The 72089-nt window shown below is 41.2% G+C and overlaps 1 protein-coding gene across 1 annotated transcript; it reads right to left on the reverse strand.

The window, feature by feature from the left end:
- Positions 1-425: 425 nt before the first annotated feature.
- LOC142492589 (uncharacterized) lies at positions 426-31338 on the reverse strand. The gene is made up of 3 exons (XM_075595355.1): positions 31235-31338; positions 28480-28601; positions 426-2886 (listed from the first exon to the last, which is right to left on the reverse strand). The coding sequence occupies exons 1-3, from the start codon at positions 31244-31246 to the stop codon at positions 2316-2318; spliced, it is 705 nt and encodes a 234-aa protein (XP_075451470.1). The 5' UTR covers positions 31247-31338; the 3' UTR covers positions 426-2315.
- Positions 31339-72089: the final 40751 nt, after the last annotated feature.

Consider the following 72089-nt stretch of genomic DNA (forward strand, 5'->3'; position numbering starts at 1 on the left):
CACAGGAAGTGGATTAGAAATATACCCTTCACCTTTGGTGAATTTCAGAGGGATAAAATAAATTATGGTTCTAACTCTGACTACTGTGCACAGGCCCAAGATATGAGAAAAAGATTAATTGAAAGGGGTTACAAACCAGACGACCTGGATAGAGATATACACAGAGAGAATGTTATACTGTAGATAAGAGCTTCCCAAGCAGCACTCCCTAATTATAGAAGGACACATCCCACCGGTGGGTCTCTCACTGGTTATCACCAAGAGAGCCAGTGAGGGACCCACTGATCAACATTAGAGCAGTGTTAGTGCAGTAAGTAACAGCATAGGACAGTAACACTGGAACAAATAGCAGTGATCAGGGGAACAAATGTGATGATGTGCCCCCTCCCCATCCACTTCTACATGATAAAAAAGGAACTACAGCATTTTTGCTCCAATATTTGAGATGTTTTATTCAACAACTGTTACATCTTGATCGTGCCACATTTTTGGTACAATTTATTTTGTGATAAACAACATTTACACATATATCATAAACCTGATTACATACATATCATGTGCTTCAAGTTTTACACGTATAATTATTGTGTAGCTAGATTATATATACCGTGCTGTATCATTTCCGGGGTCACCTGTTTATGGAGCGAATGTCCCATGTAGCTGATTACTGAAGCTCAAACTGAATTTTTGCAAAAGTATAATCTAAACCTTCACCTCTAACTTTTATTTGATAACTATTTGTTTATCTTAAATCTACTTCTATCCTTTTCAAACTATATTATTAATGTTAATTCATGTATTTGTATGTTAGTATCTGCATGTTAGTATCTTATATGTTAGTCCTAAATACTATTTCTGTTACTTTCTTAAACGAATAATCTTATCATCTTGCAGCAATATCTAATGTTAGTTTAATGTTTCATGTTGGTATATGTTAGTGCTTCATTTATCTAAGCCCAGGTCCCTCACTGATGTCATGGCATTTTTGCTTTGACAAATGTATTTTCTTCCTTGAGTTTTGCATCTGGAAGATTTGGGTCCTTATTCACTAAGTGTGATAGCGCTGATTCTGCGTTACTGCACTGAAAGTCCAGTGTAAGTCAGTGAGGCTATCTGTACGGTAGTACATTATCTGTATTATTGCATTATACTGAGTGAGACCGTTTGATATATGTTGTTTTATTGTAGAAGATGGAGATATGGACGTCTCTTTGATCTAGTTATCAAAATCTCCCAGCTGCAAAATAGTGTAAAATAACTGCAGCACATTCTCTATAGGAAAACAATCTCATTAGATTAAAGCTGCAGCTCAGGCAATATCCTGCATGTGTGTTTTTTTTTTTTAATAAATCAGTTCTGTAGTAAGAAAAAATACTTTTAGCATGTTCTGTTTAAAAAATAATAATTTTGAAAGACCAATTTTCTTGTATTCTATTTTTAAAAGCATGCTTGTTGCTATAGCAACCATTTACATTCCCCATATTTAAAGATGTCGCCAAACTTTGCCGATCAATACATGGAGAACGAATTGACCGGCAGCTATGCAGTTCTTTAGGTAAGTAGAGATTGCCCACATGAAACTATTGAAGTAAAAAAAAAAACTAAAAAAAAAAAAAAAGCCTGAACTGCAGCTTTAAATGGGATTCATGTACTTTAATAAATCTGGTGCTATTTTCATTTTTAAATTATGCCCCAGTTTTGCAGCCAAGAAACTTTGACATAGCAGAGGTTCTCTGTCACACATACAAGTCATTATAATTTCACATGTACAGATTTAGCAGGTTTCATGGTTCCTTTTTGGTGAGATATGTGTTGATATTCTGCCCTCACACTGCCCCCTGAAATACTGTGATCTATTCTGCATTATAACGGGATATGTTGTGTTTTCTGGGGGAATAATGAAACCTGCTACATTTGTATTCCTTCTTTGATAGAACTGGTGCAGTTTCTCCTCTTGCTACAAAGACCCCAAAAGGAAGAACATGATTTCTTTATGTAGTGAAGCCTTGTATGACTGAACAAACGATGTAATACAAGATGCTACTGTAACAAGCTCTAGGAATACCCATACACATGGGCTCTGTCAGGTCCCTGCCCAGAAATGTGATGACTGCAGTTTAATAGTTAAGACTAGAACAGGCTTTGGGAAACCTGTGTGACATGTGGATACACTTTGCAGAATACAATAATAAAATACAAGTTAAATGATGGATGTTACAGAATACTGTTTGTTATCTGTAAAGTATAGAGACATTATCAATGCAACACAGGGAACTATAATTAAAAGGAAGTGGCATGATTGTAACAAAGCACTTCTAGGTATAGAAACAGTTGTTGTCCAAGTTATTTTGCTTATCAAAGCACTTAACACAATGACCAGTAAAACAGCGATACAGGGGCACTTTCTTATTAATGGCCGACCAAGCGTTATGAACAGTATCGTGTGGTCTATTGAAATCTACATGATAGACATCATTGTAAACAAAAGCTCTATTATTATATGATGCAAACACGTCAAGCTGGTCTATAATGTTATATTCCCCCCCAGGTTTGGCGCAGACCCCTGTACATGGAGAGTTAAGCGTATAAAATAACACACATCCTGCTTTAGGTTCGCTGTTCAGCAGAGCTTGCACTGGGGATATTCCTCCTTGATTCTCAGGAAAGAGGAGACGAGCTTCTGCATGCTGCCTCTTATTACCTATATCTCTGAATGTAGCCGCCACCAGGTTTCTTCCGTTGTATATTTCAGATGCCCGAAGTCTCAGTAGAAAGTCGTTGGCACTTTCATGTTTCAGTGCTTCTTGTATATTTTCATTAGTAAGTTCGCTGCATTGGGAGGGGGTGCTGAACTTGACAGCGTAGGAGTATTGATGCGCAAAGTTTCTGTATTCAGATAAAAAGCATATTAACCTTATTAGCATTATTCTGACAGCGCTCATCATCGAGGGGTGGGGGTTCTCAGAACACGCTGCCTGGGACCCCACCTCCTAACTCAACCAGAAGACTCAGTATCTAAGGCTACAGTATCAATATCACCCAGCTCCTAATACGTCATACAGAGGTCCTTATAAAACAGTGCCACAGACCTATCCATATAACCCAGCTGCTAATACAGAGACTCCTTATTAAACAGGGCAACAGTTCTAACACCGAGGTCTCAGCACACAGCTTCCCCACTTCCCCTTTAGCTGGTGCTCACAGGAGATCCCATTTCCATCACACATTGTTGCAAAGATTGTCACAAAAAATACCCCTGACCTGACTCTGTGCCTATAATATTGTCAATTAAAGAAATGAAAGAAAGCAGAGTCACTCGCTGAACATGTTACACCTTCTTTATCTTTAATACATATCAGTCTTAGTAAGTCCAAAGCATTGTCAGGAATAATTCTGGGGTTTCCCCACCTTCAGGCAGCCTCCCTGAGTGACAAGGGTGGAGGTGTGACTTTGTCTGTGTGGAGCCCAATCCGGGTGCAGACTTTGTGCCTTCCCTCCTTGTACTAGGGAGGAAGCCATTCTAAATTGTAGTCAGTCTGAGTCTCACCCCGCTTAGAATGGAGGCCTTCAGCCTTTTTATGGGCTGAGGAGGAGCAGAGGCCCACTTGAAAGGCCTAAAGCCTTAGAGTGGGACGTAGGTACAACCAGAAGCTTGGAGCATGAGAAAGACTAAATGTATTCGCTGCATGAAGATCTGAAGTGAATATGAATTAAGAAGGCCTTGTTTTATTTACCCCTGCTTAAGTCTACAGTCTATTAAGGAGGGGTATGTACGATGTACAAAACGTATGTGAGGAAGGTGGCACTCCACAACAATTAATACGAAACAATAAGAAAATAAATGTTGTGGTGCACAGGAACAGAGAGGGACACCTGACCCCCTCAAAACAATAACCAATATATTTATGTAGCCCTCTTTCCCCCCTCTAAGTGATATTGGGGTAGGTAATTGTATCTGACTACTTCTCAGTGTGGTTGCGGTACCTGTTTGACAACCAGGAGAGCCGAGCTTCCGCCACGGGGAACCTGGGATATGTACTTACACTTGGTGCAGCGCCTCCACTGATGTGGGATCCCAAAGGGGTGGGAGTGTGCCCTCACCAGAACCCACATACAGTAAATACACACCATGTAAATAAACAGTATTTATTGAGCATGAACCATAACTTCAATAACACTCCTTTTGCATAACATCAACACAATATATCAATAACAGTGCATCACTCTGAATGCATACCATCCCCTCACCCACATGTCCATCATCACATTCCCCTCAGTCTCTTGAGTGTCCACAACAATAATGATCAGTGTGAGTGTGAGGGATAGCGCTTCCCTGTGTTGGGGCCCGGTGGTGCACTTAATATATACTACCTCCCTGACCAGTCCTGGTCAGGAAAATCCTTGGAACTCAGCAACACCGCACAGTGATCCCACGGCGTGCTGCTCTGGTCTCTGCAGGAATGGATGCACACACTGACTCCACAGGATAGGAATCTCCATCCGGAATGATCCTTGAACACAGTCTCTGATACACGCTTTACTGACAGTCAGATGCTGTCAGAGAGCAACCCTCTTGCTCTCTAAATATGGTGAAAGAGTCCCTGTCCTAAGGCCAACCATATACCATACAGCTTCCTCTGGTGTCATAGGGGACTAACTGGGCCCTGGGTATATCTCTACCCTAGTCCCTGCATGCAGAATAACTCTCCCTGTAACTTCTGTCTGATCCCAGACTCTGGCAGCTCACCACGTACAACTGGGACTGGTGATATCACACACACTGAACAACTAGAAAGCAACCCCCCTCCTTCCTATGAGGGGCCTCTCACTGACACAGCCAAATAACTGCTGTGGCTGCACTTAAGGCCACACTGTGCCTTCTAGTCAGAGCACACAGCACGACAGCTATGTCACTGACAAGATTACACACACCTAAGTGCAGGGTCCCTATCTAAGGGGCCTTCCCTAAGAACTTACCCACTAACCTAGTGGGGAGTGGGGCCTACCTAGAGCCTGGGGTTTCTCTGGCCTGGTACAGCAGAGCCCTGCTCTGTGTACACTACCTTCCCCAATCTCTTCCGGGATTTAACTGACAAACATGGTCCCCGCAACATTGTAGCCTTCGTCCACAGGAGAAGCTGCAAAACCCTATTTGCTGGCTGGCTGCATGTGATGTGGGTGAAAGGGCAATCCCCAGAGGCTGCTGGGAATTGTAGTCCACTCAGGACCTCTGTAGCATTGGGACTGCGTGCGCTATCCTTACTGCGCCTGTGCAAAGCTGTAATGGTCGCCGCTATGCTTAACTGCGCCTGCGCGACCTCTAGAGAGCTTTTCTGCCTCTCTGCCTTATCACAGGTGAGCTGGGGAGCCAAAGGGGACCTGGCTACATTTATATAGTGGTTCCCAGCACTCAATATGAAAAAAGAGACACAAACGTCAATATGAGAATGAAAAATTATACAGTGGCGACACACTTAATTCTTACCTGGCTGGAGCCGCAAGCCGAGAGGTCTCCTGGCTTGCTAATTTTTTCCCTCGGCGTGCCGCGCGTCATCGATGCGCGGTCATGCTTCATCGGGAGCGTGCGCGCATGGCGCGCGTGCCCAGGGCTCCCCGAGGGAGCCCTGGGTTGCTGTAATGTGGGGGATGGCGGTGGGGGCTCCGGGGGACCCGGCGGACCTGGAGAGGGGAGGGGGAAGCCCCGATCGGAGAACCGGTCCTCCGAGGCTCCGGCGCGCGCACGGGACACCTCGGCGCGCGCCCGGTATCTGTCGCGGCCGAGACCGGGCAAAGGTAAGAATAAACTCGGCCGCGACAGTATATTCAAGAGTAAAACAGTTCAAAGGCTCACTCTAATGGGGGCTAGGTAGTTATTTAACATGGAACCAATTGGGTAAACAATAGGTGAAAACAAAATGGAGTGAGAGGGGATGGAGGGAATACAAAGGGACAAAAAGAGAATAAAAACAAGGGGGGGAGGGAGAAAGGGAAAAAAGAGACAATGTATAAAAAATGATCAGGCGACGTAATAAAATAAAGGGGGGGGCAAAATTTCAGGGACTACAGCACCCCTTCTTCAGGCCCGCTCCTACAGACTAGTACAGTCTGTGTTACTTTCCCAAGTAGTATACCTCCACCCAAACACTTCTCAAATTACCAACGTATAAGAAGAAAGAGATAAAAACACAAAAAACAGCGCAAAACGCTAATGGTGAAGTACATCAAGAATATATATTAGTGATAATAAAGGGTGAGTATTCTGCGTACATCAATTGTATAAAATAATCGCATTTACGTGTATAACCACACGAAATTACCACACGGCAAACATCAGATCAACCGGTCTGGAGGAAGCAATTCTGTGTAGATTGGGATCCCTGATGAAGAAGCATTTTATCAGCTTCGAAACGCGTAGGATTACTTTTATTACTATTGTGGTACCTTTTTATACCCCTTGCCTTATTTCTGTGTTCATTCGAACATTTTTACTGTATGATTCCTGCCTACATTGAATCTGCTGCGGCCCGTGTGAAGCTGTATGCTGCGCGTGTGACGTCATCACAGTGCGCTTTCACCGGCGGACTACCACTGCCCAGTACCAGTTGCAGAGACCGCAGTAAGAGTACACCATTGTACTCCAACGTTACCGGCTATCAGAGACTTTAATCTTCTGTGCTGAGCGCCTGAATGCGGGACACATGACCAGGTGATCGAGTGGTCTTGCTGGACGCTGCGGATACCATCTCCATGCTGCTGCCATAGTGAGAGATCATGGGGGACGCAGGCGACATTTCCTGACTACAGGACCAATCTACACAGAATTGCTTCCTCCAGACCGGTTGATCTGATGTTTGCCGTGTGGTAATTTTGTGTGGTTATACACGTAAATGCGATTATTTTATACAATTGATGTACGCAGAATACTCACCCTTTATTATCACTAATATATATTCTTGATATACTTCACCATTAGCGTTTTGCGCTGTTTTTTGTGTTTTTATCTCTTAGTTCGTGAGAGTGTTTTGAGCCACTCTTTTATTTAGCAGCAGACGCTACACCAACGGTTTTGTATGGTTTAATCATTATTTATCACTTCCACAGTGGGGTTGTACCTTGAGTGATTATAACATTTTTACTTATATCACCAAGGACTAATTTTATGGTGTATGATTTAGACATTGTCTTTAATACGCTTGAGTGTTTTTTGGGTTGCGCACTTTTTTCTGCATAAGAAGAAAACAAGTAAAACTATACCAGATGTATTTATTTATAAAATATTTTACCAGGAATAAATACAGTGAGAGTTACCACTCGTTTTCAAGTATGTCCTGGGCATAGAGTTAAGACAAATAATACATGGTTACAAATACAGTTACATAAGTCAACAGGGTATACATTACATACAAGACATTGCATGCACAGTTAGAGATAATATATATTATGGGCGTATGAAACAGTTACAGACCAGATGCACACTGGTGTCAAAAATGAATAAACCGACTAAGTCTTGGGTGAGTACACAAGTATATGTGTCTACCTTAAGTCAGTAGAAAAACCAGGCTGTGTGGTGCTCTAAAACGTAGACTCAGCAACTTCAATCGTATTTTGTATCGGTTGTATCCTTGAAGTATCCCACATATAAATGGTGACCACCTATAGCATAAACACCTAATTCCACTAGTTATCAATAAACCGGAAGAGTATAACCCAGATAGGTAACTACTCACACTAGCTAGTGTCCAGCCAAATCATTGATTAGGAAAAAACGGTGTAAGATTGAGTAGATAAACTCACTTGTAGCAGATGGTCCTCCCGGGATTATCCTTCATCGGTGCGTGCATCCGGTACTCCATAGCAGAGGCAGGTATCCGGAAAGGAGAGTTAGAGCACAGCTAAACGAAATAAATTTGCTCGAGAGTGTGTCCCAAAAAAATAGAGGTTTATTATTCGTCAGTACATGGTAACAAGAAAAAAATGAGCCCTCAGGCCCCCACCGACATGTTTCGAGCTTCCGCTCTTTATCAAGGTGTACAATGATCTGAAAATCTCTCTTACCTATTATAGGATCCTTTTCCCGCCAATTGTCCCGTCAACCCGTCACTTAGTCGTGTCATACGTAATGCGCCTAGTTGCCAGAGCGCACCACGCGTATCACGCTTCACGCCGGGTATACCGGTGACGTCAGCGCGTCAGGGAACAAAACAAACTTTATTAATAATATAAACTTAACAAACCTAACATAAATTAAAATACTTTTATTAATCTATTAAAACATAATATATATTAGCTAAAGTTACAAACATATATATATGTGAATAAAATCAAATTAAAAAACAAACAACTAAGGTTTGATCGAGACCATATTAAAAAAATATATATTTATATTTTTAGATTATAAACATATGAATCCTCATATCCCCAACTATATCCAAAGTTTTCATTCTGCAACAAACATATGTCTACAAGATTAATCAATCAAATCAAATCACTCAAATCATCAATACATATGTTTGTTCCAATAAAATTCTCTACATTTGTATATAAGTCATATTATAAGGTATGAATATAGGGTTCACATGCTTCAGATCTTATTTTTTACCATTTTAACAGTTTTGAGGGTGAATATCTTTTAGTGTCATTGGTATGATATAATTATTACAATCATTCAAGGCAATAATTAGTATGTTATTTTATGTTATCAAATTAATATCTATACCAAAATAATGGAAAGAGCAAAATAGAAAAGATATAAATTTGTATATATTGATAATTAATGGATTTATAATAAAATTAATTAGATACCAATATTTTATTTTAGATATGGGTTTAAATCCCAATCTGTATTCAATCCATAAGGGATCCTAGTATTTAGAGTAAAAATCCAAAATAGTTCTTTTTTATCCAGTAACTCCAACCTATTACCACCCCTATATGGCATTTCAATATGTTCGATGGCTCTAAATTTCAATTTATTAATATCTCCATATTTGCAGGTTGTAAAGTGTTGGGATACCGGATGTGTGAGATCCTTAAGTTTAATCAGCCTAATATGTTCTCGCATTCTGGCCTTCAATGCCCGAGTAGTACGCCCCACATATTGCTTACCACATCCACAGTCCAATAAATAGACTATGAATGTGGTATTGCAATTTATGAAGGATTTTATAGTGTATACTTGTCCTGTATTAAAGGATTTGAAATTGGATGATTGTTCCAAAAATTTACATGAAATACACTTCAAACATTTGAAGCAACCTTTTGGTAAATTTGCCCCATGTATTTGTTGTTTAGATGTAAAGAGGCTTCGAGAGACATAATTTGCAACTGTTTTAGCCTTTTTAAAGACGAAACGTGGGCCCTCCTGATGTATTTTCTTCAGTAAGGGGTCTGCAGATAATATTTTCCAGTGTTTCCTCACAATCTCTTTAATACCATTTGCTTGAACATTAAATTGTGTTATGAACATTGGTATATTAGAGTCCCATGTGTTCTGTTTTGGATTTCTTTGTTTGTTTAAGAGGTCATCCCGGCTCATATCCTTAACTTCAGTAAATGACCTTTCAAGATTTGTTTTTAGATATCCCCTCTCCTCAAATCTTTTTAGGAGTTCCTCTGATTGAATCAGAAAGTCCTCCTCATTGGAACAAATCCTTTTTAAATGGATAAGTTGTCCTTTTGGTATAGAATTTAAGAGGGGTTTTGGATGGCAGCTGTCAAATCTTAGATATGTGTTACGTGAATTTTCCTTTCTATAGATATTTGAACCAATTTTCATGTGCATGTCAATAAATAAATATAGGTCAAGATAATGAATATGGTGAAAATCATAAGTGTAGGTGAATTTTAAATTAAAATCATTGTGATTAAGGTGATCAATAAATAATAAAAGTGATTCCTCCCCACCATCCCAAATAAATATTAAATCATCCAAAAACCGTCTATAAAAGGTGATAAATTGTCGATAAGGGTTGTTATCTCCAAATATGTGGACCGACTCCCACCAACCTAAAAATAGGTTGGCATAAGACGGAGCAAAGCTGGTACCCATAGCGGTTCCACATATTTGGAGATAAAAAGTGTCATCAAACAAAAAATAGTTGTGTGTTAATAAAAAGTGAATACAATCCAAAATAAAAGCTCTCTGTGTAAGTGATAAAGTGGAGTGTTCCAAATAAGTGTTGACAGCTGTCATACCATGTTGATGAGTTATAATGGTATACAAGGAGGTCACATCCAGTGTGACCCAGATGTAACCTCCTTTCCATTCAATTCTTGTCAGTTTGTCCAAAAGGTCACCACTGTCTCTGATATGTGATGGTAAATCATAAACAAATTGTTGCAAATAATAATCCACATATCTAGAGACACCATCTCCCAAAGATCCAATACTAGCAACTATTGGTCTACCAGGAGGGGAGACCAAAGTTTTATGGATCTTTGGGAGATGGTGAAACACTGGGATAATGGGATGTGCCTCAAAAAGAAATTCACATTCTTTGGAGTCAAGAACTCCCAAAAGGGAGCCCTCTTCAATGAGTGACTTCAGTTGTTTAAGGAACACTGGTGTTGGGTCACCACGTAGTACAGAGTATGATAAAACATCTGATAATTGACGGATAGCTTCCTCCCTGTATTGCTTTTTACTCTGTACTACAATGGCTCCCCCCTTATCCGCGCCCTTAATAATCAAATCTTTATTATTTTTCAAATTATGTAAAGCCTCTTTTTCAATCTTGCTGAGATTATTAATCCTGCTCTGTAGAGGAGACACTAGGAACGTGTATCCTCTAGAGAGGAGGACCAAGTCTCTCTCAACAAGTTTTTCGAATGTCATGAGGTAATGTCCCTTCATATGTTTGGGGAAAAACACTGATTTCTTCTTAAAACCCGACTGTTGTCTACCTAGAACATTAGAAAGATCAATGGTATCAGACATTTCATTTTCATTTATTAAATTGTTCATGTCTTGCAGACAACATTGTTCCTTAAATGTCAAGGTAGGAGGTGATGGATCTGGGCCTAGGGATGATTCTGTAAGCCCCCCTCCACACAATGGAATTTGTGTTCCATGAGTAGTGGGACCGCTCACGTCATCACCTCTATCCCTCCCCTCATCATCAATCCTATCCCCTCCATCAAAGAATCTTTTAAGGGTTAATTTTCGAACATATTTATTCAAATCAATGATAACATCAAACAGTTTAAATTTCGAGGAAGGTGCATATTTAAGCCCCTTGTCCAGTACAGAAAGTTCTGCCTGTGACAAAGGAATATTAGTTAAATTAATAACGCCTGTATCTTCAATCAAGAGTTCTTTTTCCTCTTTGGAGGGTTTCTCTTGTTTTCTTTTCTTTCCTCTTCGTGTGTGTTTGTACGCTCCCAGTTTTTTGAAGAACCAAAATATGTTTTAGGTTGAGCTTCTTTACTCCTACTGTTATTTTCTTGAGAGGTATGTCCTGAAAAACTAGGATCTCCTCTTGTCTCTCTGGTGTCCCTCTGTGGTCTAGGATTTAGTTGATCTCCATGTTTGTTACTTGTGTGGGCAAATGTATCATTATCCGAAAAATCTGATTCCCCACTTGTTGTTTGTGAAAAGGAAATATTTTTCTTGAGAATAGATTTCTGTTTATCCCCGTAATTCTTTTTAGGTGTAGAAGAATTATATCTTTTTGGGGGTGCTGGCCTTTGCCATATATAAACCTGATTACGTAAATAATCCTGCTTGTCTCTCTCAAATTTTGTTTGTTTTTTTAACATAATTTCCTTCTCCATGACTTCAATATTTGTTGATAATTTCTCATCCAGATCATTAAATCCCTCCATTTCAATAAATTGACGTAAATCCTTTTGTAATATCTGTATATCATTATCTAATTGCAGTTTTTCCTTTGTTTTAAGTTGTATAATCAAGTCCATAAGTGCAAATGAACAACAATTGAGGGTGTCCTTCCAATCATTCTCAAAGTCCACATTAACGAACCCAAAAGTGGGAGTTTTTTTAATTCTTAATCCTCTTGGGATCCTTTTTGTTCTTATATAGTTTTGCAAAGTAATAATATCCCACCATGTGCGTACTATTAATGATAAAAGTTTTTCCAACTTCGTAAATTGAATTTTCAGGTCAGACAAATCCTCACAAACCGATTCCACCGTATTGTCAAATACTTGCTCTGCTTTCTTTGCTCTCTTTGAATTATCTGAGCAGCAAAATGCATATTGTGTGAAAGTCTCATTTCCTTGATCAATATCCTCCTCAAAATCTGTATTATTCTGATCCATAATTAAACCAATAAAAAATACACAAAAAAATCCAAAAGGTATATTAATAATGTGTATAATAGGGGATATCACACTCTCTAAAGCACTGAAAAAATGACACAGTCCATGTGAGCCACCTCACAGATATAGATACACAGTAGAAAAACCAGGCTGTGTGGTGCTCTAAAACGTAGACTCAGCAACTTCAATTGTATTTTGTATCGGTTGTATCCTTGAAGTATCCCACATATAAATGGTGACCACCTATAGCATAAACACCTAATTCCACTAGTTATCAATAAACCGGAAGAGTATAACCCAGATAGGTAACTACTCACACTAGCTAGTGTCCAGCCAAATCATTGATTAGGAAAAAACGGTGTAAGATTGAGTAGATAAACTCACTTGTAGCAGATGGTCCTCCCGGGATTATCCTTCATCGGTGCGTGCATCCGGTACTCCATAGCAGAGGCAGGTATCCGGAAAGGAGAGTTAGAGCACAGCTAAACGAAATAAATTTGCTCGAGAGTGTGTCCCAAAAAAATAGAGGTTTATTATTCGTCAGTACATGGTAACAAGAAAAAAATGAGCCCTCAGGCCCCCACCGACATGTTTCGAGCTTCCGCTCTTTATCAAGGTGTAAAATGATCTGAAAATCTCTCTTACCTATTATAGGATCCTTTTCCCGCCAATTGTCCCGTCAACCCGTCGCTTAGTCGTGTCATACGTAATGCGCCTAGTTGACAGAGCGCACCACGCGTATCACGCTTCACGCCGGGTGTACCGGTGACGTCAGCGCGTCAGGGAACAAAACAAACTTTATTAATAAAATAAACTTAACAAACCTAACAAAAAAACTCCCACTTTTGGGTTCGTTAATGTCGACTTTGAGAATGATTGGAAGGACACCCTCAATTGTTGTTCATTTGCACTTATGGACTTGATTATACAACTTAAAACAAAGGAAAAACTGCAATTAGATAATGATATACAGATATTACAAAAGGATTTACGTCAATTTATTGAAATGGAGGGATTTAATGATCTGGATGAGAAATTATCAACAAATATTGAAGTCATGGAGAAGGAAATTATGTTAAAAAAACAAACAAAATTTGAGAGAGACAAGCAGGATTATTTACGTAATCAGGTTTATATATGGCAAAGGCCAGCACCCCCAAAAAGATATAATTCTTCTACACCTAAAAAGAATTACGGGGATAAACAGAAATCTATTCTCAAGAAAAATATTTCCTTTTCACAAACAACAAGTGGGGAATCAGATTTTTCGGATAATGATACATTTGCCCACACAAGTAACAAACATGGAGATCAACTAAATCCTAGACCACAGAGGGACACCAGAGAGACAAGAGGAGATCCTAGTTTTTCAGGACATACCTCTCAAGAAAATAACAGTAGGAGTAAAGAAGCTCAACCTAAAACATATTTTGGTTCTTCAAAAAACTGGGAGCGTACAAACACACACGAAGAGGAAAGAAAAGAAAACAAGAGAAACCCTCCAAAGAGGAAAAAGAACTCTTGATTGAAGATACAGGCGTTATTAATTTAACTAATATTCCTTTGTCACAGGCAGAACTTTCTGTACTGGACAAGGGGCTTAAATATGCACCTTCCTCGAAATTTAAACTGTTTGATGTTATCATTGATTTGAATAAATATGTTCGAAAATTAACCCTTAAAAGATTCTTTGATGGAGGGGATAGGATTGATGATGAGGGGAGGGATAGAGGTGATGACGTGAGCGGTCCCACTACTCATGGAACACAAATTCCATTGTGTGGAGGGGGGCTTACAGAATCATCCCTAGGCCCAGATCCATCACCTCCTACCTTGACATTTAAGGAACAATGTTGTCTGCAAGACATGAACAATTTAATAAATGAAAATGAAATGTCTGATACCATTGATCTTTCTAATGTTCTAGGTAGACAACAGTCGGGTTTTAAGAAGAAATCAGTGTTTTTCCCCAAACATATGAAGGGACATTACCTCATGACATTCGAAAAACTTGTTGAGAGAGACTTGGTCCTCCTCTCTAGAGGATACACGTTCCTAGTGTCTCCTCTACAGAGCAGGATTAATAATCTCAGCAAGATTGAAAAAGAGGCTTTACATAATTTGAAAAATAATAAAGATTTGATTATTAAGGGCGCGGATAAGGGGGGAGCCATTGTAGTACAGAGTAAAAAGCAATACAGGGAGGAAGCTATCCGTCAATTATCAGATGTTTTATCATACTCTGTACTACGTGGTGACCCAACACCAGTGTTCCTTAAACAACTGAAGTCACTCATTGAAGAGGGCTCCCTTTTGGGAGTTCTTGACTCCAAAGAATGTGAATTTCTTTTTGAGGCACATCCCATTATCCCAGTGTTTCACCATCTCCCAAAGATCCATAAAACTTTGGTCTCCCCTCCTGGTAGACCAATAGTTGCTAGTATTGGATCTTTGGGAGATGGTGTCTCTAGATATGTGGATTATTATTTGCAACAATTTGTTTATGATTTACCATCACATATCAGAGACAGTGGTGACCTTTTGGACAAACTGACAAGAATTGAATGGAAAGGAGGTTACATCTGGGTCACACTGGATGTGACCTCCTTGTATACCATTATAACTCATCAACATGGTATGGCAGCTGTCAACACTTATTTGGAACACTCCACTTTATCACTTACACAGAGAGCTTTTATTTTGGATTGTATTCACTTTTTATTAACACACAACTATTTTTTGTTTGATGACACTTTTTATCTCCAAATATGTGGAACCGCTATGGGTACCAGCTTTGCGCCGTCTTATGCCAACCTATTTTTAGGTTGGTGGGAGTCGGTCCACATATTTGGAGATAACAACCCTTATCGACAATTTATCACCTTTTATAGACGGTTTTTGGATGATTTAATATTTATTTGGGATGGTGGGGAGGAATCACTTTTATTATTTATTGATCACCTTAATCACAATGATTTTAATTTAAAATTCACCTACACTTATGATTTTCACCATATTCATTATCTTGACCTATATTTATTTATTGACATGCACATGAAAATTGGTTCAAATATCTATAGAAAGGAAAATTCACGTAACACATATCTAAGATTTGACAGCTGCCATCCAAAACCCCTCTTAAATTCTATACCAAAAGGACAACTTATTCGTTTAAAAAGGATTTGTTCCAATGAGGAGGACTTTCTGATTCAATCAGAGGAACTCCTAAAAAGATTTGAGGAGAGGGGATATCTAAAAACAAATCTTGAAAGGTCATTTACTGAAGTTAAGGATATGAGCCGGGATGACCTCTTAAACAAACAAAGAAATCCAAAACATAACACATGGGACTCTAATATACCAATGTTCATAACACAATTTAATGTTCAAGCAAATGGTATTAAAGAGATTGTGAGGAAACACTGGAACATATTATCTGCAGACCCCTTACTGAAGAAAATACATCAGGAGGGCCCACGTTTCGTCTTTAAAAAGGCTAATACAGTTGCAAATTATGTCTCTCGAAGCCTCTTTACATCTAAACAACAAATACATGGGGCAAATTTACCAAAAGGTTGCTTCAAATGTTTGAAGTGTATTTCATGTAAATTTTTGGAACAATCATCCAATTTCAAATCCTTTAATACAGGACAAGTATACACTATAAAATCCTTCATAAATTGCAATACCACATTCATAGTCTATTTATTGGACTGTGGATGTGGTAAGCAATATGTGGGGCGTACTACTCGGGCATTGAAGGCCAGAATGCGAGAACATATTAGGCTGATTAAACTTAAGGATCTCACACATCCGGTATCCCAACACTTTACAACCTGCAAATATGGAGATATTAATAAATTGAAATTTAGAGCCATCGAACATATTGAAATGCCATATAGGGGTGGTAATAGGTTGGAGTTACTGGATAAAAAAGAACTATTTTGGATTTTTACTCTAAATACTAGGATCCCTTATGGATTGAATACAGATTGGGATTTAAACCCATATCTAAAATAAAATATTGATATCTAATTAATTTTATTATAAATCCATTAATTATCAATATATACAAATTTATATCTTTTCTATTTTGCTCTTTCCATTATTTTGGTATAGATATTAATTTGATAACATAAAATAACATACTAATTATTGCCTTGAATGATTGTAATAATTATATCATACCAATGACACTAAAAGATATTCACCCTCAAAACTGTTAAAATGGTAAAAAATAAGATCTGAAGCATGTGAACCCTATATTCATACCTTATAATATGACTTATATACAAATGTAGAGAATTTTATTGGAACAAACATATGTATTGATGATTTGAGTGATTTGATTTGATTGATTAATCTTGTAGACATATGTTTGTTGCAGAATGAAAACTTTGGATATAGTTGGGGATATGAGGATTCATATGTTTATAATCTAAAAATATAAATATATATTTTTTTAATATGGTCTCGATCAAACCTTAGTTGTTTGTTTTTTAATTTGATTTTATTCACATATATATATGTTTGTAACTTTAGCTAATATATATTATGTTTTAATAGATTAATAAAAGTATTTTAATTTATGTTAGGTTTGTTAAGTTTATATTATTAATAAAGTTTGTTTTGTTCCCTGACGCGCTGATGTCACCGGTATACCCGGCGTGAAGCGTGATACGAGTGGTGCGCTCTGGCAACTAGGCGCATTACGTATGACACGACTAAGCAACGGGTTGACGGGACAATTGGCGGGAAAAGGATCCTATAATAGGTAAGAGAGATTTTCAGATCATTGTACACCTTGATAAAGAGCGGAAGCTCGAAACATGTCGGTGGGGGCCTGAGGGCTCATTTTTTTCTTGTTACCATGTACTGACGAATAATAAACCTCTATTTTTTTGGGACACACTCTCGAGCAAATTTCTTTCGTTTAGCTGTGCTCCAACTCTCCTTTCCGGATACCTGCCTCTACCTTAAGTCAGACAACACTAGTAATATATTAGCTAAAGAGAATATCCTCTCTAAATAGCAATAGACTGCACAAGGCTCAATTCACAGACAAGTTTATAGAGAACTGCAATAAGTCTGTTAGAACACTCTGCTGCACATGAGGAAAATACACAGAAAGACCTGGTATAAACAGCAGTGAAACTGTAAGAGAAAAAAATCACAATACGAATCCTCTGGTATCTGCTGCTTGTGAGTGGATGTCCTGTACTCTCCATGATGGTCCCTGTGTTTGTACAATGTTTACAGTCAGCATTTAAGAGTCCCAGCAGTTAACAAAACGGAGGGGAGAGAGATCCATTGTCCAATGAAAGCTTCAATCCAATCTAAGTAGGCGAAGCCTCACCTGTGTCTCAGACGGAGGGGAATGGAATCCCTTGTCCCATCGCAGCGCTGATCTGCGTGACGTCATCGCTGGAAACTCGTGTGCATGGATGTAGAGCTGTCAGCGACTCCTGATGCACGGGGAAACTCACAGACCCGTCTGAGAATGCTGATGACGTCAGCCTTATCGAGGAATGTGAGAATGCTTGTGTGGAGTGGAACACAGTGTTAAGCATACGGACAAAAAGGGATACATGTTAATCACACAGGCTACCTATGGGACTACTGCTATAGTTAACCTATTTATTTATTTATTAATAAATATGTTACCAGGAAGTAATACATTGAGAGTTACCTCTCGTTTTCAAGTATGTCCTGGGCACAGAGTTATGATGATAAATAATACATGGTTACAAATACAGTTACATAAATGAACAGGGTATACATTATATACAAGACATTGCATGCACAGTTAAAGAAAATATATATTATGGGCGTATGAAACAGTTACAGACCAGATTAAAATTTGAGACAGCCTTAGATTTGAAAGAACTTAAACTGGTGGTGGATGTGAGAGTCTCTGGTAGGTTGTTCCAATTTTGTGGTGTTCGGTAAGAGAAGGAGGAACGGCCGGATACTTTGTTGAACCTTGGGACCATGAACTGTCTTTTGGAGTCTGATCTCAGGTGATAGGTGCTGCATGTGGTAGGGGTGAAGAGCTTGTTCAGGTAGCTGGGTAGCTTGCCCATAAAGAATTTAAAGGCAAGACAGGAAAGGTGAACATTGCGCCTAGACTCGAGTAATGACCAATCTAGTTCTTTGAGCATTTCGCAGTGATGTGTGTTGTAGTTGTATTGGAGAACAAAATGACAAATTGAATTGTAGAGGGTGTCAAGTTTGCTAATGTGGGTTTGAGGTGCCGTGCCATATACTATGTCTCCATAGTCAATAATTGGCATTAGCATCTGCTGTGCGATACCCTTTCTGACCAGGAGATTTAGGGAGGATTTGTTCCTGTAAAGTACCCCTAGTTTGGCAGGTCTTGGTTGTCAGGTTATCAATGTACATTCCGAATGTTAAGTGGGAGTCAAACCATAAGCCCAGGTATTTAAAACTAGTGACATTGGTTAGGGTGGTGTTAGCGTTGGTTCTAATCAGTAGCTCAGTCGCTGGAAGCTTTAAAAATGTAATCTTGGTCCCAAATACCATTGTTACAGTCTTGTCAGAGTTTAAAAAAAGTTTGTTTTGGGAAATCCAGTTTTCGAGTCTCAAAAAGTCAGACTGAAGTATGTGTTGAAGGTCAGAGAGGCTATGGCTGTGTGCATATAGGATTGTGTCATCTGCATACATGTGTATTGAGGCTTCCTTACAAGCTGTGGGAAGATCATTAATGAACACTGAGAAAAGTAGGGGGCCCAGAACAGAGCATTGCGGGACACCACAGGTGATATCCAGGGGGTTGGAGTTAGAGCCTGAGATGGACACATGTTGGGATCTTCCTGATAGGTAGGACTGAAACCAGTTTAAAGCATGCTTCTCTATTCCAGAGCTCTGGAGTTTGTTAAGCAGGATAGCATGATCAACTGTATCAAAAGCCTTTGCAAAATCTAGGAATATTGCACCTGTGAGTTGTCCCCGTTCCATTCCACACTGGATTTCATTGCAAACTTTTAGCAGGGTAGTTATGGTGGAGTGTTTATGACGAAAGCCAGATTGGAATTGGCTAGGGAAATTTGTCTTGGTATAGTAATCGCTTAATTGGGAGTGGACACATTTTCCATGACTTTGGATAGAATTGGGAGAAGTGAGATTGGCCTGTAGTTTGAGACAGTGTTTTTGTCCCCACTTTTCAAGATTGGGACAACTCTGGCAGTTTTCCAGGTTTTAGGGATATGGCCTGCAGACAGGATAGAATTGACTATGGAAGCAATTGGTTTGGCAATGGCTGAGGCACCAGGTCGTAGGAACCTAGATTGTAGTAAGTCAGGTCCGCATTGGCTGCTTAGTTTTAGTTTACGGAGCGCTTGCGTAATCTCCTCTTCAGATACTGGGTCAAATTGAAAATTGTGGGCAGTGTTGGGAGGGGGCGGGGCTATGTGGGTACTCCCAGGATGAGATTCAGGTTTGTGGTTTGGGCTGCATTTCGCTAATAAGTTAGTGGCATACCCCACAAAGTAATTATTGAATGCATTTGCAATGTCAGTGGAGTTTGTCAGAGTAATATCCCCCTTAGTGATATTACTTGGTTGTTGATGGTTAGGTGGCTGGAATATATTGTTGATAACCTTCCAGAAGTTAGGTGGGTTTGATGTATTTTGGTGGAGATTGTCAGAGTAATATTGTGCTTTTGCGTGCTCTGTTTGCCTTGTGCACATGTTCCGCAAGTATCTGTAGTGATTGAGATCCTTGGTAGTGCCAGTTACTTTGAAGCTTTTCCACAAGGCATCCCTGAGCTGGTAGAGTGCAATAAGGTCAGTTGTAACCCATGGAAGGTGGGCCCACCGTACCCTTATTTTGCATAGTGGAGCATGGGTATCGCAGAGTTTTAAGAACTCGGATTGGATATAGTCGAGCGCAGAATCAGGGTGAGGAATTAAATCGATTCTGTGCCATGGGCAGTTGGTAAGGTCATCCAGAAACTGTTGTGGGTTAAAGTTTTTAAATGTTCTAGTGAGGAGAACTTTAGGGCTTGAATGGGGCGGTTTAATTTTCCTTACACAGTACAATATTGCATGGTCACTGAAAATATCAGGAAGGATGCCAGACAATTGGATTCTGCTGGGGTTTGAGGAGAGAATCCAGTCTAGTAAGGAATGGTTATGTAATTTCAGGTTTGTCCGTGTGGGTTGGGAAATGAGTTGTGATAGGTTAAGTGACATGAGTTGTATCTGGATTTTGTGGTTTTTAGGGTAAAGCCAATTGAAGTTGAAATCCCCAAGAACTAGCAGCTCACTATTCTCATTCAGAGAGGAAATGGAGCCAAGAAACTGGGTGATATCAGTCAGGGGTTGTAGAGGGGCTTTAGGAGGGCAGTAGATGCCAGCGAGCAAGATGGGCTTAGAAAAGGGGAGGCAGATTCTGCCAACTAGAATTTCAAAAGAGGGTGGGCTTGGGTGGCAATTTAGCAGTGTAAATTGTAATGTGTCTGCAATATAAAATAACACCCCTCCTCCTCTCTTTGACCTATCTCTCCTAAAAATTGAGTATCCCTGAATGGCGATATTTGCATCCGGGTTTTTAGGGGTTAGCCATGTTTATGTAAAAATGATGGCTTTGGGTTTATGCATAAGGCACCATGCCCTTAGTTCGTCCAGTTTGGGCAGCAGGCTCCAGATATTTATATGGTCGACAGAAAGCCCTTTTTGGAATGTAAAGGTGGAATTCTCAGGGGCATGGGACAGAGCTGAAATGGGAGGACCTGGGTTAGGTTCAATATCACCTACTAAAGAGAGTAATAGTATGAGTAGAAATAAAAACCTAGCTGTGTACCAGTCCATCTATGTAGTAATAAAATCCTTAGACCTGCCGCAATAGATCTAAGGACCAAGTGTCTTATCTTATGTACCCCAGAATATCAGAATATACCCTAGAGTACACACATGCACCTCAGAGAAATAGACCCGATGAATTTGATAATTGGGTAAGGATAACACAGATAAGAATAATATACTGGTCATGGTCAATGTTGCTATCTTGAGTCCCAACAATATGACCCAATGCTGCACAGAGAATAACTGTGTACACAGGGTTTAAACACGGTAATGGGGGCACAGCCTGTTAAAAATGACAAGCGGGTCAGGGATACACCTGCAGTCATTTCCTATCCACCACCCAAATGCACTGGTATCTGGATCAAATTGAAATAAGGATAAATGCCAGCATAAGGATTATTGCCCACCCCCGAAGATTTTCCGTGTTTGCAGGAACGAAACGCGCGTCGGGATTGACGTCACTTGCTGACGTCAGTAGCAGGACTGAAACTAAGGTTTCAGGCTAAGTAAGCAGTAACTCCTGGTATCCTCACTCCTACTGTGGCTGAATAGCTAGCTAAACGATGTTGTGGGCCATGCAAGGCAGCCACTAGTTGAGGCAGAATCACAATGTTGCCATTATATGTAACTATACAGTGAACTGGTACAGTACATTCAACGAAGGCAGCTCCCTGTGCTAAGACTGCCATGGTCTGCTGTGCTCCGATGTTAGTTTTCAGCAGCACTGAGTATGCAGAGACTCTGGGCAATCTGCTGGCATGATATAACCTATGATTACGTGGATAGCTTGTGATTACCAAGCAACCAAGGTTAATAATAGACAGTATCATACTGATTGCAGGCTTGTGGGTTCTCTCTCACAAGGGGGGTCTCTGTGAATGATATGACTTTCTGCATCTGTATTAACGGATGCTTTTCAAAGCTAGCTAACTAAGTTGTGGGCCATACAGGTAACCACTAGTTGAGGCAGCAATATTTTGTAATAGAAACCAAGTAAGGGATAGGAAAGCATAAGATATGCATCTTTGGTTTGGTCTGATCTATACTGGGACATGAATCAATGAGCAAACCTACCCGATAATTAGCTTGTGTTGTTATATATGTAGGAAGGGTCAAGAACAACCACAGAAAAGAAATCCCATAGATTTGCACTCAACTTAATAATATCTCTGAGTAGATGGAAACAAATTTCCAAACCATATGGGATACCAGAAGGTTTAAAACACAAAACAAAAAATTATTTATTAATTATTTAATTAACTCTTCTATTAGAAAACACACTAAAAAATATTTATATTGTTTTAACTTATATATAAAATCATCTTAAAAGTGCTCTAAAGAAAGTAGCGACGGAGTATGCCAGCATGTAATTATGTTTGGTGTATTGCTCAAATGTGTGCCTGTAATAGGTATACACTCAAAAGTCCAATAGGTGATATAATCACACAAATACAGAGCTCATTAGTATGCGTCTAAATCGAATAGTTTCCTTAGGTGTGCATAGTTAGTATAGTGCGCATATAAACCCGTTCGTTCATACAACCAGTCAGCTGCAGGGTTTCTGGCATTGCCTCATGCTCTGTCTCATACTCCAAAACAGCAACCGGCTGACGTCATTAGTTAGCGCGTCGCCTGACACCCAGGGTATATGCGCACTATACTAACTATGCACACCTAAGGAAACTATTCGATTCCATCTTGAGGAGTACATATTATGGGAATATTATTGCATAGTATGTGGTGACGCTTTAGAGATGTTTTGGGGCACGGGAGGCATACTTCAGCCTGCTCGCGCTGACATTCAAGCCATCCGGTTTGGTGCTATGTATAGACGCATACTAATGAGCTCTGTATTGGTGTGATTATATCACCTATTGGACCTTTGAGTGTATACCTATTACAGGCACACATTTGAGCAATACATAAACATAATTACATGCTGGCATACTCCGTCGCTACTTTCTTTAGAGCACTTTTAAGATGATTTTATATATAAGTTAAAACAATATAAATATTTTTTAGTGTGTTTTCTATTAGAAGAGTTAATTAAATAATTAATAAATCATTTTTTGTTTTGTGTTTTAAACCTTCTGGTATCCCATATGGTTTGGAAATTTGTTTCCATCTACTCAGAGATATTATTAAGTTGAGTGCAAATCTATGGGATTTCTTTTCTGTGGTTGTTCTTGACCCTTCCTACATATAGAGTGTTTCTATTTCCCATGCACCGCTTAGTGTTTACAATACTAACGTGATTTGAATATTAAGGTTGAGCAGTGGTTCACTACCTCTTGTGTTGTTATACTAAGATTCCAACAGGGATTTTTGAGGTACGGTTATCAACCGTTTATAGCAGTGTTTCCCAACTCCAGTCCTCAGGGAACCCCAACAGGTCAGGTCTTAAGGATATCCCTGCTCCAGCACAGGTGGGTCAGTCAAAATTACTGAGCGCTGATTGACCCACCTGTGCTGGAGCAGGGATATCCTTAAGACCTGACCTGTTGTGGTTCCCTGAGGACTGGAGTTGGGAAACACTGGTTTATACAGACAGTGGTAGCATCATATATGTATTTAGATTACAATCAATAGTATGCACTCAATACTAGCCACTGATCTCACGGTATACCTCACCATCCTTTATGTACGTGCACCTCTCATTTACTTGTTAGCCCTCAGCCATAGATTCAGGTTTAGATGGTATCACAGTGCCATCACATATGTTTAATCACGTTGACATTTGCTATACCCACCTGAAGTTTGATTTTTAAGACAACAGTATCACCCGTTAAGGATCAGGGAGATTTTTATTTAAGGGTTGATTACCTCGCCCAGGTGTTATCTGTCTTTAAGCTCAGTACAGAGCTTATACACCAACAACCAACAGCTAAGAAATATATTTTCTTTGCCGGTTCTGTTTGGTGATGTTATCAAACTAGGGGTCTCATGCAGTAAGCGCCAAAAAGCTGTTTTTCGCCATCTTCGCGCCAATATTGCCTCTCCGATTCAGTAAGAGCCGATAAGCTCCCAAAATCGGCATTATTTATTGCCGAAATAAAATTTTCGGCAGCCGGGTGCCGATAAGCCACTTCTTGCCACTCATCCTGCACTTTTTGAAACGCGCTCGATTCTAGTAGCCCCGATCAGCTTTTCGCTGCTGATCGGCACTCTAGAATTGAGAATATTACGGCAATCCTGGCTGCCAACTAAAGCTGGCAAGTTGCAGGGGAGAAAGATCGGCAAGGGCGCCGTGACGGCACTTAGAAAATAAAAGCTAATGTGAACATCTATTTTTAAAACATGGAGTCAATGGAGCTGAGACATATAACTTTGTATTAATGTTTCCGTGGTATTTATTGCTCCAAATAAAACTTTACTTAACATTACAATGTTATTCACTTAATCGTGTCACCGCTTACGTTCATTCTTATCAGAACATATTACCAGTGAATGTTATTATTATTTGCGTGGTACATTAATGTTTATGTTATGCTGTGTCAATGGATAGTCCTATAGTAAACTTTTAAAGGAACAGTTCCGATAATCTGAAACATGTTTCTAAAGTGTCCTGTATTTTAGTTGAATATGATCAAAAAGTAGTGATACATAGCAACGATCATGCCCTTTATTTATAGACAAACACACGACAACTTCAGAATACACTTAAAACAACACTTACTGGGGTGGGGAAACAAAATAAATTGTCTTTTCCACGAAAGCACAAGAAATGCAGTCTTTGGGTAAAACTTGCCGATCCAATATTTTGGCCACCGCAAAAAGTATTTCGTAGCAGTTCGTAGGAATTCGTTCGGGAGTCCTTAGGGCTAACGAATTCCGTAGTTTGGGGTAATTTCTTGGTTACGTTGGTATTAACCCCTTGTGTACTGGAACCATTCCCCTGCGCTTGAACGAAGTCCTGCGTGAAGCGTAGTTACATCTTGAATCATAAGAAGAACTCCGGGGATAGCCCGGCGGGCACAGTTATATGGTGCTTCTTACCATCCTTAACCTGTGCACCCAATCCCCTCCGTTGGAATATTTAACCCACTAATAGCCGCGTTGCCCGCAGTTTGCAAAAACGGGCAAAAGGCTTCCCGGTTTGCAAAGCGCATGTGTCGGCTTGACACCCGGGCACTTAGCATACCTGGGGTACACCCTTTTTCTGGCGCCCCTTGTCTGAGGTTTGGCTCGAAGGTGTCAATGGCCCAAGATCGGCCACTCTGCAACATCCCGGCCAGTTTCACACCTTGGATCTATGGGCCTTTTATACCTGCACTTTCCTTAGACTTAGAGGCTCGCACTCAGTGGGACCTCTTTGAAATGCAGGACAGCAAATACTCCCAGATCATTCACCCTTAGTACATTTACATGTTAAAGGAATTTTTCCCGGGTTTACAGAAACAGTTCCTGCCTATACATTTTAAATGCACAGTTTTCATACACTTTAATAAAACATTATGTTATGGGTGTATTATCACTGTCATTTTTTCATGTAGTGTTATGTTTTATTTAATTACATTTGCACACCAAAAACCAGGGTGCTGGGTGCCTCCATTATCGAGTTAGCCCCCTTACTTGAAATGCTGGCTTGTGGGAACCAAGTTCACCAAATTCTCACGTCAGTTGACAGTTCCCACGTCAATTGACTTTCCGCCCTTCAAGTTGGACAGATAACCGAGGAACGGATACATTCTATCGGTAAAACCTAACCGCAAGCCACTTATCCAATTGACTTGTGGTTACAGATCAAACCGATAGAAATGGATACCCATACTTCAAATAGCCTACTAACCACAGCCACGCTTCTTCAATCAGCGCTTGCTGTGGTGCTCACTACTCCATCTGTGTTGCAACAGGGTTTTAGCAGGCAATGCATTTTCTTTTTGCACAGCAGGCAGGGAATAGCCTGCAAATGGGGGGTAAAAAGGCTGGGACAGGGCAAATACAGCAATGTATGGCAAATAATTTAAACCCCTTCATTCCCAATGTGAGTATTACACCTTTATTTAGGCCTGATCACCCTTATACTCATCACAACCACGTCGAGCTCCCGGTGCCAAGCTCTATGGATGACGTACATTGGTGCAGGACCTAGACATGTACTGGGACTCCGCGACGTCACCTGGAGATGACGTCACTTCCAACTCGATCGCCGGAGTTGACAGGAAACCTGCTGCACCCGCTCTGGTAAGTACAAGTCTTTCCAAAGAGGACATTGAGTGCTATATGCAAGTAGTAGCGGGGCGAGGGAGGAAGAAACCTATAGACCAGGACTGTAAGAAAATTCCTACTGGTCGAAGCATAGCCTGACTTCAGGACACTGTCCGGGACTCTGCCACTCCCCGTATCCCAATCCCTAGCACCAATGCCACTGCCACTATCCTTGCCTATTCAATTTGGGGTCCCATCCTTGTCACCGGGGGTTTAACGGTAAGACATCGAAAAGTCCCACACCATCCACGGACTGGCTAAACTGGGTTACCAGTGATGAGGGGTCTGATGGGGAGATACCAGTGTCTAGTACCAGTGATGAACCCCACGGTATTTAGGCATGTGATTAGAGGGAAAGCTAAAGGCTAGCAGTCTTCTGGGAGGGATACTTCTGGAATTTCATCTCGAGTTGAGTCTGGGGGGTCTGTATGTTCACCTGAATCCAATGATCACAGTGGAAAATGGTGGGCTCCATTATTTCAAGGGTATTCTGCATTTATGGACCGTATTCGGTTTATATTGATGAAAGATGACCTTGATTGGTGGGATAAGGGCACCTACTCTAAAGAATAGGTTGCTGAAGAACTCAGTAGGAGGTTAAGAGAAATTAAGCAGGGAATTGTTATTCCTAAAGCACCTTCTATAGTGTATGACGAAATTGCTCCAGAAGAACCTTTGCACTGGGTACTGCCAGGCAAGCCCAGGAATAAAAATCTCACTAAGTTGAGTACAGCTGATAGAGCCATTGTGGCTGGTACTGACAATCTCATGGGTTTGAGTACCCTTATGTGCCAGAGTCAATTATGTTGGAGATTGAAGAACAAACATAGATGCTGTAATTCATTACTTAAACTCCAAGAGTAGATTAGCAGTTCAGTTTTCCATACAGAAGAAAGATTGTGTTCTATTATGAGGGTATGGAGTGTAGGGAGGAATATTTTCATGCACAAGGTGGTGTTCTGGCCAGAAAATGGTTCTCCGCAGTCATACTTTGTAAAAATAATTGACCATAATGGGCGGGAAGTAAGAAAGCCTGATCCAAGGCATTATTATTAAGTAAAGGATTCTCCATGTTGGGAGTATCCCAGTTTCTTTTGTTATCACCATCCAGGGTGGGTGTATATCTGCAGTAGTATGACACTGTTATTTTTTGTGTATAATTATGTCATCTTGTGTTCTGTACAGGTTATTCACCTACAGGATGGCCCAGCAAATTAGGTCCAAGTGGGGACCATTGGATTCCACCAGAGGGAAAGTGTAGCCCTGGCTAGTTTTGGCTATCAGTCTGCCCTCCTCCTGTGCAGTAATCCCTGGTAAGGGCAGGTTTGCCAGGAGTAATTATGGGTTTTCCCCACACCCCTACAGCTCAGTGAGTCAGATAAGTTAGTGTAATCATGCCTTGTGTCCAATCAGGGGCATGGAGCTGGTTCCTACTGGATCTGTATTTAAGGAGCTGTACTTCCTGTATTGAGCCAGTTGCCTCTACGGTGAGAGAGGCTTAGGCTCCTGTGAGCCAACAGGTAAAAGTTAGCACCAGTAGCACATTTACATCCTGATCCCCAGATCTCACTTAGCGGGGAGGGAGAAACAGGGCTACATATAGATATATTGGTATGTACGATGTGTTTTACCGTGGGGACTGTCTCCAGTACTCCTGGAGCCTGCGGTGGATGGAGGTGCTCGCACTAAGAGAAGAATGAAGCCTGAGACATCCAAAAGCCTGTCCTGTTATCCTAACACTATAGTGTCCCTTAGATCTCCTGCAGCCAAACAGGTACCATGCACCAACACCCATGTGGCAGCCAGCAAATCTGCTGGGTGGGGGGTAAGAATTTCTGCACACAAACAATAGTGTCTCCCCTCAAAGAGAGCATTAAAAACTACAGTTTGTGAAGAAAGTTTAATACTTAATGTTAATGGCATTGTACCTGTAACTATTACTTACTTTTACATCTTTTCCTGTATCTATTTTTCAATGCTTGTTATTCTTTGGAAAACTGAATAGTGGTTAAGAGCAGTCATCCTAGGAAATTGCAAACCATCTCAAACACACTGTTAGAAGTCACATGCACACAAGTAATAATGCTTAACCTGTTCACTGCCAGGCCTTCTAACAATAACATGTTTATCAAAATTGTTAAAGAGTAAAATCAAAGTATGTGCTTACCCAGTGATTGTGTTTCTGATGTGATCTGTTACCCTTCTTAATTGATCTTCTGTAAAGCCGGATACTGTCAGGACATCGCTCCACAGGAAGAGCAGAGCAAAGCCAAGGAACCATTTCTGCACCTGTAATGAGATCTGATATACAGCTCAATCTGGAAATGCAGCCTTGTTAATGAAAGATACACCTGCCTGGTAATTACCGTATTTTAAGTGTCAAGACCATAATGTACATGGAGCAAAACTAAGTGATTTGAAAATCATGTTTTCTAAGTCTGCAAAAGCATTTAAAATAAATTATTTCCCCTATTCTCCCTGTTTCGCGCTCACTCTGCTTCTCATGGTTAGGTGATACATGCAGAGCCTGGGCATGTCTATTAAAATGTGCAATTCCTTTAGGACGACATACATTTTATAAACAATTGATTTGATAAAATTAGGTTATTTAGCAAAAGTTATCTTCCTTTCTGCTTTATAGTTTGATAAGGATACTAGTAAATATAAGAAAGAAATAGCCAATAAACGTTAGAGGTGAAGGTTTGACACCTTTATCAGCCACAATGGACATTTCTGCTTTGTTTTATTTTATATTTCCATGTCAGTGGGGGGAGATTTACTTGTTTCTATAGAGAATGGTGTTTAATAATTTCCTCTGTACACGTTGTCTCTGATCAGAGCTGATGAAGGTAAGAGAGGGAAAGCAATGAGGACATTACCTGTGTAATCCGTAGCTGCTTGTGTCAGATCTTTGTTACACAAACACAATCACTCACATTTATTTGAATGAACCATTTGCTTCTATTGGTACTTGCAGTGACCTTTAATCAGTGGATAGAAAAGCTGACCATATAGTAGAATACATACATACTTACATACATACAACAATCCTTCCCGAGGATACAGGACATGTAGCATGTTTTAAGTAGAATACAGTGTGGAATTGAACAGGGAGTTCAACAGGACTGGCCCTGATTCCTGGATTTTGAATGGTGCTGGAAAGGAGGACATTATCTATCCCAGACTGTGCATCCTAGGACTAAACTATTGCTGCTATGCCACCACTAGTGTTTTTTATTTGCTTTGACCTCACTTCTTTTCAAAATACGCACTTATTTCTACCAGCCTCATTATGTCTCTAACTCTATTCATATAACTCCATGTCTCTTTCCTTCACCACTTCTCAGTTCACATGAACTCCTTTCTTACCTGTGCCCCCTAACACCGCACAGCTATACCCCTGTTCTAAAACCCACCCCTACAAATGCTCCTCACACATTCTCTTTCTTTCCATGCTTCTCCTCCTTGCTTCTGGAGATATCTCTCCCAATCCTGGTCCTTGCCTTATTCCTACATGCTCCCGTCCTTGCCTTCCGCATATAACTTCTACTCCTTCTGGTGTCAACCCCTCCAACCTCATACCCATCCCCTGCCACCCTCCCTCCTCTCTCCCTTTCTCCTGTGCCCTTTGGAATGCTCGCTCCCTTTCTAACAAGTGCCTCTCTGTCCATGACTTCTTTCTCTCTCACTCTCTGCTACTCTTTGCTATAACTGAGACCTGGCTCACTCAGTCTGACTCTGCTCTGGAAGCTGCCGTCTCTAATGGTGGCTTTTCTTTCTCCCACACTCCGCGCCCTGATGGAAGGGCTGGAGGCATGGGGATCCTGCTCTACTATGTAACTATGTAACTATGTAAATAGTGATCTAAAGCAAATATAGGGGTATGATGCTGCTCTGATGGGGGCTCTCCCAGACTTGCTTTGTATACAAGAATTATAGTATGTGTCCTGCCTTATCTTGTTTGAGCAATGAAATAAATCCCTGTACAAAATGTATACAACAAAAATAAGGAAAACATTCCAAGAAGATGGGTTTATGTAAGCACCAATTTTGTATCAGTGGAAATGTTATATATGGCAGTTTTTTCTAATGTCACTGTGTAGCCCCTTAGTTTTATGAGAGTCTCCGTGATTATATAATATCCAGGTTACCTGTATGTACATTATGTCTTTATTTATAGAGAGCCATTACTGTACATTGCGCTTCACAGCAGTAATACACGTGACAATCATATAAATAACAAATAATATAAATAACACATATAGGGGAAAATGCTTCAGACATAAAGGTACAGTAGCATTTAGGAAAAGGAGTCCCTGCACCGAAGAGCTTACAATCTAATTGATTAACTATTAACTACCTCCTTGATTTCTAAATTGGCAAAAGGGTGGAACTGCTCCACCACCTGGAGCCCAGGTAACACATGTAGCCCTACGCCCTGTCAGGGCTGTTAGCAGGCCTGACTGAAGAAGGTAAGTCCTCCTGTAATGAAATGATTAACTCCTATCATACTGAAGGAGCTAATTAATTTGGTACTGAAGATATCTTTCGGCATATGGCCATGGCATTTTAATATACAGTAGCAAGATCAGGCTTTCCTGTCGCATACTGCCAAACGTGTACTAGGTCTATGGGCATCTGCATGGTGAGGTGTAGTAAGGTTATATCCCACATGGTGCGGTTTGCATGTGTTATACTGAATATGAATTCTATATCAGCCTCAATGCACAAATATACGTCACAGCTACTCTCGCCTTGTTCTCTCTTTGCATCCGGCACCAAAGTTATATTATAATTATAAGCTCTTCAGGGGCAGGGACTCATTGCTCCGGCAAAACTCTTTATAAAGCACTGCATACATTGTCAGGGCTACATAATAAAAATGTAATTATTATCGTACCCAAAATGTTAAGAAAACTCACCTGAATCTGCATTGTGAATGAATGTAATCTGAATCTCTACCAGAATCGTCTAGTTTCTGAATGACTGAAATAACGTAGTATTCCTCAAGCTGTTTATATACAAATGAACTTCCTCGTTCTTGATAGAGCTTATTGATTTAGTGTCTCAAATAAATCATTTGCAATGATTACCTTTCTTTTGCAGTTGCCTTGAATTAGATAAAACTAAATGGAAATATAAACATTTACAGAAACATTTGGCTCACACAAATATACTCTGTGCTTGCAAACGGGTTAACAGATTTTATGTATACATTTTGAAATAAACTCCTGCTAAATGAGACACATATGTATGTATTGCTTTATTTCTATAGTGCCATCCATGTACATAGTGCTTCACAGCAGCAATACAGGTGACATAATAATATAACACATAGGGTTTGATGCAGTAAGTGCCGAAAAGCTACTTTCGGCAGGGGTATGAACTCGCCATGTTTTTGGCGAGTTGCTCTCACGGTATGCTGAAAGGCCCGAATACCTGTGAGAACATTTCCAAACATGGCAAGATGCCAGAGGCGAGACGCCCTGCCCTGCGAGAAGGGCTCCCCCGGCGAGATCTGTCTGCAGCAGAGCGAGATCCGCCTCTTCCTGCGCAAATCTCGCCGGAAAAAAAATATATTTTTAAATAAAAATGTTATTCATAGTGTAGCTGTGCAAGGGGTCTCCAGAGCTGAACCGCATTGGTTTGAGGTCCGGGGACCCCATGCTTCCGAGATACAGGCCCCGTTATGGGGTGCCAGTATCCCTCTGCTTTGAGATGTCTCGATCACGTGAGCGCGTGATGTAAACAAAGCAGAAGGATACCCGCACCCATAACGGGGCCTGTATATCGGGAAGCAGGGGGTCTCCGGACCTAAAACTTACGTGGTTCTGCTCCAGAGATCCCCTGCACATCTACACTACTGTCAAAACACACATATCAATAAACAATCATTCATTACTCAACACACACACACACACACACACACACACACACACACACACACACACACACACACACACACACACACACACACACACACACACACACACACACACACACACACATACACATACACAATGTTATTTACCCTATTTCTCTTATCTGGCCTATACCTACACCAAAATAACCTATACTGCTTTCTTCCAGATCTGACTCAAGCTTCCCATGGGAGACATCGGAATACCCCCTAACCCAGAAGACAGGTAGGGAACACCTCCCCTCCAATGTATAACATTGTGGGAATGAGGGTACCTGGACATTGAGGGACTGCGGATCAGGTAAGATCCCAGGTGGGATTGCTGCTTTAGATATTGTGAAGCGGGGACCATGCAGACACTGGTTAAAGGGTGCAGGAAACTAGTCATTCACATCTAGCTTTTTTTTCTAAATCCGACACACACACACACACACATTTTTGGGTGATTTGTTGACCACTGTAAATGTATATGTAGAATTCGAAGCGAATAAACAATTTTATAATATATATGTGTTGTTTGGAACATTTCGATTGAACATTTATATACAAAACGTGGACTACAGTAAAATTAATAACCTGGGAGAAGGGATGCTCGAACACACCGATATTCCTATCACCAGGCAAACCCTCCAGGACGATCGTCAAAAATTTGTCCCTCCAATAGAGTTAGCATCATAGGTGGTGCTGGCGGCCCGCCTCCAGTGTCTGAAGCATGCATCCATTCTTTTCGCAGTTTTTTCTTCAATGTAATACAATAAAAAAACTTATGTCAAAAACTAATGTTATTCTTACTAGGAATTTATTCAATTTTTTTTAAAGCATGCCTGGGGGTGGGACTGGGGGTGGGACTAGGGGTGGGACTAGGGGTGGGACTGGGGGTGGGACTAGGGGCGGGGCTAGGTGGGGAGTAGATTTTTTTTGTTCGGCGAGTAGATTTTTGGGTGATTTGTCGACCACTGTAAATGTATATATAGAATTCGAAGAAAATAAACAATGTTATAATATATATGTGTTGTTTGGAACAATTCGACTGAACATTTATATACAAAACGTGGACTACAGTAAAATTAATCACCTGGGGAGAAGGGATGCATGAACACACTAATATCCCTATCACCAGGCAAACCCTCCAGGACAATCGGCAAAAAATTGTCGCTCAGCTGCTCCTCCAATGGAATAGCATTATAGGTGATGCTGGCGGCCCGCCTCCAGTGTCTGAAGCATGCATCCATTCTTTTCGCAGTTTTTTTCTTCAAATTGGCCTTCATGTGGCCTTCACATCATCAAAACGTTTACAACAATTAGTGTGTGTCCTGACCTGATTCCCACAGGCAGACACAGACAGTCTAATCTGTTCCCATAATTGTTTTTTTTACGGCTGAACTTGTCCTGCCTTAAAATATATTAAAATTATGTTAAGTAAATAGCTTATTTAGTCATGAATAACAAGAAAATGTGAGAACCCTTGCATGATATTGATAACATGTTGTTTTAGCTACAATATGTGTGGCACATGACAATTAAAACAATGTGGATTCATACAAAGATAATGAAGCTTGAGAATATGTTCAATGAACATACAATTTAACATTTACTGGATTCATATCCTCGAAGTAAATACTCAATAATAATGTGTGTAAAAAAATCAACAATAAGTGATAGATATAAAAGTACGTTCTATGTCAATCAACAAATGTTACATCAGAGATGAGAAAAACATTTTTAACACTCAATGCAAAGATTTTCTTACCTACTAAATGCCCAAACAGCTGGTCATAGTGTTCCAAAATACCAGTCACAAGGACTCGTTTTTCCTCCTCGTTGAAACGTATATTTTGGGGGGCCCTCAACATGTTTCTTATGATCTTATGATCTGAGCTTGGCTGCTGCTGGCTGGACTCCCCTTCTTCCAATGGAAGAGACTGCAGGAGTGCAGCACCACCAGACACCCCACCACCACCAGACACTCCACCACTACCAGACACCTCACCACCATCAGACACCACATCCCCACCAGACACCCCACCAACAGCAGTCCCCCACCAACAGCAATCACCCCACCAATAGCACTCACACCAGCATCATTTCCCTGACTCTCACATTCACTCCCATGCCTACTCACACGACCACCATTCACAGCAGCACCACCACTCACCCCAGCGTCACTCCTCTTACTCCCATGTCTCCCGCCCATACCTCTAGCACTCACAAATAACAGATAAAGAAATTAAACTTCAAGCTCACTAAACACTTTCAAACTGACAATAACAAAAATATGTAAACAAAACAACACAGGACAAATCAATCAGAAAACACAGCAACTGTCTCAATATCAAATCCTCCAAATGCCCAGCTCTGTCTATCTCTCTTTCTATCTCTCCCAAAAACACAGAGATTGATTTTAAATAAATGCAGCCTTTAAATGGGCCGCTCAATCAAGAAAATGATTGTCTCAGGCGATTCAGAAACAACTCCCATTGGCGAGCATGTCACGCCATTTCAAAGTTTGCCGAGACAGCTGCGTCTCATCACCAGCTAATCGCCATTGTGGGCAAAAGTGTTTTCACATGGATTCGGGAAGGAATCGGGCCTTCCTGCATACTGCGAGGGTAACACGCCAAAAATATGCCGAGTTCAAACCCCTGCCTAGAGTGTTTTTTCGGCTCTTACTGCATTGAGCCCTGTGACGATGGGGAGGATTTGGCCCGGGATTAAAGGGGTTACACCCCAATTGGCCACCCCCTGACCTCACCAGAGAGACAAGGGGTTAACTGGGCTGAGGTCCAGAAATGGGATTTAACCCTCGTTATAACATGAAAATGTGTATTCCCCTGTTCCCAGGTTTTATTGTTATATCAGTGTATCAGTTACATCACACACACACTAGGATCCATCCGGGAGTACAAGGGTTAATAGTCCTTTAATGATTATAGCCTTTTGTGTAATTTTCCCGCCTTTTCAGGCACCATTTTGCAGGGTCCCATAGGCCGCCATTAGGGCTCAATGCATTCTAATGGCGAATCTTGCTACTTTGGTCCTGTTTCCTGTGAAGACCAGCAGATGGCGTTCGAGAGGAGGAGCAGCGGTTTCCCATTGTAAGTCAATGGGCTCATTGACTTCAATGGAGATCCCTCGAAGGAGCTTTCCAGGAACGAGTTGGCTGCCATCCAAACCGCAAAACCGCAAAGCGGATACTTTTTCTAAAAGAGAGCTTTGATCTGTCAGGGTCGCCTAGACCTACTGCCTAGCCATAGCTTCCTTGTCCACTGGGTGTGCTGCTGCCTTCTGTTGGCTCTGGGTTCCTCTATCTGTCTGTCTTCTTGTTGCTCCTGTCTCTGTCCTTATAGCTTGCTTCCTGTCTGTTGCTTTTGCCTTTGCTTGAAGTCAGATTCCTAATGCACATGCTTCTGATATCCTGATCTGTTTCCTGTACCTGTACCATAGAAGTCTGTTCACAGTAAAAGCCCTTGCTGGTAATCTGGCTTGTCCCTGTTTGTTCCTGTTCTCAGTCCCTGCCCCCAGACCTGTCCTTGCTCCCCTGTCCTGTTCCAGTCTCCTCGTTGCTGACCTCTGCTTGTTACCTGACTTCACTACCTGCCGCCTGCCTCGGACCTCTGCTTGTTACCTGACGTCGCTACCTGCTGCCTGCCTCGGACCTCTGCTTGTTTCCTGACTGCGCTGTCTGCCGCCTGCCTCGGACCCTCTGATTGTGACCCCTACAACGCTTCCTGCTGTTCTGGCCACCGAGATCCTACCCGCCACAGGAGTCTCCCGTGACATGATCACTGATTAGTCAAGTTCAACGACAAGTGGCGTGGGAATAAACAGTTCTAGAGCACATAGAAATAAAATTCTTTTTGCCCCTAGTTCCTAGACCTCCCCCCACTCGACCACAACCGGGTCCCCGTATCCTGGACCCCCGATAAGGGTTGAACCGAGAAGAGCGGGTCGCGCCATAGGTTCCAATGGCGGCGGCAGAAACAGCTCAGGAAAACGGCTAAGTGTGAAAAGCTGAAATTTGGGAATCCATAGCTCCGGTTCCGGAGGGTCCAGAGGATCAGGGTTTGGGGTACCTGTATTCACTGCTCCGGTATCGCTGCAGAACTATCCTTGACCCTCTTGGACCAACCCGACGGAGTATGGACCCCCTTGAAAGTTCGGGACTTTTCCCATAGACTCCAATGGTGGCCAATCTCCATTGACCGGCTATGGCGGAAAACCCCCATTGACTTCAACGGCGGCGTCGCCCCGTTGAATATCTATGGCGGCGGATTCCCATAGCCGCCAACGGCGGCGGTTTGCCATTGAAAGTCTATGGCGGCGGAGCCCGTTGTTTTCAATGGGGATTTAGTGAAAAAACGTGATTTAATTTACAGCGGAGTTTTTTGTATTAAAATAGGAAACGGTTTAAGGTGTATTTGTGTAACTCCGGTTCCGAAGGTCGTAGCAAGTTGCAAATTGGACCATAGGGTGTCCCAGTTCCGACATTGAGAACTGGGAAGTGTAGACCTGCTGGACCCAACGGAACCGGATATTTTAATATGTTTGTGTTTTATCTTTAATACTCTGTCCCAAAGCAGGGATTATTTATTTATTTATAAAATATTTTACCAGGAAGTAATACATTGAGAGTTACCTCTCGTTTTCAAGTATGTCCTGGGCACAGAGTAAAACAAATAATACATGGTTACAAGTACAGTTACATAAATGAACAGGGTATACATTATATACAAGGCATTGCGTGCACAGTTAAAGAAAATATATATTATGAGCGTATGAAACAGTTACAGACCAGGTTAAAATGTGAGACAGCCTTAGATTTGAAAGAACTTAAACTGGTGGTGGATGTGAGAGTCTCTGGTAGGTTGTTCCAGTTTTGGGGTGCACGGAAGGAGAAGGAGGAACGTCCGGATACTTTGTTGAGCCTTGGGACCATGAATAGTCTTTTGGAGTCTGATCTCAGGTGATAAGTGCTGCAAGTGGTAGGGGTGAGGAGCTTGTTCAGGTAGCTGGGTAGCTACCCAGATAAAACCCAGAGGAAATTCCTTTGCATACCAGGGTAGCATATGGCCACAGAGGCGACCCAATGTCTAAGACTTAAGTATTGTTCAAAGGATTTTGTCACCCTCACTGTTTACCTGAGGACGGAGATGGCTCAAACCAGAGCAGTCTTTACGTGTTCCATTTAACACCTTACAACAAAGAATATCCTGCCAGAAATCCAAATTGGTAGACTAGCTGGCATTCCTGATGCAGATGAGGGGCTACAGAAATGAGACCCCAGAGTTCTACTGCGCATGTACCAGCTAGCAGGGGGGCATGTATCAAAATGTGTTCCCACGTTAATGAGTGGCTAGAGGTAATTGAAGACCAATCACCTGTACTTAATGTTAAGGATAGGGTTACAAAAGGTATACAATCTGTGGTCAAACCTTTATCATGTGTCTTTGATACCATCTTGATTGCTGAGAGAAATACTATGCAATGTCTTCATGCCAGAGGTCTTTCATGTCTTTGGTGTCTTGATGACTATGAAGATTGCTGTATGAACTGCCAGTCCAGATATGACTGTTTCATCCTCCTATTTTAAGTAAGTGTCCATATTTTGCCTGTTATTTGTATATCTATTGTGTTCACCTTTATCAAGGAATAAATTATATTTTATCATATCTAAGTCTCGTCCCAGTTCAACCCAGTTATATATATATTTTGGTGTGTATTATTAATAGCCTGTCACAAAGCTCCCGTCACAGGCTTATTAATAAAACTGGTGGCAGCGGTGGGATATAGGAGGTCAGTGGGGTGTCAGGCAGCTGGCAGAAGCTAGGGATGGGCTAGGTAGGCAGAAGGTTCCTTGTTCTGACTGGCCAGGAGTGACCCCCCTGACAGATTCCCCAGGGTTCCCAAAGGAGGGGCTGTGGGTAGATAGGCAGCCAGGGAGGAGAGTCAGGAGTATAGCAGAGCAGCTACAGGTGGGCACAGGGTCATGGCAGGTAGGGTCCCTACAGGATAGTGACATAGCTCTTTCCCAGACTTGGTTGACAGTAAAGCAACGGTCTGTGCTGGATAGCTGGTCTCCGGCAGGTGCAGAAACATGCCAGTCTCTGGGCAGTGTGCAGTCTGGTCTGCAAAGTGGCCCCTTCACCATGGACTTGGTTTACAAGGCACGGGGTGGGGGGCAGAGGGAGGCAAAGGAGAATGCCCGGCAGCCACGGTGGAGCCCTGCTCCGCAGGATCTGGATTTCACTATCCACTGTGGCCAGGACAATGTACTGGACAATGCCAGAGGACAATTTTGCCAGGCCAACCCCTCAGGACTTATGGAGTGCTTCAAGGGCGCCAGTGGTATCCCAGTGCCAGGGCGAGGCAGCTGGGGCACCAGACACCCATTGAGCAGGGGAGGTGTGACGATGGGGAGGATTTGGCCCAGGATTAAAGGGATTACACCCCAATTGGCCACCCCCTGACCTCACCAGGGAGACAAGGGGTTAACTGGGCTGAGGTCCAGAAATGTGATTTAACCCTTGTTATAACATGAAAATGTGTATTCCCCTGTTCCCAGGCTTTATTGTTATATCAGTATCTGCATCACACACACACTAGAATCCATCCGGGAGTACAAGGGTTAATAGTCCTTTAATGATTATAGCCCTTTGTGTAATTTTCCCGCCTTTTCAGGCACTATTTTGCAGGGTCCCATAGGTCGCCATTAGGGCTCAATACATTCTAATGGCGAATCTTGCTGCTTTGGCCCTGTTTCCTGTGAAGACCAGCAGATGGCGTCCGAGAGGAGGAGCGGCGGTTTCCCATTGTAAGTCAATGGGCTCATTGACTTCAATGGAGATCCCTCGAAGGAGCTTTCCAGGAACGAGTTGGCTGCCGTCCAAACCGCAAAACCGCAAAGCGGATACTTTTTCTAAAAGAGAGCTTTGATCACTGATTAGTCAAGTTCAACGACAAGTGGCGTGGGAATAAAAAGTTCTAGAGCACATAGAAATAAAATTATTTTTGCCCCTAGTTCCTAGACCTCCTCCCACTCGACCACAACTGGGTCCCCGTATCCTGGTCCCCCGATAAGGGTTGAACCGAGAAGAGTGGGTCGCGCCATAGGTTCCAATGGCGGCGGCAGAAACAGCTCAGGAAAACGGCTAAGTGTGAAAAGCTGAAATTTGGGAATCCATAGCTCCGGTTCCGGAGGGTCCAGAGGATCAGGGTTTGGGGTACCTGTGGTCACTGCTCCGGTATCGCTGCAGAACCATCCTTGACCCTCTTGGACCAACCCGACGGAGTATGGACCCCCTTGAAAGTTCGGGACTTTTCCCATAGACTCCAATGGCGGCCAATCTCCATTGACCGGCTATGGCGGAAAACCCCCATTGACTTCAACCGCGGCGTCGCCCCGTTGAAAGTCTATGGCGGCGGATTCCCATAGCCGCCAATGGTGGCGGTTTGCCATTGAAAGTCTATGGCGGCGGAGCCCGTTGTTTTCAATGGGGATTTAGTGAAAAACCGTGATTTAATTTACAGCGGAGTTTTTTGTATTAAAATAGGAAACGGTTTAAGGTGTATTTGTGTAACTCCGGTTCCGAAGGTCGTAGCAAGTCGCAAATTGGACCATAGGGTGTCCCAGTTCCGGCATTGAGAACTGGGAAGTTTGGCCCGCTGGACCCAACGGAACCGGATATTTTAATATGTTTGTGTTTTATCTTTAATACTGTGTCCCAAAGCAGGGATAAACCCCAGAGAAAATTCCTTTGCATACCAGGGTAGCATATGGCCAGAGAGGCGACCCAATGTCTAGGACTTAAGTATTGTTCAAAGGATTTTGTCACCCTCACTGTTTACCTGAGGGCGGAGACGGCTCAAACCAGAGCAGTCTTTAAGTGTTCCATTTAACACCTTACAACAAAGAATATCCTGCCAGAAATCCAAATTGGTAGACTAGCTGGCATTCCTGATGCAGATGAGGGGCTACAGAAATGAGACCACAGAATTCTACTGCGCATGTACCAGCAAGCAGGGGGACATGTATCAAAATGTGTTCCCACGTTAATGAGTGGCTAGAGGTAATTGAAGACCAATCACCTGTACTTAATGTTAAGGATAGGGTTACAAAAGGTATATAATCTGTGGCCAACCCTTTATCCTGTGTCTTTGATACCATCTTGATTGCTGAGAGAAATACTATGCAATGTCTTCATGCCAGAGGTCTTTCATGTCTTTGGTGTCTTGATGACTATGAAGATTGCTGTATGAACTGCCAGTCCAGATATGACTGTTTCATCATCCTATTTTAAGTAAGTGTCCATATTTTGCCTGTTATTTGTATATCTGTTGTGTTCACCTTTATCAAGGAATAAATTATATTTTATCATATCTAAGTCATGTCCCAGTTCAACCCAGTTATATATATATTTTGGTGTGTATTATTAATAGCCTGTCACAAAGCTCCCGTCACAAGCCCTTAGTCTGATATTTGTTTATACTTTATGTATATGCTTTATATACATTAATCTTGTTTCTTTTAATAATTTCCTTATACCCTACGGAGGTGCTGACGGCATGAGCAGATCCTAACCTGTCAAGGCACATTGATGGGAGAGTGTTGCCATGGTAATATGAGATGCTATTGCTGGAACACATGTGCAAGACGGGGTCCCTAGCAATCAGCAGCAGAGTGAATACAGGAGCATTGGGACATATGTGCGAGACGAAGTCCCTAGCGATTAGCAGTGGAGTGAAGACAGGAGCACTGTGACGCATGCACAGGAGGGAGACTCGTGCAGCCCCTAAACCAGCGTTGGGGCACAAAGGCAGCCCCTACGGAGGTGCTAATGGCATGAGCAGATCCTAACCTGTCAAGGCACATTGATGGGAGAGTGTTGCCATGGTAATATGAGATGCTATTGCTGGAACACATGTGCAAGACGGGAACCCTAGCGATCAGCAGCAGAGAGAATACAGGAGCATTGGGACATATGTGCGAGACGGAGTCCCTAGCGATTAGTAGTGGAGTGAAGACAGGAGCACTGTGACGCATGCACAGGAGGGAGTCTCGTGCAGCCCCTAAACCAGCGTTGGGGCACATAGGCAGCGCAGGGATCTTCTGCGATCAACACAGGATGTGTAGCAGAGCCACACAAAAGGACTATCTACGCATGCGCATGGCTGGAGTGCGTCTGGTTGGGTCTGACATCACAGGGTCAGTACACAGCTGTTCTTTATGTACTCACAGCTGCTGTAATCAGTGTGAACTCTTATATACCCAGTGAACACAGGTCATTCTCACCAGCCCCCCACAACCTCACCCGCACTGCAGGAGTGAGAAAGAGAGACATTGCTGCATAGGACCTAAGAGTTTGACTTTGCCATATACTGCTTAATGCTTCGGAACTCTTGTTTCAGGACTATTTGAGCTGCTGCTCTATTTTGCTGTATGGCTTATCTCTGGTTGTGGGATTTGGTTGTTTATCTACAGTATTGGGGAAAGAGGGACAAGGAAAGTACCTTATGGTCCCATTGGACCCGAGGGTACGGGCCTGAAGAAGAGGTACCCACCTCGAAACATTGCCCCCCTCTGTACCCTTCCCCTTTTGTGTTTGTTTCCCACACACCGTGTTTATTGGCTTTTTCACTCCCTTACCCTGTGTTCTTTCCCCATACCACGTATACCTTAGATGCTGTTTTGCATTGTGAGACATCACTCCAAGTTATTATTTTCTTGTGTATATATTACATTATTTTTCATTTTGGTCGTTAACCCTAGTTGATCATTTTTCAGATGAAGTCAGTGAATGCTGGAACATATGTTGTTATTTGTATACCAGCTACTAGAACAGATTGTGATAAGTGAGAGAGAGTGCAGCTGTGACGCCTCTGCTGTTGCCAATTTAATTGGTACAGTGATAATAGTGTGTACCTGGATCACCTGTAATTCTTTCACTGGCTAATAAGAAGCACTTGGAATGATATGGTTATTATTAGTGATAAATGTGTTCCGTCACCTGACAAACACCTCCAGGCATATTCTTAATTCACAGTTCCTTGCAATTGCAGTTTTGTTGTTTTATTTTTGTACACTAAGGTTATTGTATACTCTTTTTCTTTTTATCTTCCTGTAACCCTGATTCCCCCCCCCCCCCCCAATCTCAGATAGGGTCTCATTGGGAATCTAAAGCTCAGGCTATGTGTCTCAGTGTGGTGCATACCTGCTGGCAACAGGGGGCCCTGAGTCTCCAGCAAGATGGTATAGGGAACGGCCAGGAAAGGCTTCTGGGGTTGTGCTTCCATCTCTCTTACTGGTGCAGTGCCTTCATCTCATATTGCCCCCAGCTGTATGGGGTGAAGTATCCACACAAAAACAATACATCCCAATATACTCCACTCTCAGGAAGGAGGTATAGGTAAAATCCAGTGTTTCTTTATTGGTCTCTCTTTATAGTCAGCAGCCAGATCACATAGCAGGCTGTCTTCCTCCAGGATGTCCCTGACCTCACTCCCAGCCAAGGGCACCGAGAGTGGGTCCTGCTCTTCCCCTTTCCTCTTTTAGGATAGGAGGTATACGGTGCACCGTCTCACAGGCCTCAAGCCTGCCAGTCCTGGTAGCTCGATCTGGGTCACCTTGTCCCTCTCACTCTGGGGACCGACTCACTAACTTTGGAAGTAGCAATACAATAAGCAGCTCCAGCAGGCACCACTCCTGTGTCTCTAATTGGACACAGAGCCTGATGACACTGTCTTTGCCCACCCACTGTACTGCAAGGGGTGGGGAAAACCCATGATTACCCCTGGCAACCTGCCCTTACACAGGTATTACTGCCAGGAGGAGGGCAGACCTATAGTCCAAACCAAACTGGGCTACATTCCAATACCTGGGAACTCTAACCTCCCCCTTTCTCTCCCTGCATCTTATTATGCCCTCCGTATTGCTTTTTCTGTTTGCTCTTTCCTTACTCCTTTGTAAATGTTTCTATTTCTCCACTTTCCCCACCCCCTTCTATCCACATCTCTTCATGTATTTTTCTATCCACCTATGCTTGTGCCCATATCATTATTGTGCACCACTATTTACACACACCTGTCCCCAACAACTTTTACACTCCTCAATAAATAGCACCCCACAAATCCTCTATTCACCTCCTCTCTCTCTACTCCTCCCACTTGCTGCTAGGGATATATCACCTAATCCTGGATCCAGCCATATACACACCTGCTCTAACCCACTCCTCCCTGCCACCTCTTTACCCGCTAATGGTGTTAACCCATCTAACTTAATAGAGACCAACCTTAAAACTCACTTTGTAAAAGAAGCATCCCAATTGCTTGGACTCATGGCTACTGTACCACAGACCCTCCTATGCATCTGTGTATGGTGCTTGCGTCTATGTATGGTGCTTGCATCTGTGTACGGTGCTTGCGTCTGTGTACAGTGCGTTCGTCTGTGTACGGTGCATTTGTCTGTGTACGGTGCATGTATCTGATGTGCGTGCATCCCTGACTCTCCCCTGCTGCTGCCTTCTTTTCCCATGCCGGGACTGCCTCTCTCTCCCGCTTGTGTATGTTGAAAGCTGTGCTTGACTTCCAGGTGCACCAAGCTTCAAGCGCGCACAGGCAGGAGAGAGAGGATGCCGTGGGAAGAGACAGGTAGCAGCTGAAAAGAAGACACAATAAGGCGAGCGCAAGCCAGAAAAAACAAAAACAGAAACAGCAAAATGTAAGTCACACAATAGCCTAAAATGCTAAAAATTGAATGGGTGATGGGAGGGGAAATAGGGTGGAAGGAAATAATACAAAATCACTCACACGGCCATGTATGAGTGTATACACATCATAACAAAGGTTGCTTAGCCTACGGCTTGCTTCATTGATCACTGGTCCTGACGGAGATCTCGGGAGAGAAGGAAGGGAGAACAGCAATAGGTGTATGACACTGTCAAGTGACAATAAATGGTGGGGTGGATAAAATAGATATATAAAGAAACCACTCACATGGCCATATGTGAGTGTAGACACTCAGAGATAATCCCAGCCTTAGAGGTGGATCACAATCTTCTTTAGTAAATCACAGGCAGGGTAAGCCATGTAAAAAACAGAGCTTTAATGAATAAAAGAAATAAAAAGTCCAATTGAAATGTCCCAGAACTCACGGCAGCTCTCCTGTATGGCGCGATCGCCGTTGTACCCTGATTTCCGCGTTCGAAAAGTCTAGCGGCGAACGGCAATCCAGGTGAAACTGCGGTGGTATAAAATGTCCAAAAATCCTCCTCAGAACAACATGTTTCGCACGTAAGCTTCGTCAGGTTCTGGAGGAGGGGTCTCTGTGTCTTCCTTATATGATGGATTTGATCACAAATCAATCTGCTGCAGCTGGTATGGCGTGGGGTCCTTGTGCAGTAGCTCCCACTGAAGTAAAGCTGTCCAAATATGTGCCTGTAAAAATCTGCATAACCCGGCTCTTAAGTGACTCAAATATAGTTTAGGGGGGTTCACAAAGGCAAGGAGTATCTTCAGCAAAGTTAGGCTAACATAATCATACAACATGATGATGATGATAAAGAGTATTAAAACAGTTCCTACGGTGCGGGGTCCTTCGCACCATAGATAAAGCATTAAAATAGCTGCCCTGATGGGTGCCTGTCTCAGTAACCCTAAGGGGAGAATAGTTGTCCAGGTATATGCCTGTTAAAATTTCAGTAACTCAGTACTGGTACAAGGTGGTTAGAGAGAGTTCAAAAATGCCTCAGTTGAAATTAGGCAAATAAACGTATAAATTTAAGCTGTCTTTAAATAATAGATAGAGCATTAAAATAGCTGCCCTGATGGGTGCCTGTCTCAATAACCCTAAGGGGAGAATAGTTGTCCAGGTATATGCCCGTAAAAATATCAATAACTCAGTACCTACATGGTACAAGATGGTCAGAGAGGGTTCATAATGGCATAAAATGCCTCAGTTGAAACGAGACAAATAAACTATTAAATCATAGTAGAACTAAGTAGTCTTTAAACAATTACTGTGGCACAGGCTCCTTGATGCCACAGATAGAACTGTGAAACGGCTGCCCTAATGAGTTCCAGTCTCAAACGCAGCTAGACATCTGATGTGACACACAGAAGGTTTTGCAACATGCACCATATTAATAGTAAAAATTAGGACAAATACATAAATAAAAACATACAATTATTGACAGATAATCAAACACTCAAATGTTTAAAGAAAAACATACCTAACTAATTAATAAATGGCTTAATACCTCCATGTCTGATATATAGTAGCAGGGATGACTGCTAGTGAACAGCCTTATCAGATGGTCCATTAATAAGCTCCTCATCACTGAACCAAACTGGTATTAGTAGACTGCTGATAAACAGTTGATGATTGTGTTGCACAAAATGGAAAGAACGACTAGAATTACATAAAATGCAATAAATAACCAAATTAAACATAAATAGAGAATAGATAATAAAATAACGTAAACTATTCGAATAGAACAAATGGAAAAAAGGTATAAGCAATATGCCGATTGATGCAGGATGGAAACTAGGGATTGAATGAGAAAATAAAAATAAAGAGCAATGTTAATCAATGATGCATTTGGAGACATAAAAACATCATACCCAATTTTTTTTTGTGTTTTTTTTTAAATAAAAGCTCCTAAGTCTATATCGATATTCAGGCCTTGCGGTGTTAAGGTTTTCATCCTGTGTATCCATTTAGTCTCTTTACGGGCTAATGCTTGCATATGATCCCCTCCCCGCCAGTTAATAGGGACATGTTCGAGGCCTCTATATATCAGGCCACCAGGGTTACTGTTATGTTTCATTAAAAAATGTTTGGATACACTGTGTGTAACTAAACCCCTAGATATATTGCCGATATGTTCTAGTGTCCGCATTCTTAGGGGCCTACTCGTATGGCCCACATACTGCAGGCCACATGGGCACTGCAGTAAGTAAACTACGTAAGTGGTTCTACAATTTATAAAAGTGTTAGTCTTAAATTGTTCTCCGGTTACTGTTGATTTAAAAATGGTTTTCTCTTCATCTCCGTTTTTACAGGCTTTACAACTAGAACATTTATAAAAACCTGGATTCTGTGATAACCAGTTACTCTTTTTCGGTGCAGTTTCAAATGTGCTTGAGGCTAACTTCGTTTTTAAATGATTGGCTTTTTTTTAAATGATCCTTGGATTTTCCGGTAGAACACCTTTAAAGATTGGATCTTGGTGCAGGAGATGCCAATGCTTTTTAATTACTCCTGTGATCCTTCTATGATCCCTATTGAACTGAGTGATAAACGGTACCTCGAATTCACCAAATGGTCTTTTTTCTTTAGGTTTTAAAAGTTCGGTTCTATCTAGTTGCCCAATATTGAAGATCGCTTTGTCTAAAAGAGTTTCGTCATAATTCCGTTCCAAAAAACGTTTTTTTTAAATGGTGACCTGTTCTGTAAATGTAATTTCTTCAGTGCAATTACGGCGTATGTGCCTAAATTGGCCTGGGGGAATGTTATCCAGCCATTTATTGTGGTGGCAACTGTTCTTCATTAAAAATTATTACTGTCTACTTTCTTAAAAAATGTCTTAGTTTTGAGAACGTTGTTTTCAATGTAGATAGTTAAGTCCAAGAAATCCACTGATGAGCTACTGATATGTGACGTAAATGCCAAATTCAAAACATTCTCATTAATGTATGACAAAAATTTATCCAAGTCAATTCTGCTACCTTGCCAGATGAAGAGAATGTCATCTACATAGCGGCGCCAGAGGACTAGGTTGGCGCCAAATGGGTTGTTGGTCCAGATATTATCCATTTCCCACATACCCATAAAGATGTTTGCATAACTTGGCGCAAACCTAGTCCCCATTGCAGTGCCGCACCGCTGTAAAAAGTATTGGCCGTTAAATTTGAACACATTGTGTTTAAGAATAAATAGAATACTGTCCAGTATAAATGACTTCTGCTCGTCTAATAAGTCATCGTCGATGTCTAAAGCTCTTCCTACTGCCTCATGGCCTTGTGTGTGGTCTATACTCGTGTAGAGTGACGTAACGTCACTAGTTACCATGATAAAATTGTCTTTCCACTCTACTTTAGACAGAACCTCCAGCACCTCCATAGTATCTCTGAGATACTAGATACTGGCACTAGATACTGTGCCACAGTAATTTTTAAAGACTGCTTAGTTCTACTATGATTTAATAGTTTATTTGCCTAGTTTCAACTGAGGCATTTTATGCCATTATGAACCCTCTCTGACCATCTTGTACCATGTAGGTACTGAGTTATTGATATTTTTACGGGCATATACCTGGACAACTATTCTCCCCTTAGGGCTACTGAGACAGGCACCCATCAGGGCAGCTAGTGTAATGCTCTATCTATTGTTTAAAGACTGCTTAGATTTATAAATTTATTTGCCTAATCTCAACTGAGGCATTGTTTAAAGACTGCTTAGTTCTACTATGATTTAATAGTTTATTTGCCTAGTTTCAACTGAGGCATTTTATGCCTTTATGAACTCTCTCTGACCACCTTGTACCATGTAGGTACTGAGTTACTGAAATTTTAACAGGCATATACCTGGACAACTATTCTCCCCTTAGGGTTACTGAGACAGGCACCCATTAGGGCAGCTATTTTAATGCTTTATCTATGGTGTGAAGGACCCCGCACCGTAGGAACTGTTGTAATACTCTTTATCATCATCATGTTGTATGATTATGTTAGCCTAACTTTGCTGAAGATACTCCTTCCCTTTGTGAACCCCCCCCTAAACTATATTTGAGTCACTTAAGAGCCGGGTTATGCAGATTTTTACAGGCACATATTTGGACAGCTTTACTTCAGTGGGAGCTACTGCACAAGGACCCCACGCCATACCAGCTGCAGCAGATTGATTTGTTATCAAATCCATCATATAAGGAAGACACAGAGACCCCTCCTCCAGAACCTGACGAAGCTTACGTGCGAAACATGTTGTTCTGAGGAGGATTTTTGGACATTTTATACCACCGCAGTTTCACCTGGATTGCCGTTCGCCGCCAGACTTTTCGGATGTGGAAGTCAGGGTACAACGCCGATCGCGCCATACAGGAGAGCTGCCGTGAGTTCTGGGACATTTCCAATTGAACTTTTTACTTCTTTTATTCATTAAAGCTCTGTTTTTTACCTGGCTCACCCTGCCTGTGATTCACTAAAGAAGATTGTGATCCACCTCTAAGGCTGGGATTATCTCTGAGTGTCTACACTCACATATGGCCATGTGAGTGGTTTCTTGACAGTGTCATACACCTATTGCTGTTCTCCCCTCCTTCTCTCCCGAGATCTCCGTCAGGACCAGTGATCAATGAAGCAAGCCGTAGGCTAAAGCCACCTTTGTTGTGATATGTATACACTCACACATGGCCGTGTGAGTGATTTTGTATTATTTCCGTCCAACCTATTTCCCCTCCCATCACCCATTCAATTTTTAGCATTTTAGGCTATTGTGTGACTTACATTTTGCTGTTTCTGTTTTTGTTTTTTCTGGCTTGCGCTTGCCTTATTGTGTCTTCATTCTGTGTGAGGATCGTGGGAGATCCGTTACCGGCTGAGCAGCAGCAAAGACCAGCGGCTAGTATTGCATGATTTTATTATTTATGTGCCTCATTGCCGCCTATCTACATCCACTTTGAACTCCAACTAGAATTTGGGTATCAGTGTGTATAATTGTGAGGAGCGCCCCAGTTTTCTTGTATATCAGCAGCTGAAAAGAGCTGGGGCCCAGCAGTGGTAACCAGAGGACCAGTAGCTGGTCCCAGCCTCTGGTTACCGCCGCTGGGGCCCTGGCTGCAAGCTGTCGCCAACTGCTTCCTCCTTTTCTCCCACCAGTGGGTGCTCGAAGCTGAGTGCACACAGACGTCTGGCAGATTTGTACCTACAGGGGGATTTCCCAAAGCAGGGAGAGATCAGGGCAGTTTACTCCATCCTGATTGGCTGCTTCTGAGTAATGCAGCCAATCAGGAGGAGGTGTAAGTGCCTGAGAGGGGTTCCAAGCAGAGGAGGAAAGAGAGTGTACTAGATTTGAAGGTGTGTGTGACTGCTCTGTTGAGGTGTTTGTGTGAGTTTCCTGTGACTGTCTTGTGTGTGTCAGTTGGGGAGAGAATAACATAGAGGGGGGAGAATGACAGAGAGAGAGAGGGAGAGAATGTGAAAGTAGGGGGTAGCCTGTCTCCATAATAAAAGTGAAGCTCGACTGATTATCCCTGAAAACCGTGGGTCCCTGGCAGCTAAGTAGCCCCATAAGCCAGGGGCACTGTAATGCATATCTAAAACCTGTCTTGGTGTGGGTTTTACCTGTCCCCCTTCCCCAATAGGGAGAAAATCAATGCATGGCACAAACGGATTTGAATTACAGTAATCTAATTTAGTTAAAGCTAAAAACAGTGTATTTGCCTTTAAATAAATTAAATTAATTCAAATCCATTTGTGCCTTGCGTTGATTTTCTCCCTGTATTCCTTGGATTTGCTGCAGGCTATCGTTCAAGTGCAGTGGCACCGGTAACTGTATCATTGTTTTCATTTTGTTTTTTTGGTGTGCAGGACTTATCTTTATTTACAGTGATTATGCCCTTCCCCAATAAACATGAGACTTTGGGAGTTGGAGTTTTAGGTGGGATACTTGGGTCAAAATGTGTTTATCTTCTCTGTATGAGTTCGGGGAACAAAGTTACCGGTGGTCCCCTAATTCTCCCCAACGTGCAGGCATGACTTGCGGGTATGCGAGGTGAATTACACCAGGGCTATATTGTGTCCCCCAGAATCCTGTTTTTTGAGCCCAAATAACCCAGACCCATTTCCCCCACATGTATAAGATTCCCCAAGAGATATATGTTTAATAAAGCAGTGTAGTATGTTTTATACACTATGTATTCATGTTTATACAGTAAGCCCAGGCATCTACATAGGTGCCTGGATGTCTGCATAGAAATCGTAGATCAAAGGGGATGTTAAGATATGAGAAAAGCGTTAGGTGAGTGGAGAAGGGCGAAGTACCAGGTCCAGAGATCAAGGGCCGATTCATATTTCCCGCTCGCCCAACTTTTCGAGCCAGCTTGGCACGCCCTCTCCTCTGACATCAGCAGCCAGACAATCGCCCATTCTGATTGGCAGGCTGAGGTTCTCAGAATAGAACGTAACAGTCCCGGTTGGTATTCTTCTCCCTGAAAAGAGTACCACGAAGCCCGGGACGAAGCCTGAGACAAAGTCCCAGTAAGGGTAAGCCTTCCAAAGGCTATTTGAGGCTAATTTTCGACCCCAGTCCCCCTGTAAGTGTTTATTATTCCTGTATTTTGTATATTCATTGTGTGTAGCGGGTTTTACCAGAATAAACTTAATTTTATTCCACTACCATGGTTTTGCCTAGTGAATGATCCCAGAAAGGTTTTAAAATTCTGTTTTTCCGTGACAGAGAATGACAAAAAGGACGGTGGGGGGGGGGGGAGGGGGGAATGACAGAGAGAGAGGGGGAGATAATGAGAGAGAGGGAGAGAATGACAAAGATGAGGTGTGGTGAATAACAGAGAGAGATAGGGGGGTTAAATGAGAGTGAGAGAGGGGGAGAGGATGACAAAAATGAGGGGGGGTGGTGACAGAGGGGGAGAGACAGAGTGAGAGGGGGGTGGAGTTATTACAGTGAGAGAGGGGAGCATGACAGAGAGAGGAGGAGAATTACAGAGTGGGGGAGGGGAAAATGACAAAGAGATGGGTGTGGGGGGGGGGGGTAATGGCAGGAGCCCTGGGTGTGTGGATAGGTCTCCATAGGGGGTAGCTAGATTGGTTATCCCCTCTGGTGTTTTTTTTTGGCTAAATATATTTGTTCAATTCCAGGTTACTATTGTGACTGTGAGGGGGTAACCAGGCCATCAATAAATATTATGCCCGGCTTGTTACCTCTAAGACATTTTGGGAGTTTAGAGTGTCAGCTCTTGAACCCAGTTATGGTATGTGCATTGTACTGTTATAAAGAATGTATGTATTATTTGCCCTTCCAGGAGTGCTAGCCAGTGGAGAATCACAGGTGTGAGTTTCAGGGGGGACTTTACAGTAAAAGAGTTGTCAGATTGTGTCTAGATAGAAGGGCACCAGGCTTGCTGGCCAACCCCAAAAATCAAGTCAGATTTCCAGGGACATGAAGACACAGACCTCCAGACAAAATCCTCTCTAGGAAGCACTTACGCGACTCTCACCAGGTCTCCCTGATTAAGCACAGACCAGAAAGGTAAAAGGGGCATGGGATAAGTAGCATCCTGGGTACCAACAAGGGGTCCCTAGTATAGTGAGGGTCACCCCAGTATATGCCCAAACTCCCAGAACCAGATATAAGTGTTTGAAGTATTTCCCACCAGGTATAAGGTGGCGAGCGTTAAATATTTTCTAAGTCCGGATCCAGTGAAAAGTATAGAGGCTGCAGATGGTGTTTTTGCATTATTTGAGTCTAGATTTTTACTTTTTAACTTCTTGAAGGAAAGTCTAGGAGCTCTAATATTGCACACAAATATGTTTTCACAGAAACTAAAAGCATGAGAGACATAAATATTTAGAGTTATATTTATTAACATAATGTACAATGTGTTTTATACATTGTGTATGAGCTGGGGAATTTCCAAGTCCTTGGTTCTGAGAGACCAGATGGCCACCAGGCTTGGTGCCACTGAGGCTGCTCGGGACCCGGACTTGAAAGTCTCAGAGGTGCCAATGTGTTAGGGCGGGCGGAGTACCGGAGTTATACTCAAGTACCCATGTCCTGACATGAATGGGCACTATCTGGCAACCATTTACCCATGCCCAGACCCTGAGGAGCCAGACACAGTGGGTGGCCTCAATATGCTAAGTGGCAGAGGTGCCAAGTTGGCGCATGCCCTTAGCCGAATTGAAAGCCGTGTCCGTCCGGCTTCAGGGTACCGGCAAGTCTCTGATAGGCTGGTAGAAATATTCCCACATTCTGATTGGCTGTAGTATTTTGTGAATGGGATGGAACTACTATAAGAATCCCAGCAGTCAATCAGGTCGAGAGATTCAACGAAGATTCTGAGCGTCAAGACAGCAGCAGTAGATTTGAAATCACAAAAAGATGCTCTGTGGAGAATAAATAGACCAAAAAATGTCCAAACGCATCAATATGTGTTTTAAAGTGAATATTACAAATAACTAAGTGAATGATAAGAAAATCACGAAATAAAGACTATGGCTTACCAAATATTATGTAGTGTATATTAAACCTTGTTTATAAGTGTGTAAGGTTAAAAATTGTTTCTGTTCCCCTCAGGGATTGATAAGGTTAAAAATGGAATACGCTAGCTTTGTTTTTTCTCAGAGACCGAAAATGTAAATAGCTTTGGGACCAGCTGTCTTGTGCCTGTTTTTGAAGCAAGACCAACCAAAGCCTTATATCATTGCACTAAATAGCTGTTGCTCAGCAGTTTGAAGGTTTACGTAAAGGCTTTGTAAAGGTTACATGTAAATTTAGATGTGTGATCCATATTTGTAACAGATGACAACGTTTTTTCTATCCTTGCCTTATGTATTAAAGATCGCACCGTCCACCTAATAAATCAGTCGTGAAAAATCGGTATCCTGTGTGTACTGCTTTCTCTCACTCCGGGCTCGTAACTATCATATCTGAGACTAAAAGAATATACCAGTTGCCGTGATGGAAAACTCCCCGGGTCGAGTAAAGGTTACCTGCTCTAAGGTCTGACCAGGTAGATGGACCTAATAGAGGGTGTCAGAAAAAGTGGGGATTTGTACAGAAAAAGGTGAGAAAAACGTATTTTATTGTTTCTCACCGTTTCTCTGCGAATCTAAAGAATCTAAATTTTATAGGGCAGAAGAATCGAGGGTTTAAGTCCCTGATTTATATAACAAAGGGTTGGAGTCCCTGTTGTTTAATTGAGAATCGAGGGTTTGAGTCCCTGATTTATATAACAAAGGGTTGGAGTCCCTTTGTTTTAATTGAAACGGGCTGTATATGGTGTCTCAGATATGATGGTAATTTAGGATAAGATAATAATTGTTTAAGTTAAGATAGGAGTTGTTTAGGTTAAGATGATATTAATTTTAAAACCAGAGACAGAACATAAAACACAGACAAAGCTCAGTTTTTAGCACATCCAGAGAGACTCATACACGGTACAGTGCCTAAATATATATGTATAAATATCTAATAAGTAAAATGGTCTTTTAGTTTGACATTTTTGGCCAAAATTGTTGTAAGCCCCTGAGCCAACGCCAAGGCAGACCACATATCAGGGGTCCCTAACGCTAATATAAATTCTTAATAACCTGTGTAATAACAGGAAGAATGATTTATAGTAAATCTGTCAATATTAGTTGCAAAGTTCTGAGTCTGACTGAAGCTTTTATTAACCTGTACATTACCAGGAAAAGCACTCTGTATTAGAGATGTCACAGCCAAACTGCAAGCAGGCAAGTTCCCCTGAGTGGAAGATGCTATGGAGTGAGCCCATAACCATTTAAATGTGGGAGGGGGTGAGCTTAAATTAGGAAGGAGGTTGCCACCCTCCAATCAGCCATGACTAGCTGGACAAGAAATACTGGTGTCCAGTATGTTTTAAGATGATATTAAGAATGATAAAACTAACCTTATTAAGATAAAATTCCTTTATAAGTTGTTTATGGGATTATAAGTATATGAAGAAATGTACTGTAGTATGAGTTACCCTTATGGATGGAAAACGTTGCTAACTGAAATTTTTACCATTTAAAAAAAAAATGTATATCTATCTCCTGCCCATATGATATCAGGACAATTACCTCCATATGTTGCCCGCATTTACCCCAGTGTCTCCATTCTCAAACCCCCTAAGCCCCTTAACCCTTTCTGGGTCACAGGCACTGAGGCATTCTTCAACTAAGAAGTTTTTACGACTTCACTAAGAACCTGACTGAACAGCCTTTAGACCACTCACTATTGAAATGCCTTTTACACAGAGGAGGGGGAGGAGATGAACCTTAGGCAAAAATCAACCTCTGTCAGGGACTGTACACGGGATGAACAGGTCCCTCAATTAACACTCAGGCACAGCAACAAAGCTGGGATTTTTCTTTTGAGAATCTGTCCCCCTCAAGTTAGGCAAAAAGTTATGGTGAAGACCAAATTATATTAATTATAAGGAAAATGAAGGGTTTGTAACTACGTATTAAGTCAGCTGTCCCTCTCCCAGTTGTCTGCATGTATCAGTAGCCCCCACCTTTTTTTTTCCTCCAGCTATTTTTACACAAGGCATAGGAATGTTTTAAGACAGATCATGAAAGTTAGGAGAGAAAGACAGAGGAAAAAAAAAATTCCAATCTAATTTTAAGACATGCAAACCCAAATTATTTGTGCCAGATTAACCGAGTATGAGTATATATTAAGTTGAAATTAATAATATATTCCCGTCTGAATTGAAAAGTGGAAAACAAGCGTATAACAGGTATAGGTTTCTTTTTCCCTCAGAATGTTTTATTTTTAAGTATTGATATGGTAAAAATTTTGATTGATTGAGTAATCCCTGTGTGTGTGCTTGTAAGAATCTGAGTGAATTCTATCCATGTGAAAGTGTTATGTATATTGAATAATAAGAATACTGGTTTATTGTATGTATTCAAAATTACTATTCAGGGACCTGCAAGTGCTTCTAAAATAAGAATATAATTAATTGCTCATGTTGAAATTGAAATTTTAAAGGTATACACCCCCACTATAATATAAACTAGTTTTAACACATGATAGGAAAGTTTTGGGGTATCTGTGGAGAAAAAGAAGAATAAAGAAAGGATGAATTCTTTTTGTAAACAGTCCGGTCACTGGAATAATAAGGATGTTTATCGTACTGAAATACAATAAAGTTGGAGCGCAGAGAGAAAAGGGTGGTGTTAGACAAAATCACTTTAATGGGTAAAATAACATTTAAAACTTACAATTAGTACGAGGGGTTGCATAGAATATAGGGTACACACTCGATCTTGGAGAGTGGTACCTATAGCCTATCGGGGGTTCATTTCTATTATCCAGCCAGAGCCAGCACTTCCTGAGTAGTGATCTCGCGAGAGAGCCCTGTATTGGACTTCTACTTCCGGGTTGTAGCAGGGCAGCGACTCGCATTAGGACACTGCCGAGGGAGGCAGTGTTAGTGAGGACAGGCTTGGGAACCCCATGGGCGATGCAGCTTTACTAATTGTAAGTTTTAAATGTTATTTTACCCATTAAAGTGATTTTGTCTAACACCACCCTTTTCTCTCTGCGCTCCAACTTTATTGTATTTCTGACTCTTGTCCCGGGTGATCGCCGGAGGATTTGGGAGCTGCGGGGGAGAGGTGGATAAACAGAGATATCCAGGAGAGAACAGACGAGCGCAGTCTCCTTTTCTGCTGTTTATCGTACTGGCCAGGCAATTTATTTCCTTAAACAGAATTACAATTCTTTTCCTCTAAATCTCCACAGATAAAAACAGGTGAATATGTTATATAAAATAACAGGCAGAATATATTCAAAACACAAAGCTAACTAGAAGCTCAGTATTTTTAAATTAGTTTAAAAAAAATAAATAAAAAGTTAATTATGATATGTGGAAAGAGAAGGATATCTTTATTAATTTAGTCTACAGGATCAAACTGTTTTGTTTTCCTATTTATTGTAATAGGTGAGGAAATATGTGTCTGTTATTTTTGTAAAAGCTGTTTGAATGTGTGAGAAAAGCGTAAAATTCTGTTTGTTTTGTGTCTGCGCTCTGTGCTCTTTTTGTGTATAACCAGTAACTATAAACTGTTTAAAGTATATGTTTAAGATCCAGTTATAATTTTTGAATTCGAGTAATAATTTATCCTGTATCGGGCTGTGTGAGGAGCTGCATATTTCAAGCTGTCCCAAATTGTATAGCAGTAACCAGTAATTAACCGTTTTTTTCTGTTACAAGTTTTTGGCAGGATGCCCAGAAAGATATTTCAGCTTGTGTATAGTCAGAAATGGAAACAGTTGTAAACTGACTAATGTAGAGTTCAAATGAACAGAGAACGGTAACCTAGAATGACCACTCTAAACACCTGGTGGGTGGGTAACGAAGGCGTTAAAACATAAATCTTTATTATCCGTGTAAAATAATGAGGATTAAAACAAATATTAAACGCTCAGATACTATAGTATGAACACATGTTCTGGATCACTGATGAACGGCATAAAATCACTAAACTAGTGTCTTGCAGTGTGAACAAGTGGATAAAGTAACCATTAGTCCAATGTAATCAGCACAAAAACTCTAGTGCTGAGGTACGTATAAGTGTGCAGACCCTGAAATAGCAGTAAAACAATGGACAAGGAAAATGGACCCTAGCCAGGTCTGCCAGTGTACTAGAGGGTTCTATATGGAATTATTTTTCTGCAAAGTTGATCAAATATTTAATATTTTATCATTTTTAACCATCTTTTTCTCTCAAATATGTCCCACCTTTAAATCTGTGCCTATAAGTTTTTATGCTACAGGTTGTTCTTTCAGCAAACCAGATGCTATTTTGTGTTCTAAAAGTTTCTGTCAGAAGACTATAGCAGACTATGGGCCTCATGCAGTAAGCGACGATTATGTGAAATCGGCAAGCTTATCGATTAGTCATGTTATTGGCGTTTTTCCCTCTCCGTATGCAGTAAGTGCCGAATACATTCAAAATCAACCCGAAAACAAATCCGCCCACTCTCACGATGATGAGCCGATCACACACAGGTGTATCGGCGTGCGTGGCGGGGTGCTGTTAGGTTGCACAATCACAAATCTTGCTGAATCAGGCGAAACAAGCATGTTTTTGATTGCGCGCCATATTTAAAGGCAACGTGTACTGCTAATCATTCTCTGTGTTGTTGGGAGTGAGAGAGAGAGAGAGACGCACAGAGCTGGACGATTGAACATTTGCATATTGACTGAGAGACTTGTTGTGTATTGGGTGAGCTTTGTCCTTTGTTGTTTTGTTGACATCTTTGTCTTGTTTTATATGTGGAAGTGGGTCGTGTGATTGCCTGTACATTTCTTGTCTGTTTTTTGTGAGTGCTGGAAGTATGCCCGCAAAGCGTGGGAAGAGTGATGCTGGTGGGAGTGGGAGTGCTACTCGTGCGAGTACGCGTCGGAGTGAACGTTCTGTTCAGGGGAGTGATGTTGCTGGTGCACCGAGTGGTGTTGCTGGGAGTGGGAGTGCTGTTGTTGGGAGTGGGAGTGCTGGTGCTGCGAGTGGTGTTGCTGGGAGTGGGAGTGCTGTTGTTGGGAGTGGGAGTGCTGTTGCTGTGAGTGGGAGTGCTGGTGCTGGGAGTGGGAGTGCTGTTGCTGTGAGTGGGAGTGCTGGTGCTGGGAGTGCTGGTGCTAGGAGTGTGAGTGCTGGTGCTAGGAGTGTGAGTGCTGGTGCTAGGAGTGTGAGTGCTGGTGCTAGGAGTGGGAGTGCTGGTGCTGGGAGTGCTGCTGGTGGCGCAGTTGCTGATGGGGTGTCTGGTGGTGGCGTGCTTGCTGGTGGCCAGCTTTTGGAGGCTCTTCCATTGGAAGAAGGAGAGTCCAGTCAGCACCAGCCAAGCTCTGACCCTAAACCTGCTCGGAAAAAACGTGTGGAGAAGCCACGTAATCCTCGCTTCAATGACCAGGAAAATAGGGCTCTTGTCACTGGCATTCTGGAGCACTATGACAGTATATATGGACATTTAGTAGGTAAGTGTAACTTTACATTTATTATTCAAATACATGTGATCCTAGGTCATCTGAGTTTTGTTCATATGCAAATATGGGTACACAATATCTTTCTATGTTCATTAGTGTGGAAACACAGCTTTTTATCATGCCTTACAAGGACAAATAAACACAGGCGGTCAATTTGCCAGAACTGCATACAATATGAATGCAACCTTGCTTACATGTATAGGTTTAGTAGTGAATGCTCATGTGCTGCACATATTACACATAAAACAGCATGTTTGCTATCACTTGGAACAGCTAGCAGTGTAGGAAACTGGTGCTTATATTATTATTCATTTACCTCATATCTTTTATATGTTTTTCAAGGGCGGACAAGTGCAGCAAGCAAAAAAGAAATGTGGGACACAATAGTCATTGGTGTCAATGCCTGTGGGAATAGTGTCAGGGACAAGTATCATTGTCGGAAAAGATTTGATGATATTAGGTCCAAATTGAAAAAGAAAATACAAGACCAACGCGTGCATGCTACTGGCACTGGAGGTGGGCCCACACCACAACGTCTCATATTGACTCCATTGGAGGAGCTGCTTCGGCCAAAATTACTTACCGTCGTCGTGGAAGGCTTGGCTGGTGACCGTGACATTGGAATTTATCCGTCACAATTTCCAGCAGGTGATAAATATTACTGTACTAGGCGTGTCGTTGCTTACAGTTATTTTGCATAGTTACACTGCTTTTTATACTGTCTTCACAATATAAGCATACCTGCATCTATATATGTATATGTCTGATTCTGTATATATATATCTCAAAATAGACATATATGTAGTAGTCCTACTAAAAGCAGTAACTAATATAGCACGTGCCATTGCGTGCTCATTTACATGTGAATTCCCAAAATGCATAGCTGCAGTGGAAGCAATTGATGGTGGGCGAAGATGGGGAACAACAGGGTAGTACACGTGTAACACATGTTCATGAGAAATTATTAGTAGCTACAGGTACAGAACAGAAATATGTATCATGTTATTGTGTATTTTATTGATTTTACTCCGACAAACATGACATTACTGCCTATTTTAAGCATGCATCAAAGAAATTGCATGTAACGGCCTACAAACATCACTGGCACTAACACATCTATAGTTGCTTATGAAAAGGTCCATTTTTGCTTTATGTCATATACAGACAGCATAATGAGGCACACGTAGCATATGTTATGTCATTGTTTTCATAACTTAAACACTGCAGATGACTACTTAGCTCATCTACCATTGTGTTAAAGCAGCTGCAATTAATATCTCATCACAGCATACACTTCAACAGAGGGGGTGGGGTTCAGCACACACACTAATTACAGCCTCATTTCACGGTCAACTTAGTTCACACCATTTGCACCTGTTTCAAGTCATTGAAAGGTGTGGCTGATTAGGCTTTTTGGGGAAGGGAATACCTTTCTTACAACCTGAATAGCACAACTGAAGTTAATCACACTCATTTGAAAGCTTAACTCTAGCTACTAAATGCCCCAACAACTCATTACTTATCAAAGCGTACGTCACACATTAGTTCACTCATATCTATAGTTGAACTACTATGAAAGACACATTATCACACACTGCATGTGTTGTCTTGTTGAGTCACAGCCACATTCAGGTGTGCCACATCTTCGATTAATGTACCACACATATCCTCTACCAAAAACAACACTTTTTGCAATATGACCACCTTCATGATAACCATTGTGAATGGTCATCTCATGATAGTTATGTACATTATGATACTGATATCACTACACAACATATGATTTTTATGTACTCATTTAATCTATTTATCCTCACGCATTACTGCAGAAACATAGTATGTTGTATGTTAGGGAACTCAAAAATTCTAAGTACACAGGCATGTACAGTGTTATTACAACTATTTATGTTCACTTTCACACACATTTTCGGTTAAGGAACTGATGTTGTTAGTTAATCATAAATACAGAACATACAATAAGTGTTTGTTCAATATTTACACATGTAAATGTAAAACTTATGTTATTGTTATATATAGTTGCCCCTGGAGGACATGTGTCACCTGAGATGGAACAAGTGTCTTCACCTGGGTCAGCCAGCTCAACACTACTAGAAGGTGAGTGTATCATTTGCTGGCCATATAATATGTGCTCTTCTATATGTTATGTTGTCATGTGCATTATTTGTTTTGCACATCTTCTTTAAATAGGATTACTTAGTGTCAGTGAAAATTAAGTGTAAGGCAACATGTATTGTGTTAGTGATGTTAATTATCATGTAGGACTTCTGAGTTTAGAGCAACTTTTCATTCATTCATATTTCATACTGAGTCCAAACATTATTCGTAAGTCAAGGTAGTTTTTAATGAGGTTATAAAACGTATGCTAACATGTTAGGTGTTACTTAGGACATAGTACAATTACATAGTAACACAGCATACATTAACATGCCATTTAATAATGTGTACATTTCTTTTTAGAACATCATGGTGATGAGGATGATGAGTATGATGAGGATGACGCCACAGAAGAGACTGAAATACAATCATGTGACCATGAAGAGGTGCCAATAGAAACTGTTGTACCGCCAAATCGTCCATCAACTTCCACATACGATGCAATTGTAGCTTCAGAGGGAAAAATAGTGGACGCAGAAAATCGTCGCCATTCAGACATGATGACAGTGCTGGAAAGGATGATTGGACTGCAGGAAGAAACAGTATCACAATTGGCACATCTCCACAGAGTCTTCATTGAAGTGCCTAAACAGTTGCAAAAAATCAACACCTCATTCGAAGCATTAGTTGTTCAGCAAACACAAGCTAATTACTGGAGAATGACTAATGTACCACAATTCAACACCTCCCAGCCAGGATCTGTTCATGCAGGTCAGTTTTCACCACATTCATCTGATATTCATTCACCAGGCCCAAATGTTACCGGTCAAGTAGCAGACATTGCTGTGCAGGTTCCTGATGACATCCTACCGCTGCCATCTGTACAAATTCAGCAGCAGACACCTACAAAGGAGGCGACAAAAACAAAACAAGACACACATGAAACAGACCAACCATCACTTGTGCAGTGTCTACCAACTTGCTCACATGTGTCACTGGGCACAAGCCCTGTCCGTGAACAGTCACTACCCAAAAGCCCTGTAGGTGAATCGCTGCCCAAAAGCCCTGTAGGTGAGTCGCTGCCCAAAAGCCCTGTAGGTGAATCGCTGCCCAAAAGCCCTGTAGGTGAATCGCTGCCCAAAAGCCCTGTAGGTGAGTCGCTGCCCAAAAGCCCTGTAGGTGAATCGCTGCCCAAAAGCCCTGTAGGTGAATCGCTGCCCAAAAGCCCTGTAGGTGAATCACTGCCCAAAAGCCCTGTAGGTGAGTCACTGGCCACAAGCCCTGTAGGTGAGTCACTGGCCACAAGCCCCGTAGGTGAACAGTCACTGGCCACAAGCCCTGCCCGTGAAGTGCCAGAGGCCACTCAAAGTGGCTCTGTTGTGCCTAAAGTTGGTGGCAAAAGAAAAAGGAAAATTCAAGAGACAACAAGCAGGCCTGTTACTCGCTCGCAAAAGGAACAAAAAAAATAAATGTTATAATTCACAAAATATGTGTTTGGCCTTGTTTTGTTGACTTCACATTATCTAATTACTATTGTATGTATGCTGAAGACTGTGTTGTTTCCAAACTTTCAACTATGTTCTTGTACACGTGAAGTTTTGGAAATGTTAACACTCATAATTAATTGTGTTATAAATATTTATGTTGTAATCGTCTGTTCAGTAATGGTCCACCAGGAGCCAGTTGCTAAGTTTAGAGAAGCTGCCATTGACTTTGCAGCAAAACATTGCATTTGGGTGTGTTAATTGCTGTAAGAATTGCATATGCATATTAGTCACATGCAATTATTAAAACACCTAAGTAAGTGCAAACATCTTTCTTGTACGTGTACAGCAGGATTATGTGTAAATTATTACTTACCTTTGCCTTGCTTGGCCATTGTAATTTTGTCCTTTAATCAGTTGTGTGTTCGTTTCTATAACATCTCAGAATGTATAATAATATATATACACACACACACACACACACACACACACTGAGTGAGTGTGAGTGTGTGTATATATATATATATATATATATATATATATATATATATATATATATATATATATATGTGTATATATATATGTATATATGTGTATATATATATGTATATATGTGTATATATATATGTATATATGTGTATATATATATATGTATATGTGTGTATATATATATGTATATGTGTGTATATATATATATGTATATGTGTGTATATATATATATGTATATGTGTGTATATATATATGTATATGTGTATATATATATATATATATATATATATATATATATATATATATATATATATAGTACTATATAAACTGGTATACACAAAGTAATACACTTCATGGTTCCTTGTGAAAGCACACTATTTTAATAATACAGGCCTAATGTTTGAGAAATATCCTAAGTATGAGACTCTAACAGTATTGTGCTTAAACAAATGTTTATTACTTAATTCAATCATGTTTCTCACCATTTAAATAGGTTTCATACAAGGTATACTTAATGCCATCAATGTTGTGTGTACTCCTGCAATATAAAAAAAAAAAAAATATTATATATAAATATATATATATTTTTATAAGAGATATATTTATATATATATATATATATATATATATATATATATATATATATATATATATATATATATATATATATATATATACACACGTATTTAAACTCATGCAGACAGGGAGTTAACCAGACTTTCACATACACACAGAAATGTAAGCGGGGAAAAAACATTTCTTTTTGCAGGTGTGTTTTTACTGATATGCCTGGCTAAGAAATATTTTCACACACTGTTCTTTGTTAGTTTTCAAAAAAACACTATGTGAACGCATTCACAGTCTAGGGATGTTTTTCACAAACGAGATAAAAGAAGGAGAAATGTTTCTCCCACAGTCCCATATCACGAACCACAACTGTTAACCCAATTAGACAAACAAATCCAATTGGCGTTTGAAATAAGGAGTCAAAGTAGTTACTTTTGTTGACCTTGACAAGGAAAAACAGGAGTTTGTTAGCCATTCAGCACATTCATTTTGATGAGCAAATAACACAGACCTGCACACAGCTTTTGTGCTACTCAGACATGGCTGATGAATTCGTTAACAATATTAATCCCCTTTTAGGGTATAAGTACATGATCTGTGAAGCCATCTTGAACAGTCGCGGACAGAAAGCAAGCACACGCCAAATCGATGATTTCATTCGAGCAAAATATCCTTATTACCAAGACCGTAAGCATGCACGGAATTTTAATTCCTCAATAAGATTCACTTTATCAAGTAATGACTTTTTTGAACGTGACCAGGATAAGCTACAACACACCTATGGTTTCTGGAAGATTGCCCCGGAAAAACAATTTATCCTGAAAGACGGCACTTATATTGTCGTGAAAGGCATATTTATTCCTAATGGCAATAGCAATGTATCCGCTACTACTGATCCGTTTGAATCGATACGTGCTGCAATATCTGCAGCCTCCATTCCTGAAACCCACATTGTACAAGAACAAAAGTACTATGATTATGTACCAAGCCTTTCAGCTGAAATTGCATTGGAATGGGAACCGGAAGAAATGAACCTACCTCCCGACCAATTATTTGAAGAAAGCAGTGGCGATTCCTATGAGCGCATCCTGGAGGAGATATGTGCCATACTGGATTCAGCGGTTGGGTTAAGCGTGGATGAAAATGGCTTGCATTTCTGGAGCGACCAGTTGCAGCCAGGCGAAGAGTTAATTCTAGAAGAATGGTAAATATAACAATCGTTATGCGTTGACTCTGCGTTTAAATTTTTTTTTTTTTTGTAACCACCATTTTCACTTTCAATGCGTGGATACAGCGTAACATTGCAGACTGCATAACATGTAGCGATCACAAACAAATTGTTTCCTAATACAATATAGTAGGACCTGAAAGAGTAGTACACATTGCTGACGGAATAAATATACGTACTTTCCTATCCCTTTAAACATATTAGCAACATTTTACCATTACTCTAACACATACCTGTTTTGTTATCATGCAACATCTACAACATTGAAAACCGGGTCCACCACGTATGACGTGGGACCCTTGTCATGGGCCAAGGCGTCCTTAAAAAGGATTAGTGATGTAAGTCCCGCCCCCAAGCGACGTGCGCGCCTCAAAGCCTATTGGCTGTCATGTTTTGTTATAGTAACGGTAACTGCAGTGTGTGATGCGTGCGGCTCAGTGTTTGTAGGCGTACCCTGGGCGTTAGCCGAATGTTAATTGAGTGGGAGGAGTGTTAGCGTGCGTTTCACGCTGGCTTAACATGACGTCACACGTATTGCATTTGCGCATTGTGTTATCGGCCGTGCTTTCTGTTCAAACACGTCTGTTTAAAAAGAATACAGATGTACTCGTTTAGAACGAATGTAGTTTCGTCTTCATTGTATTTGAAATAAAGATGTTATGTTTACTGGTATTTTCAACATGTATTGAACGCACAACGTACGCTTTGTTTTGCGCATGCGCTAACAGTTAGTGGAGCCAAGCGTGAAGTGCGTGCGCACACAAAGATGTGCGCGCACATCTTTCAGTATACAGGCAACGTTCACTTCTTATACATAGTTATGCCTGCTACAAATTTAAAGAAACATTACATACTGATGAACAGTTTTACTTCTAACATATAAGTGAGTGACGTGTGTATCTACACAATCATATAGAGCTGCGTAACGCGTTGTCACGGATGCATATCTAGTAAGGTGCCATCTTTGACCATCATGTGTTTGCTGTATTTCAGAGATGTCGGGGAAGATACAATCGGATCAATGTATGATTTCAGAAGAGTCTACCTTTATATGAGATGATTGTGAGGAGGAGCCACCGACTACTATACTACATATGGAACTAATTTTATATTGCTTGCAGCGCTTATTAACAAACAATTAAAAATGTGATACCCTTATGCCTATATTGCATAAGCACTTAATTAACATAATGATGTTGCAAAAGAGTGCCTCATGAATTTTTATTGAGTGTTCTTTAATGACTACTAACATTTTATGACATGGTGTGTTTTATATATAACAACCATTCCCACTCTGCTAACACATTTGTGTATTCTAATATGTAATGGAACGTATGACTGTCGAAACTATGTAACAATAATAATAATAATATGAGCATGTTCATGTATAGGGCTGCTAGTTGTACGCAGCGATTTACAGACACATGTTTCAGCCTGAGGTCCCTGGCCCGTGGAACGTACAAATGTTTTTTTGCCGCATGAGGCACAGGGAGATAAAGTGACTTGGCCAAGGTCACAAGGAGCCCACACCGGGAATTGAACCAGACTCCCCTGCTTCAAACTATCAGTGCCAGTGTGTGTCTTTACTCACTGAGCCACTCCTTCTCCCAATGTAAAGGACACTTACAACCAAGTAGCCATTTATTTTTAAAATCTCTTGTTACATGGGTATGTAGATAAAATGGTTTGGGACTGTAGCAAATAATGTTACTGGCCAGATTTTATGGTCCCCTCCAATGCATGATGTTCTGAATATGACATCACCATCATGTTATGAAGTACGTTTCTGTGTATATTTCATTAACCTAACTAACTATAGTTTACTGTGTTTATTAATCGTTTAGAAATACATAGTATAGTCAATATGATGATATAAGCTACCATAATAAAGCTGGTGTTATCATTTGTCGGTGTTATACATGGATCCTACACCAATTGATAGAGACACAAACAGTTGTCTTAAAAAGTGTGTCTATGCTAGTGATGAATGTGCTCCCGTAAGTAAACAAATAAGTACAGTTATCCCCTTTTCTCCAACCACCTCTATATGACATTAATGGAAATTATAAGGAAACATACATAAAATGTGATGAAATGTGAGTAATCATTTTGTAATACAATGCACATGAAAGCTCAAGAGTAGCTAAATGCATATACATGATACAGAAAGTACATATATGTAACATTTGTGTTTATACCAATATGTTGGGTTTTTAGTTCCAATAATTATAGGAAGATTGAGGTAGCCACATCTTATGAGAGATGTCAGCAAATATACATACCATGATCAGTCATACTGGAGATATACCTATAATGCAAAGGAACAATATATAAATTGCAAACATTGACATGCCATCTTCAGTACCGTAAACAACACAGCAAAGTGTGTATTTGGTGTTAAATGTACAACACCATGTATATTTCATGACATTCAAAATGTAAATCAGCCTGGTGTACACATCATATGGATGTACATGTTACACTGCACCAATAACATTGTATGTAAGCATACTAGAAGCATGAATGATTATGGGCATAATATGTGTTTTGTCTTAGCATAAGGAATAACACAATGCTAAAATATTATTGCTTTGTTACCCAAGTTGTATTCACATACACACAACTAAAGTACAATTGAAGAGGATTATATAACCTGTGCAACAATAACATACCGGTGCCACATCCCTTTGTGCACACAGCAGAGAAAAGAAAGGTGTGCAACCCATATTCATCTGTGTCCTAACAGAAGGTTATATAAAGAAACATTATTGTTAATATAACATAATTAAACTATAAAAGTAGTACTAGGAACATATGAGTTTGTACTTACAAGAAAAAAATGAATTGATGAGATTCTGTCGTGTCTGGCCACCACTGGCTGTTTGTTCATTTTCAGCAGCTACATGGGTGGGATGCTCGTCTACCAAAGCCTCAGCTAGGTCTGACTGTACATTGTGCCTGAGTGCAACATTGTGCAAAATGCAACAGGCAAGGATAATATCAGACACTTTTTGAGGCTTGTATAGAAGAGCCCCACCAGTTCTGTCCAGACACCTAAACCTGGTCTTGAGTAGGCCAAATGTCCTCTCTATAACAGATCTTGTAGATATATGGGCTGCATTGTACCTGTCCTCTGCTTCAGTTTGAGGGTTTAGCACCGGAGTCAAGAGCCACGGCCTAATTCCGTATCCTGAGTCACCTATAATGAATGGAGCACACATAAGCTGACATTAGTGATCAAATTGTACAATGCCAACATTCCTAAATCAACCAGTGTTTTGTGTTAGAACATGTAAATATGTACTCACCCAGCAGCCAACCAGGTTCAAAATGTCCCTCTTCGAACGCATGGAAGACTGAAGAGTTCCTCAGGATAGAGGAATCGTGACTGGAACCAGGGAACTTGGGTACCACATGCATTATCCTCATCGTGGCATCACATACCACCTGTACATTGAGTGAATGGTAGTGCTTCCGATTGCGGTACACATGCTCACTCTGACTAGGTGCAATCAAAGCAACATGTGTGCAATCGATTGCACCCAGCACACATGGTATCCCTGCTATATTATAAAAGCCAGTCCTGACTTCCAGCCACTCTGTCGCCTCTGTAGGAAAATGAATATAATTCCTAGCGCGTCTATTGAGTGCATAGAGAAACTGGGTCAAGGCCCGCGAGAATGTAGATTGCGAGACCCCGCCCACTATGCCCACAGTTGTCTGGTATGACGCGGAAGCAAGATAATGTAATGAGCACAGCATTTTAACAAGCCCAGGGACTGCACGACCTCTGGCTGTGAAAAAATCTAAATCCCCCCTTATCTCCTCATAAAGAGCTAAGATTGCTGCTGAACTCAAACGATAGCGACTTACAATCTCCTCCTCACTCATCCCATCTAACAGGGTTCTCTCCCTGTACAGACGCGGACGAGGCACAACTTGTCTCCTCTGTCTTCTCCTCTGATCTCCTGTCCCTCTACCTGTCCCTCGGCCTGTCCCTCTCCCTGTCCCTGTCGTATCCGCGTCACTGTCACTGTCCCTCGGTGTGTCCCTCCCTTGCCCTATATGATTGTCTTCATCATCAAGCATGTCATAGAAAAGAATGTTCCTCCGTCTCCTAAACATTCGCAACATTTTGAAATGAGTAGCTGTGAATGAGCAGGTAATGTGCGTCCTTTAAATAGGTATGTGATGATGTCAGGTGACATAGTAAAATGCAAGGTGTTACATTAACATAATAAAGTACTTCTGTGGCAAGCTGTGTGCACTTGTTGTTCTAAGTATTTGTTGTGTGTATTCTGCAGGGAATGATGATATTTGGCAATGATGTGACGTGATGCTTTGTAGAAACATTGCTTGCAAATAAATAGTTGCATGTGCAATGCATGTAAAACTTGTGAACGCAAGAGTCAGTCATGTAATGAGACAAAAAGGCTGAGATTGATGTGGGAAAAGTTTTGTGTAACATGTGTAATTATCCATGTTATTGTGACATGTTGCCAACAATGAATAGTCGTGTGCATATGCATGCATTTGTGTAATGAGGATAGTTGGTATAGAATGAGTTTACAAGGTGTCCCAATGATGAATTACTGTACATGTGCGTATAAGTTAGGTTGAAGTGCTTGTAATGCAACGGTTATAATGTAAATATGCAATGTGATTGCGCGTCCAATAAGTGACGTCATGAAAATAGGGAGGACCAAACGTAGATGTAAACATGAGAATTTAGATGTACATGAACGTTTAAAGATGCGTGACACATTACAAGCATTGTGTAATGTAAAGGAACATGAATATACGGTGTATGTGTGACATGTGTGACATGTGTAACATCATGTAAACAATTGTCGATCAATGCAGTAAAATGTGTGCTATGATGTGAGGTTCTCCTTTAAGAGTTGAGTATAGTATTTTCCCTTGCCACATCATCACATGATGAGTAATGTGACCCGCAAATGCTGCAAACATGTAAAAGTCGAATGTTATGCAAATAAGACACATCAGCTGTGACACAATGCAGGGAATGCCCCCACACTGTAATGCAAATCCCCCTTGTATTGTGAGCAATGAAACGTAAACAGTACTATACTGTTATACGTCCCCGCTCCATTGACTCCATTGATGTACAGAAGATGTTTTTTTTCTAAGTGCCGTTCCGGCAGCCTTAGCGATCGTTCTCCCGTCCAAAATGCCAACTTTAGTTGGCGGGAGAAATCGGCCATAACATCTCAATTTCGTAGTGCCGATCAGCCCCGATAAGCTGTTTTTTTTTGTTGAATCCAGCCGATTTAAAAAAGTGGCGATCAGTGTCGAAAACAGGCTTATCGGCAGGCGACTGGCCATAACCAAATAATCGGCTCCGAAACCTGGCGATATGAAGCACTTATCGGCGCTTACTGAATCTCAAACCCAATTTTGGCTATAACATGGCCATATTTCCCTTATCAACGCTTACTGCATGAGGCCCTATATTTATATTCAGTAGAGTTTTGAGATTTTTTTAATGTTAATTTTATACCCAAAGGTTTCAGGTTAGTTTTGCTATACATCAAGCAATTCCATTAAGGTTATGTTTTAAATGCTGTTATTTTTAAGTGATATTGTTCACATGTAATAAAAGTGAACAAAAGGAGGGTGTTATTGCTGTTAATATTGCTGGCTGCCCCTGAAACCGTATGGCAAGGGCTGAGAGTGTCAGCTCTTGGGTCTAATATTGTACCTTACTGTGTTGCCTGTAATTTTTCCCTTTTATACTGTCCCCCATAGTGGTATAAGCTAGGCACTGTATGTAGGGTTAACTGTGTAAGCCCAGTGGGCTTGTTAATGCATTCTCTGTGTATTCCCTTTGCCTCATAGGACTGCAGCTGTCTGTGCAAGTTTATAATTGCATTGCCTTGTATGGGTGACCTCTTATGAGGTAGCTGCAGGGCAGAGAGCAAGGTATTCTTAGCTGGTGTCTTAGAGAAGAGAAGGTTTTAGAACCCCACATGACAAGTGCAAATGATGGAGTGAAAACTCTTGTGTCTACATGTTGGTTTCATGTGTTTTAAACCTACAATGCATTGTGTTTGTCCTGTTATTTAAACCCAGGTTGGTGAATTAGCATGTGAATTACATGTGAATAAGCATTTCAATGCCCAAGCTCAGATATAAATGGCCTGAAAGTGAACTGACCCTGTTATTTCCTATGTCATATTCCCTTAGCGGAACTGTGAAATTTCTTGTGTGTCAGTTTTAGGGGGATTTTTGGTTGGAAATATAATTATTTTGGTTGCAGGAGTTGGGGGGTCAAAGTGCTGGTAGTCATTTAATTTTCTCCAGTGAGCAGGCATGATTTGACGGTACGCAGGGTGAATTACACCAGGGCCTCCCTGTGTCCCCCAGACTCCTGGATTTCGAGCCCAAATCTCCCCAGTTATTTCCCTAATAAGTATAAGATCCCCCAAAGTATATTCTCTGTTTCTTGTGTTTCTTTGTGTTTTCGAGGTCTTATCCGAATAAACCGCAGTTTGTTTTTCTGCCTGTTTTGCCTTGTGACTGATCCCTTATATATAAAGATGTATTTGGCCTGGCCTAATGTGACAATCAGAAATATTTTTTTTCTCATGGGAAGACCAATGGTCACCCCAGGTACCTTGTAGATTTAATGTTGTATGATTATGCTCTAATCAGCATCTATTGTGTGAAACTAATGCAATTGTCTGAGTGTGTCATGTCCAGGTGCAGTCCTTCCAATTAGATGAAGATAAAGGTGACGCAAAAGCGCTTTTCATCTAAAGTGGAGAATCCCATTCCAGATTCTTCCCCGTCAGAGTATTTTTCCTGGATCCATGTTACACAATGTAGAGGGAGAGGGGGGTTGGCCCGGTATTAAAGGGGTTGCACCCCAAATGGCCACCCCCTGACCTCACCAGGGAGGCAAGGGGTTAACTGGACTGCGGTCCAGGAATGTGGCTTACACCTTGTCATGTCAGGAAACTATAAATAACACTTGAACAAGTGACCACCAGGGGTCACTATAAGCCCTAAAATTTGCACTCAGAGTCACCATATACTGATATATATATAGTATGAGAGGAAAATATATATAGTAATTAGGACCAAAAGAGGGTCCTTAGACCCCAGGCAACAAACCCAAAATACAATTAAAACCAAAAATAACAAATTTTTATTAAATCTAACTGTGACAAACAAAGACAGATCAACATATAGGGGAACATAAATACACACGATATTAAAATCCTCGGTGGGAGAGACAGCTCGGGTATGTGAAAAAGCTAGTATACATATACTTAGCTATTGGAAATAAACAACATTACGTCCAATGCGAGTGTCTACCTAGACCGGTTCTTAAGACCTTTTGTGAGTACACTTCCATCGTATCTTAAGGATACGAAAGATGTACTTCTGAGAATCGAAGATGTCACAGTAGATATTGACACCCTACTAGTAGGAATTGACGTCGAAAGCTTATATACAAGCATACCACATCAAGCAGGGATAAAAGCAGTTGAATATTTCCTTAGGGCATGTGATGGTAACTGTCAGATACCTCAGAGAGGGAGACAAGAGATATACAAGAAACACCACAATAGTGTATTACCCTTTAGACAATATAAGACATGGTTATTAAAGTATAAAGAGCATTTAATGGTTAAAACAATTGTGTCTACAATTGGTATAAAACATATACTGGGTTAATAAACAGTAGATGAACTTCTGTTGAATAAATAAAAATGAAGGCTTCCAAGCGCTTGTGCTAAATGAAGCCGTGTTGCTCCGCCAATGGTAAAACTGAAATCCTACTCACCGTCCTTGAGTAGGACATGTGCAGTGGTACGGGATCTTTTTCCAGGGATTGCCGCCTGCTGTGGGGTGCCAGACGTCCATTCGTTAGGTGCGGGGAGATTTCCTGATATGCTCGTGGTCTCAATACCAGCCGAGTGAATTGCAAGCGTCTCCTCCGCTGACGTCACCGCCTGGTTGGTACAGCTACGGTGTCCCTGTTCCTGCTTGCCAGTATCCTGCTTGCACCGTAGAAGAAATTTCTGCACAAGACTCTGTTCCATCCATTTTTCCTCAGCGCCATAAGAGGTTATTCTACACACATCTTCTAAATCTGGTTGGAAGATCCCAGATCAACCCCTAAGGCAGCTCAAGGACTACCTTCATCAAAGACTGTATGACAGGTTTTGTTCTTTTGTTTGCATCATTATTATTGCATAACATTGATTACACTAGCGC

This window comes from Ascaphus truei, chromosome 4 (assembly GCF_040206685.1).
Source record: "Ascaphus truei isolate aAscTru1 chromosome 4, aAscTru1.hap1, whole genome shotgun sequence".
Classification (NCBI taxonomy): domain Eukaryota; kingdom Metazoa; phylum Chordata; class Amphibia; order Anura; family Ascaphidae; genus Ascaphus; species Ascaphus truei.

Bases quoted from the DNA above. Each gene is read 5' to 3' on its own strand.
- LOC142492589 (XM_075595355.1), bottom strand. The intron at 2,887-28,479 runs GTAAGCACATAC...ATCTGAATACAG, and splicing joins ATCAGAAACACAATCACTGG to AAACTTTGCGCATCAATACT.